The following is a 72089-nucleotide window of genomic DNA, read 5'->3' as shown; positions in this document are numbered from 1 at the left end:
TTGTCAAGAAAGAAAAAGAAAACAGCAAATCTTTAAGCCAATTGAACCTTATGCTGAAGCATACACTAACTCATAGGTTTTTAGTGAACATCTGATACCCTTTTATGACAGTGGGAGAAAGCACATAAACTCTTGCTAGTGATATTAATCAGTTCATAAGTGGCGTAACTTAATGACTCATATATGACTAATGATGCAAATTGTAAGCCTTAGACATGCAAGATTAAGCCATTCAATTACGCAAATATGATCTTTGAAGATGACTTAGGCAGATAGCAGATCATTTTCAGAGGTTAATCTAAGTTCAACTACACACAGAGAAATTAATTCTGTCAGAAAGTTTACCAAATGATATAAGACTAAACATAGATAAGATGAACAGTAAGCAACTAGGATGAACATGCATAGTTTACATCGGGTGTGATTAAGATTGGGCATGTACATAATTAGGCGACCCACAACTAGTTGAGCTTATCCAGTAAACTACAGATTCAATGTTAAAACAAACATAGTTAAATGAGCCTGATCAGGTACAAATTTAAATAGAGATGATCATATAGTACACAACTAATAGTTTTGTCCACAAAGAGCTTTAAACAGTATTACAGGACTTAATAAGGCATTGGTACAAGTTTGCAGACTATGAAGCAACACACCACGAAAGAACATTCGGTATATCAAACACAGAGGTCACAAATGATCTGGAACTTAACTTAATAGATATGGACACATCTCGGACATTCAAAATCAGCTGTACATTAATCAAAAGAAAACAGACAAAGGGTTGAGTGTGCTAATCATGATGCCAAGCAGGGAAGCTTATGTATTATCTCACAGGTATTCAAATAAACTGATCAAATCCATCACCCGATAATCCAGGTCTGATATAATCAATCGACAGGCTTAGCAAAATTAAAACCATATTAGCAGGATGGGTAGGCCTCTAGATCATAAATGAACACAGAACTCATTAGATGTCATAATAGTGAAACGACAACCCCAGATTTTAGAGGACATGCAAGGATTATCACTACTCTTCTGAACAGTATGTGAGACCAAACATAATAGGCATTTATTAGATCTTAACTGGATGAGATAGAGTCTAACTAATCATAAAAAAAACTATTGCACATAACCACGATTAACAGATCTCCTAATCTGAACCTACACATAATTAATCTAATGACATACTAACCAACAAATATAAGCATCAGGTGAATCTAGACTTGCATATAAGGCTAATATACTTCCAGAATTAAACTAAGCAGGACCGAACATGTTTAATTCGACCAGAATAAACTACAAACGCAATTAAAATACGACTACGCAAACAAGTCGACGGAATAGTTCAAAACACACAAACGATTATTAAAGAAACTTGCAGAAAGGGGATTCACCTTCTTCGGGTGCAGCGAAGTGGAGCGAATCTTCGATCTACACTCGAACACTTTGAAATTTGAACTTGCGTATGCTCGGATTTGCAACAACACAAAGCAAATAAAAGCATAAAACAAAACAAATGTTCTAGAATTTTGACTAGATAGTTGAGACTATGATTTACTAAAGAAACTGGTTTTTTACGGAGATTTTGAGGCGGCTAATGAACTAGTATTACTGGTGATTTTACCACTGAAAAAATAAACTTGTTTCTTGCTTTAGGGGGTTTTGTGGGTTCAAGGAAATGTCCTCTGTAAAGGGATTCTCGCCCCCCTATTTATAGGGTTTGGTGTTGAATAAAAGAAAGAGGGCAGGAGCGGAAGAGAGAGAGAGGAGCAGGGGACAGGGTGAAATGGGGCGGCAGAAGCGTGGGGGGACAGGGGTAAGTGGAGAGGAGCGGGGTGCGAGAGAGAGGAGAAGTGGAGAGGGGAGCGGAAAAGGGAGAAGCGGCGGAGATGGGGAAGGAAAAAAAGAGATTAGGGTTAAGGAAAGAAAACATAAGGAATGGGGTTGGACCGGGTCGGGTAACGTGGGTAATGGGCTGGATCAATTTTTGGGCTGGGTATTAAATGAATGGGCTGGTCCGAAGTGTTGGTTAATTATTTGGGCTAGGATGAATTAAATTGGGCTGGTAAATTAAAATGTGGACTGATTTATGAATTGGTCCGAAAATAGTATGGGTTGACTGGGCTACTGCGTTTAAATAAAGACCTACTTAAATAACTTGCGTTAAAATATTACGTAACATAAAATATGCAATTATTAGTGCTCAGATAAAAAATGGCGTTGTAATAGCCGTGCAATAATATTTCGAAAATCCACAATAAATAAACACTATTATTTAATTATGCAAAGATAAATGTGATGCGTATGCGTAAGCTGGTAAAATGCCGAAAATGATAATAATAATAATAATAATAATAATAATAATAATAATAATAATAATAATAATAATAATAAGTATTGTAATAGGATAGTGAAACGCTGGCATTGATAAAAGGCTAATAATTATAGTAAAATATAATATATATTTTTTTATTTTTCAAAAATATTAGAAGCGTAAATAGGTATTTCGGAGGAGAGGCGGGACAAAATTGGGTGTCAACAATAGGCAAGTAGCAAAACGACTTTTTTTTTTGTCCATTAGCTTTAGATATCTCTTTTTGGGCCAATGACATTGAGCAATTATGGACGTAACCTTTTCCGAAGCTTTTTTTTTAAAAAAAAATTACGTGATAAGTCACGATACAAGAATTAAGAACATAAATAGCAGAACTTTTCATATTCTCCAAAAACAACACTATTTATTACATATATAACACATTAAAAGAAGTATGTGACGAATGGGAATATCCCCAAAATTAGGGATTCAGTCATATCTTTTAGTCTTTATTTTCATGTATCCCTCATTTAAGAGATAAACACCATATATCTCTCTGATTTAAGATAAACATCTACTAACATATCAATCATCTTCAACCAATAGATCCTCCATCTGCTATTACTCATCCCATTTATTCTTTCATTTTCCCTTCTTGGTTGATAGAGTTATAGAGGATTTATGCAAGGCTCAGGTTAGAAAAAAAGAAAAAAAAGAGTCTCTCACACTGTGTGTCGTCTAATTAGTAATGGGTCTCTGATTTTATTACCCCTATATCCATTTTTCCATTTTGGTTGACGAGTTCTTGAGGATTTGCACAAGGTCAATACGAAGTATAAAATATTATTACACGAACGAGTCATTAAAATATTTAAAAAATACAACCATTGTTAAAATATCTACCAAATAAATTTCAAAAAACACATCTGAAAGACAATTTTATATAAGGTATAATTGCATATGCAAATATTATTAGTTCACACACAAAATTATACGAGGTATACAGTTTATTATACAAGATATAATAAAATTATACTAGGTATATAAAATGTATTATTCGATGTATACTTTCTATATAACAATTTTATTCACTTATGAATGAACAATGAAACCATAGTAGACTAGAGAGGAAGTGGGGGAAAAAAAGAAGGAAAAACGACATTGTCAATATATTTAATCAACTAGGAGGGGAAGTAGAATGGGGAAAAACCGTCCAAGAAGATAATCTTATGAGCAAAAATATAGGGGAAGATCCCATTTATTATTAAAATATTATTGTGGCAAAAGCATTCTTTTGGAAGAGAGAGAAAAGATGAGGAAAGCTCAATTGTGAGTTTAGCGTGAAATTAGCACAACACTCACTAAAATTATGGAACAGGAAGAATTCTCTTATTGAATCCAACTGTTACGAAATGTTAATCAAATAATATTGCTACAATTTTGTAAATATTTTTAACATATTGCCCATTTATGTTTTTTCCTCAAATTGGTGGTCTTTAATTTTTGTCTTTCGTCTAATAATTCGAGGTTCTGGGTTCGAACCCCAGCTTAGTAAAAAAAAAAGGAATTTTGCAAGACAGAGGTTTGGATTCGCAAGCCAAAATTTTGACAAGCTAGAGTTTTGCAGGCAAACTATGCCCGATGGGGCAGAGTTTGTAGGCAACCTCTGCCTAGCGAATTTTTATTTAATTTTCGCCTGAGCAGGAATTCGAACCCGAAATCCTGAGATTTTAGGCGAAGAACAAAAGTTAAATACTTTCATTTTGATGGCTAAAAATTAAAGATCACCCCAAAATAAGGATATTACAGCGAATTGCCCTCGCCGAAGTTGGAATGAGCCCAGCACTGTGAGTTCAAGGAGGCCCTCGTAAGTTGGAGTAAGCCCAGCACGGTTGTGTACGAGTACTGACCCTGCCGGATCTCATGAGACATCCAACGTCAACAAGACTCCATTAAGATATAATATTTTCAAAAGTGTTTACAAAAATTGAACTATTATTGTTCAATCAACTTGAAGATTAATCAATATTGATATCATATTAACATGATTGAGGGCCAATATATAGCGGCATCCCTCGTGTCCAAATTAGATCGAGGGGAATTAGTCATAATTTATACTATTGTGATAGACATCATTTTAAGCTGTTGTGTAACAGACCCATATCTACTTTTCACAGAGCATGTAGAATGTTGACAGTCAACAATTGACGTTGTGAGTAAATAATTAGGAATTGTCATCTATCCCAGTGAGCATATACATTTCAAGAATTAACTTAGACACATGCACATTACCAACAATATATAACAACCAAAAATAGTTTCAAGTCTGATGCAAAAAGAAAAATAGTTTCAAGTCCTCCTCTCATGAAAGGGAAAAGATCCCGTCCAGTAATGATTCGTCCAGTAATTCTCAATGGGGTCTTGTGATATTGCCACGTATTTAGGAATTGTTTAAAGGTCAAGATTAATTTGTTGTGGATACCATCTTCATTTCAAAATATTACTCCAGCAAAGTCCACAACTTCAATGGAAAAATAAACTTCAAGTCAATTTTCACCTCCTTATTTCACTTTAGGGCTTTGTTTTCTATTAAAATTTTCTCTAATAGATCTCAGATAATCACTCATATATATTTAGGAGATTGTTGGTGCAAATTTGAAGAAAGTGGGTCAACAAAACAGTTGATTACCGACAAGAAGTCAACAACATAGAGAATAATCGGAGTAAGTTCAGATACAATAATGTCGTTTGAGCCATTACTCATTGAGTCCGGAGCCAAAATAACTTATTTTTGCAGCCATTAGCCCAAAGTAGTATGTTTTTTTTAGACCAAAATGGGTATTTCGTTGGACACTCACACTGTTCCGGTGCCGAATGAATTCTTGCATTTCGCTACACATATAGCGAAATGCAACAATTTTTTTTTTTTTTTTTGCAATTCGTGAAAGAAACTGTTTTTTTTTTTTTTGCATTTCGTTGTGCAATTCACGAAATGCAACAATTTTTTTTTTTTTTTTGCAATTCGTGAAACTAATGAATTTTTTTTTTTTTTTTTTTTTTTGCATTTCGTTGTGAAATTCACGAAATATGTTTTTTTTTTTTTTTTTTGCAATTCGTGAAACTAATAAAAAAAATTGTTTTTTTTTTGCATTTCGTGAATTGATCAACGAAATGGGTTTTTTTTTTTTTTTTTTTTGCATTTCATGAAATTAATGAAAGAAACAGTTTTTTTTTTTTTTTTTTTGCATTTCGTGAATCAATGAACGAAATAGTTTTTTCAAAATAGTTTTTTTATTTTATTTCGTTCATCTAAAAACGAAATTGAAATATATATATATTGCATTTCGTTGGTAGATCAACGAAATAGGATAATATATATATATATATATATATATTTGTATTTCGTTGATATACCAACGAAATAGGAAATTAAAATTATTATTTTTTTGCATTTCGTGTATTAAAAAACGAAATAGGATAAAAAAAAAATAGTTTTATCCTATATGTTGAGAAAATTAGTCAGATTTATTTTCAAAAATTGAAACCACATAAGTGAAATTGACATTCACAACTACATTACTCCGAAATTTTTATGTTGAAGTCTATTGCGCATCATCATATTATAAGTAAAGAAAACTAAAAATTTCTCGCCAATTTGGGGGAAAATTAAAATTAAAAGGGAAAAAACCTCCTTACGGCAGTTTGCGCTGCTAGATCTCGGAAAAATATACAAAATCAATTTTTTTTTTGCATAAATCGGATATCCGAGCGCAAAGTTATGACTGTTTAAAGTTTCACCAATTTACAACTACTCTTTCTCCTATATTTTTTAACTATGTTTTTATCTAATTGAATTAGATTTATATTCAAAATAAAGTTATGTTTTGATTAAAAAATAAAACACTTAAACCTAAAGTTTCCAAACAAAACAAGTGTGTTACTTTTTAATCAAAACATAATTTTATTTTAGAAAAAAAAAATTAAACACGCTTGTTTTAAAAAAATCCACTTATAAATTATCATAACTTTTTATAAAGTTAAAAAATTTATATTTTCATAATTTTATTTTAGGAAACTTAAAAAAAAAACACACGAAAAAGTGGATTTAAAAAAAAAAGGAAAAAAATAAATTACATTTCGCTAGTAACCTAGCGAAATACAAAAAAAAAAAAAAAAATTGTATTTCGCCAGGTATGTTATTTATATAAATGAAAGAAACTGTTTTTTTTTAGAAAACCTCTTTTTTCGGCCAAACTGTTTTTTTGGAAGGCAACAAATTATTTTTTTGTTGATCAATTCACGAAATGCAAAAAAAAAAAAAACAATTTTTTTCATTAGTTTCACGAATTGCAAAAAAAAATAAAAATGGTTGCATTTCGTGAATTGCACAACGAAATGCAAAAAAAAAAAAAACAGTTTCTTTCACGAATTGCAAAAAAAAAAAAAAAAAAATTGCATTTCGCTACATGTGTAGCGAAATGCAAGAATTCATTCGGCACCAGAACAGTGTAAGTGTGGGTATTTCGTTGGTTATCCAACGAAATATCCATTTTGGTCTAAAAAAAAACATACTATTTTGGGCCAATGACTGCAAAAATAAGCCATTTTGGCTCCGGACTCATTACTCATTAGTATTGTTGGCAGCAACATCATTCTATTAAATTGGAGTATGCATCATTCACAGAAGCTTAGCTAAAGGAAGAAGTTGAAAATTATTGTATCTTGAAACATAAATGTGACATAATATCTACGAAAAAATCTTAAACTTTTAAAAGGTTCTTGAACACCTGGCAACATCTCAAGACCCCATTGAGAATGACCGGACGAATCATTAATCACTACAAGAAAAATTATATTTGGCAACAAATTTTTTTTTGTTGCCATAGATTGATTATTGTTGTAAAAAGTACATTTGACAACGAAAAAAAAATATTTTGTTGCATGAACTTTTCCCTACGGCTGTTATTGCAATAACGTGCAACAATTTTTATTTTTTTTTGTCAAAAGTACTTTTTGCAACAATAATCAATACTATGACAACAAAATTAAATTCTTTGGCAACAAAAAAATTATTTGTCAACAATAAAACTAATTTGTTACCAAATATAAATTTTTTTGTTGCGATTTCAATACTTTCTTGCGGTGAATACTAGAGGGGATCCTCTCCATGTTAGGTGTGGAATTGGCCAAACAAGTCAATTCTTTTGTTCACATAGTCGTGATGTAAGCGCTTACCTCATGATAGTCGTGATGTAAGCGCTTACCTCATCATAGGAAATTCATTCCTATAAATAGGTAGCTTATGGTTCATTTGTAAACACACCAAATTGAAGAAGACAACACATCCCAAAGAGAGAGAAAAATCTAAGAGAAATACTCCTAGTGAAAGGCCTAAGTAAGAGAAGGTCTTTGAGAGAATTTTCTGTGGTAAAATTCTTGAGTGTAATTGGGATTGGGGTTGTGAGGTTGAGTGTTGTAAACACTTGTAATATTTCTTCTTTAATAAGATCTGCAGCAGCAACGTGGACGTAGCTCTCACATTGAGGGTGAACCACTATAAATCTGTGTGTGCTATTTATTCTTCGCTTACATCACGGCGTAAGTAGGTTCTGTCTAAGGAGGTTGGTATTTAAGTGGTCCAGCTGTGACCCTCCAATCTTTCCTGCGAACCTGCTTACAAAGGTCGGATTTGGGATTCAAATCCTAACAACTGGTATCAGAGCAACAGGTTGTGTTGTGATTTAGAAACGATGGGAGGCGAAGATGGTACGACGCACGGCATCGGTAAATTCGATGGTACAGACTTTGCGTTCTGGAGAATGCAAATTGAAGATTATTTATATGGCAGAAAGCTTCATGAACCTCTGAGTCCGAAACCAGAGGAGATGAAGCAAGCAGATTGGAATCTCCTCGACAGACAAGTTCTGGGAGTCATTCGGCTGACGCTGTCGAAGAACGTTGCTCACAACGTGGCAAAAGAGAAGACCACCGCAGATATGATGAAGGTATTGTCTGACATGTATGAGAAACCTTCGGCAAATAATAAGGTATTTCTCATGAAGAAACTATTTCATCTAACGATGATGGAAAATGCTCATGTTGCTGCACACGTAAATGAATTCAATACCATTGTAAATCAATTGTCATCGGTAAAAATTGACTTCGATGATGAAGTACAAGCTCTAATTTTGTTGGCATCCCTACCAAATAGTTGGGAGCCAATGAGAGCAGCGGTTAGTAATTCTGTCGGCAGTGACAAACTAAAGTTCAACGATGTTAGGGATCGTATCCTTGCTGAGGAGGTGCGCAGGACAGATTCGGGAGAGGCATCGACGAGTTCTGCTTTTAATGTTGAAAACAGAAGCAGAAATTATGACAGAAACTACAACCGAAATAGGGGCAGATCGAAGTCAAGGAATGGCAGGGGTCAATCCAGACCAGGACGAACACATGAGTGTTGGAACTGTGGAAAACCAGGTCACTTCAAGAAGAACTGCAGGGCGCCAAAGAAGGAGGACAACAAGGGGGCTGGAATCAACGCTGCTACGGAAGACATTGGCGATGCGTTGTTGCTATCGGTTGACAGCCCGATAGACTCTTGGGTGCTTGACTCAGGAGCGTCCTTTCATACCACCCCACATCATGATATAATGACAAACTACGTGGCTGGGAATCTCGGCAAAGTTTATTTAGCCGATGGAGAGCCGCTAGATGTTGTTGGCACGGGAGACATTAATTTGAAGATGTCAAATGGATCCTCGTGGAAGATTACAAAAGTTAGACATGTTCCAAAGCTGATGCGAAACCTGATCTCAGTAGGTCAGCTTGATGATGAGGGATATGATCTCAATTTTGGTAATGGGTCTTGGAAGGTGGCGAAAGGTGCTATGGTAGTTGGCCGAGGAAAGAAGATTGGCACTCTCTACATGACGACTAGCTGTCGTGATACTGTTGTTGTGGTTGACAACACAAAGAAGACAGATTTGTGGCATTGTCGGCTTGGGCATATCAGCCAGAAGGGGATGAAGCTGTTGGTGACAAATGGCTTAATTCCGGAGCTGAAGACGGTGGACCTTCATACGTGTGAGAGCTGCATTCTCGGAAAACAAAAGCGAGTAAGCTTCTCAAGTGCAGGCAGAGAGTTGAAGGTCGAAAAGCTGGAATTGGTGCACACAGACGTGTGGGGACCTACCACTGTACCCTCCCTTGGAGGATCACACTACTACATGACCTTCATTGATGATTCAACCAGGAAGGTATGGGTTTATTTTATGAAAAATAAATCCGATGTGTTTAGTGTATTCAAAAGATGGAAAGCCATGGTCGAGAATGAAACAAACCTCAAGTTGAAGTGTTTGAGGTCCGACAACGGCGGAGAATACACTGATGGTGATTTCAAACGGTACTGTGCCGATAATGGGATCAAGATGATGAAGACTATTCCTGGAACGCCGCAACAGAATGGAGTAGCCGAAAGAATGAACCGAACGTTGAACGAGCGTGCTCGGAGTATGAGAATACACTCTGGACTGCCCAAGACATTCTGGGCAGATGCAGGCAATACCGCAGCCTTCTTAATTAACCGAGGACCGTCAGTTCCCTTGGATTTCAGAATTCCAGAAGAAGTCTGGAGTGGCAAGAAGGTAAATCTTTCATTTTTGAAAGTGTTCGGCTGCTTATCATATGTTCATAATGATGATACAGCTAGAAGCAAGCTTGATCCAAAATCAAAGAAGTGTTACTTTATTGGCTATGGTGACACCGAGCTTGGTTACCGATTTTGGGATGAACAAAATCGGAAGATCATCCGAAGCAGGAATGTTGTCTTCAACGAAGAGGTACTGTACAAAGACAAGCTGCAAAAGAATTCAGAATGTCAGGACAAGGAATCGGAAATAGTCGATTTGAGGGACTTTCCGACACCTGAGCCGCAGCCAGGTACAACCGAGGCAGAGGAACAAACAATCCGAGAAGGTGCTGATGAAAGTGCTGATTCTGAAACAAATCAACAGACGCCAATCACCGAACTGCGTAGATCATCCAGAATCAGGAAGTCGATTCACAGGTACTCTCCATCCCTCAACTACATTCTACTCACTGATAGAGGGGAGCCAGAATGTTATGAAGAAGCAATGCAAGTCGATGAATCGACTAAGTGGGAGCTGGCAATGAAAGATGAGATGGATTCACTATCGGCAAATCATACAAGGGAGTTAGCCGAGTTGCCAAAGGATAAGGGGGCATTGCAAAACAAATGGGTTTATCGGATAAAGGAAGAACCCAATGGAACCAAGCCAATCAGCACTCCCTTGGCTGGACACTTTCGGTTGTCAAAGGATCAGTCGCCGACAACCGAAGATGAGAAGAAGCAGATGGACAAGATACCTTATGCATCTGCAATCGGTAGTCTTATGTATGCAATGATATGTACAAGGCCAGACATTGCACATGCAGTGGGAGTTGATAGCCGATTTATGAGAAATCCGGGAAAGCAACACTGGGAGGCTGTGAAGTGGATATTCAGATATCTGAAAGGCAGCTCGAGTTCAGCTCTGTATTTCCGAAAATCAAAAACAGGATTGCAAGGGTATGTTGATGCTGACAACGGTGGTGATATTGATAGCAGAAAGAGCACATCCGGGTATGTTTACACCTTCGGAGGTACTGCAATCTCTTGGGTTTCCAAGTTGCAAAAGATAGTAGCTCTCTCTAGTTGTGAGGCTGAGTACGTTGCTGTGACGGAGGCCACAAAGGAAATGATGTGGCTACAATCTTTTCTGCGGGAATTGGATCAGGACCACGAGGGAAGTGTGCTATATTGTGATAGCCAAAGTGCCATTCATTTGGCAAAGAACCCGGTCTACCATGCTCGAACGAAGCACATACAACTCCGGTACCATTTCATTAGATCAGCTTTGGAAGATGGAGCGCTAGTGCTTGAGAAGATCGCAGGGAGTCAGAATCCAGCAGACATGTTGATAAAGGCAGTGACGATAGACAAACTGAAGCTATGCTCAACTTCAGTTGGCCTGCACGAAGTATGAAAGTAGGAAAGAGCTGCTGCATCGATCAAAGTGTGAAGAAAAATTAAAATTAGTCTTCAAGTGGGAGATTTGTTAGGTGTGGAATTGGCCAAACAAGTCAATTCTTTTGTTCACATAGTCGTGATGTAAGCGCTTACCTCATGATAGTCGTGATGTAAGCGCTTACCTCATCATAGGAAATTCATTCCTATAAATAGGTAGCTTATGGTTCATTTGTAAACACACCAAATTGAAGAAGACAACACATCCCAAAGAGAGAGAAAAATCTAAGAGAAATACTCTTAGTGAAAGGCCTAAGTAAGAGAAGGTCTTTGAGAGAATTTTCTGTGGTAAAATTCTTGAGTGTAATTGGGATTGGGGTTGTGAGGTTGAGTGTTGTAAACACTTGTAATATTTCTTCTTTAATAAGATCTGCAGCAGCAACGTGGACGTAGCTCTCACATTGAGGGTGAACCACTATAAATCTGTGTGTGCTATTTATTCTTCGCTTACATCACGGCGTAAGTAGGTTCTGTCTAAGGAGGTTGGTATTTAAGTGGTCCAGCTGTGACCCTCCAATCTTTCCTGAGAACCTGCTTACAAAGGTCGGATTTGGGATTCAAATCCTAACACTCCACTCATGAAAGGAGAATGGATTCCAGCATCATCCTTCATTTTATAAGTTTGCCCATTGTTACGTACTAGAGCTAGTTTTCTTTTTCTTTTTTTGGAAGGCTTGGATGAATATATGGTCAATTAGAGTTCATTAATTTTGGAATAAAGTTCACTCACGTTTTCAACATTCTATTTTGTTACTCCCTCTGTCCCAATTTTCGCTTTTCGAGAGTTAATTTGATTAAATTTTGAAGTTAAATTGGATTAGATTCTCAATATTTTAACATTGAAATTTATATATTTAAAAACTACATGAAAAGTACTATAAATTACAATTTTTCTCATATCAATTTGGTGAAAAATTACATTTTAAAATATTTATCAAAATTCATATAGTTTAAATATGGGAAAGTGAAAATTATCACAGGGAAAAAGAGAGTACATACCGAAGGATGCAGACGTGGTGATTTTGGGATTTGAGACTTGACGTCATATGACGAGAAAATTTGCAAGTCAGAGTCATACTTGGAGAGCAAGCATACGTACTTTCCTATGGATTGGTCAAAGGATGCTAGTTGTTGAATTGTAGTCTTGATGAACACAAACATTATTTAGAGCCCGTTTGGATTGGCTTATAAGCTGTTTTCAGTTTTTTTGAGTGTTTGGCTGGCCAGCTTAAAGTCATTTTGTGTTTAAAATAAGCTCAAAAAATAATTGTGCCCATTTGACTTAACTTATCTAAAGCAGCTTATAAGCTGAAAACAGCTTATAAGCCAAAAAAAATAAGTTAGAACCCCAACTTATTTTTTTTAGCTTATAAGTTGTTTGCAGCTTATAGGCATAAGCTCATCCAAACAGGCTCTTAATCTAAAAATATGGTAACGAAATTAAATTATATCGATAGCGAACGCAAATATTTAATGTCATCTATAAATTAATCCTTCAAAGCAAGTCCAATAGTACAAAATAATTATTCTGTTGCTTATATCATGTTTGACCAAACTTCTAAAAATAGTTTATTTTGAAAAATATTTTTTAAAAAGTACTTCTGGGAAGAATATTTAATGTCATATATAGATTAATCCTTCAAAGCGAGTCCAATAGTACAAATAATTATTCAAAGTCGCTTATAGCATATGTTTGACCAAGCTTCTAAATACATTTATTTTGAAAAGTATTTTTCAAAAAAATACTTCTGAAAAGTGGTAGTTTGTGTTTGGCGCCTAATCAATTTAAAAATTCATTTTCGAGCAGCAACTAATACTTGACCAAGCTTATCAAAAGTGATTATAAGTGTATTTTTTCAAAAGTGCTTATTGGAGAAATATTTTTTTGACCTCTGAAAAATAGCTTCTACTGCTCCCTCAAAATAATTTGTTTTCGCCTAAAAGATTGATCAAATACCACGCTTTTTAAAATTAAATGGCCGTTTGGCCTCCCAAAAGCTTGGCCAAACAGGTGGTGAAACCTAAAATTGACGAACAAAAATGAAACAGAGACACAGAGATTAACAAAAACCTCTTTCATTTTACGTGCAAACAAAATAGTGCATGCATTTTTCAGCGTTCACACGTGATGTTGAACGCATGCGACGAAAGGTCGTCCTTGTATTCCATTACGTGAAAAGGAGATGTCTCTGTCTGCACTAGTAGCCTGCCATTCCTCAAACGAAATTATGAAAACCTTATAAGTAGAGATCCTAGAGAGAGATTAACAAGGAAACACTAAGTATATTTTTGTTAAACTAATTAATCATTGAAGAGAAACTAAATTTGAAAATCTTCGACTTATAACTCATTAATAATACCAAACTTCTTTTAACTATATACGCGGGGTGATATAATAAGAGGCGTGTTCTTTTTGCTTTACCATGCATAATACTTCCAGTACTTAGGATAGTATCCGTGAAGAAGTTATGAGTGCAGTTTAATGATCAATGAAATTGAAAAATCTTGAAAGGCCAAGTTTGAAAACTCAATAGAAATAAAATAAAAAAAATGTTAGGCGATCTTTTCCAATTGGAATAATTAATTTTTGTAAGTTTCAGATGACAAAGTTATCTAACTATTTTTACTCGCCGAAAATAACAGGTACACAATGAGTTAATTGAAGTGCATATAAATTAAATTGGTCTAAACACCGCCATTATCAACATATGTGTACACACAAACGTACACAAGATGAATCATGAGGACAATTGGTTGATATTCTGGAACTAAAATTGGATAGATGGCCATAGTTATCACTGACCATAGGGAGGTCAGGTCGGATGCCATACTTCATGATCTTTATTTCTCAAAAATTTATTTAACAAACTTTTATTATTAAAAAAGAAGTCATTCTCGAAGAGTTAGAAACTCAGGCCGGGCGAGTTTTTTATAGGAATATAGCAAGATTCAATTGAACAATAGTCATTGGAATTAATTAAATTAATAAGATATAGAATTATGATGAGCTGTAGTAACATATATTAACCATTAGACTGTCCGACAAAAGGGAGCTAGTAAGAAGAGAGTTGAAATTGAGGAGAAACGATTGGTATTGAGTTCTAGAACTAGTAAATAAAAGCTAACAATAACAGACTAGAAACGCCAAAGAAAACACCATTTTTGACCACCAGCCACTGTAAATTATGGTCAAGTTGGGCGGCTTTATTTACCAATTGCCCCACACACTTGACACTACCAAACTTCTCTTTCCGCCAAAGGTTCTAGCTCCTCTCCCCATCAAAGAACATTATTCCAATTACTACACGACATTATATTCGAACTAAACAAACAACCTTGATTTTTAAATAACACACAAGAGTCAATTTAGTCAAAATAAGAGACCATAACTAATTATTAAAATACTAGATTATACTGTATTCATGCATGTGTTCCAATTTGTTTTGGTCCACCTACATGTTCTCTGAAACTCATCAACCACATCTTCCTAGGTTTATTCCTCACATGAATTTGATATTGTTCCTAAATAAAGGAACCAAGCATTCTTCTTTTTGCATTAATATTATCACCAGGACAGAACAAGAACCCATTTGACCCTTCAGTAATTAAATACAAAGAATAAATAAAGACCTAGAGGAGAAGTGGAGGAAAACAAGATTCCGGGACACTTATCATGTCAGAAGTGGAATCTCACATTCTTCTTCCCATTGCATTACTCAATTTCTTCATTTTCATATCAGGTTTGTATACTTCACCACTTTTATATTTTTTCTTGTTCCAATACTAGCTACAACAAAATTAAACTATTGAAGCAAATATATCCTCATGTCATATGTTTGAAAGCTTTATTTGATCAATCTTAGTATTAGAGGCTGATTTAGTTACATAATCAACTTTAATCTTGATCTATATATGTAAAAAGAGTCAACTTCTTAAACAACTTTCAAATGGTTTTTGGAGAGCAGACTTGCATTTATTGCATCAAGACTGATGTTTTTACATGTAAAAATTAGGTAAAGTTTTTATGTGTTTTTTGAGTTTTTGAGATCAGGCTTGCATTTATTGCAGCAAGACTGATGTTTTCTCACTTAGCAAAATAGTAGGACCTGGCTTATTTGTGCTACTCCCAACACCAAGCATTTCTTTAAAGAATGTTCCCTGTTTTAAAAATAAAAAAAAAGTTGTTCAACAACATTAAATGTCTTTTTATTTTTTGTGATTTGCAAGACTTTACTTGTATTTATTGCATCATGACTTAATTTTTTTTAGGTCGGCTTGTTTGTGGAGACTCACTGGAGACTGACAAGCAATTACTGCTGAACTTGAAGTCATTTTTTGAGGATCAAAATCCTGTCGAGAGAGGATTTAAATATACTCAATGGAATCCTACAGATTTTTCACCCTGCAAATGGCCTGGAATTTCATGCAATACTTCCATCAATCGTGTTACTGGAATCGACCTCTCGGACAACAACCTGGCTGGGAAATTGTTCGATAATTTCTCAGCCATAACGGAATTGACCTATCTTGACCTGTCCAAGAACACATTTTCAGAGTCCATTCCATCAGACTTAAGCCGGTGTCAAAACTTGAAATTCTTGAACTTGTCACACAATATCATTGTTGGTGAGCTCAACTTGACTGGTCTGAACAAGCTGGAAGTTCTTGATTTAACGATGAACCGGATTTATTGGCTAACAATCCCTGAGATTTGTGACAACTTAGTTGTTGCAAATATTTCTAACAACAATTTCACTGGTGGGATTGGAAGAGTATTTGAATGTTGCATGAATCTGAAGTATCTTGATCTGAGCTACAATTATTTGACAGGGAATCTGTCGTTCGGGCTTGATATGCTTAACGTGTTTTCAGCGTCTCACAATTTCTTCAGTGGTCCTCTACCTTCCTGGATTTTCACCCAAAACTGTTCCTTGCAAGTTTTGGACTTATCAGAAAATCTGTTCTTTGGAGAATTGCCTACATCCATCTCGAACTGTAAAGGATTAGTAGAGTTGAATTTGTGGGGTAACTACTTTTCAGGGTCAATCCCTAGAGAGATTGGAACTGTACTGAGTCTTAAAGAACTTTGCTTGGGAAGTAATAACTTTTCAAGTGATATTCCAGACACTCTCTCAGGCCTAAGCAAATTGATATTTCTGGACCTAAGTGGAAACAACTTTGGAGGAGAAATACAAGAAATTTTCGGGCAAATGACACAGGTAAGATTTCTCATGCTGCATGGGAACTCTTATATTGGAGGCATAGTGTCATCAGGAATTCCGAACTTGGTAAACCTTTCTCGGTTGGACTTGAGCAATAACCACTTCTCCGGTCCATTACCAGTTGAAATTTCTCATATGAAAGGTATGGAGTTTTTGATTCTTGCCAACAACCAGTTTGGTGACAATATACCTTCAGAATATGGAGAACTTCTTGCACTTCAGGCTCTTGATCTTTCCTCTAATAAGTTAACCGGTTCAATACCACCAAGTATGGGGAAGCTAAAGTCACTACTGTGGTTGATGTTTGCAAACAATTCATTGAGCGGTGAAATTCCACCGGAGTTAGGGAACTGCAGCAGCTTGTTATGGTTGAATGTCGCGAATAATCAACTTACCGGTCCAATTCCTCCTCAATTAGCGAGTATTGGTTCAGATCCAATGCCAACTTTTTTATTGAATAGGGAAAAGGAAAAGATCGCTGCTGGCTCAGGGGATTGTTTTGCCATGAAGAGGTGGATACCAGCTGATTACCCTCCCTTTAGCTTTATATATCCTCTATTAATAGGGAAGAATTGTAGAATCCTGGGGGATAGGTTGTTTACAGGAGATCGTTTAATGCCAGTCTGTGAACCTGGTAGTAATGTTCGAACGAATCAGGTACCCGGCTATATTCAACTTAGTGACAACAAATTGTCTGGTGATATCCCTCCTGAGATTGGCTTAATGCAGAACATGAGTATGCTGCATTTGGGTGCAAATGAATTTTCTGGCAGGCTTCCTTCAGAGATTGGACAACTGCACCTAGTAGTCCTTAATATTTCACAGAATAAATTTTCTGGTGAAATCCCAAAGCAGATTGGCCATATTAAGTGCTTACAAAACCTTGACCTATCATTTAATAACTTTTCTGGTCCATTCCCAACTAGCCTTAGTAACTTGCATGATTTGAGCAAGTTCAACATCTCTTACAACACATATTTATATGGAGTCGTACCAGAAATCGGGCAACTGGTTACATTTGAGAAGTCATCATTTCTTGGTGATCCATTGTTGCGTCTTCCATCCTTCATGCACAACTCTACGAACAACACAGAACGAAACACGAATGAAAATCACAAAAAGCACACAAAGGTGGGTGCGCTTTTGGTAATTGTGGCTCTAGTACTAGCTTTCCTAGTCTTTGGAGTCATGTCACTCCTTGTTTGCCTCCTTATAAAAGCCCCAATGGGTTCTTCAGTAAACTTACTGGAGGATACAGAGGGAAGACATGATTCGCCATCAAGTACTGGTGCATCCTCATCACGGCCGTGTGCAACCTCATCACGGGGTTCTGATGATGTTAAGGTTATCCGTTTGGACAGAACAAGCTTCACACATTCCGACATACTAAAGGCCACGTGGAACTTCTCGAATGATAGAATTATCGGGAGGGGAGGATTCGGGATAGTTTATCGTGGAGATTTGCCTGATGGAAGGGAAGTAGCAGTGAAGAAGCTACAGAGGGAGGGAATTGAGGGCGAAAGAGAGTTCAGAGCTGAAATGGAGGCGCTCAGTGGGAATGGATCCGGTTGGCCTCATCCAAACCTTGTAACTCTTTATGGGTGGTGCCTTGATGGATCAGAGAAACTTCTAGTCTATGAATACATGGAAGGTGGCACCTTAGACGACGTCATTACAGATAGAACAAGGTTTACATGGAAGAGGAGAATTCAAGCGGCAGTTGACGTGGCACGCGCTTTAGTCTACTTGCACCATGATTGCTACCCTTGCATTGTCCACAGAGATGTCAAGGGTAGCAACGTGCTTCTTGACAGGGATGGGAGGGCAAAAGTCACAGATTTTGGCCTTGCTAGGGTCATGATTTCTGAACATACTCATGTTAGCACAATGGTGGCAGGGACTATTGGTTATGTTGCACCAGAATACGGGCAGACAATGAAGGCCACTACAAAAGGAGATGTGTACAGCTACGGGGTGCTAGCCATGGAGCTAGCAACGGGAAGGCATGCTATAGACGGGGGCGAAGAATGTCTAGTTGAATGGGCGACAAGGGTAATGGGAGATGGAAGGAAAGGGTTCACTAGAGCCATCATACCAGTTGCTCTATTGGTATCTGGCCTGGCTGAGGGAGCAGAAGAAATGTGTGAGTTGCTTAGAATTGGAATAAGGTGCGCGGCTGAGACCCCGAATGACCGGCCTAACATGAAGCAGGTACTAGATATGTTGATTAGTATTCCTACCAGCCAAAGGGGATCCAGCCGATCCAACCATAGCTTTGGATCAAGTTGTAGCTCTTCTCCATTACTATGATGGAATCTTTTTTGAACTCAAGAGCAAGGTGTCAAATAGTTTTTCACAGATGTGTAACATTCCTAGCTTATTCTTCCTGTAAAACAGTTTTTATTCTAGGAAAATGTAGACAATTTTGTTTTTTTGGATAACAAAATAACTTTTAAGATTCTTGGTATGAAATTGAAGCAGACAAGCATTGACCCACCTACAGAGTTACACTACAGTAGGTGGCAATATTGTTCCCTCTATCAGGTACAGAAGTTCCCCGGAGCAATTCAAAGTCCAATTTCCAGCAAGAGTAGTCTGCCAGGGACTGTGCAAATTGCAACTGCAAACAGAAGTGGTCTCCAAAGTCAACTTCTGGACCACGTCCGATGGAAAATCTTAGTAGGCGTTTGGCCATGAAAACCAAATATTTTTCACTTTATTTGGTATTTTGGAATTGGAGTTGAAAATGAAATTGTGTTTGGTTATAGTTTTTGCAAAGAATATTTGGTTGTTTAAATGTATTGAAATTGAAAACAAGTTTTTTGGTGTATTTCAAATTATATTTGGAATTTTCATGGTCAAACGTTAATTTCCAAATAAAGTAAAAACGTTTTCTGGAAAAAAGTGAAAAATTTTCATGGGCAAACGGGCCCTAATCAAGACACAGGCACCAATTGTGAACGCCACATTATTCATTGCTGCAGCGAAGTCATGAAGCCTGTTAATGTAATTCAGATTTTCATATCAGGCTGGCTTCATCATCCATGAGAATAATGTGGATAAGGGCTTAAGCATCATACTGATATACATCAAACTTTAAGATTGCCTTTTAAGATGTAACCAAATTTCGGAACATGCATTCTGCTGACTTCATACTTGTGCGATTTCACTAAGGTTGAAATTTCTGAGTCACTTTCTAATATATAAGCACTGCTAATAGAAGAGTTCTAGTTCTTTTCCGTATGCGTAAGAAAAAGAAAGTACATATAATTAGGTGTAATGACACTCTTAATGGTGTAAAGTCTTTTAGGGAAAATTGGGTGGGCTTCATTCAAAGGGACAATAGCACACCGTGTTTTCTGGCCGACTTAACCATGTGCGTCATTCTAGGGGTCACCTTCACTAGGCAATTTCTACACTTTCTAGTATGTTTTAGGCGTTTATTTAACAAGACTATCTTTTCTAGGGGTCACCTTCACTAGGCAATTTCTACACTTTCTAGTATGTTTTAGGCATTTATTTAACAAGACTATCTTAAAGCTGTTCCATATTCTTTCAAAGTATAATGGCTCTGATGAAAAGTAGTAACCTCATGACATATGTGTGCAGTAGGAAAAACAAAATACAATTAGCCTCCTACAGGCTTTTTGTGCCATATTTGAGATCTTATCTCATCCTATAAAGATACTCTGCCCCACAGATAGAGGCAAAATGTTATTGCAGAAAGATAAACATTGCTTGCACAACATAAGCGAGCATTCCGCAAAATAATTCTCAATCTAGTTTTAACTCTCAATACGGTGGCTATCAAATCAGATGTAACCTGTTGCGACAAGTAAATATAGAGATAGAATAAAAATTACTATTAGGTAACCTGCTATAACCTGTAACTTAATTTGTGCAATTAGCTTGTAAAATAAGAAAAGTAACCTGCTACAATAGATAAACGTACTTATAGAGTAATAAAATTTATACACCATGTATGCAAGTCAAATAAAGGTCAGCCCTCACCTCAAATTTGAAGGGGGTGTAATATAAACAGCCTACCTGCAAATATATTCGACAGCTCGCCCGTAATTTATAGGTCACACGGAGACAACTTTTTTGTTGCTTCAAAATTACCCTCCATGTATATAAGTTAAATCCTATCAAAATTGGACACGAAGTCCAAACGGGGAAAGTCCATGTGGATTTTATTAAGTTAAAAGCTTATATGATCACTCAACTTTGGGTAATTGGCCACGATAGTCACTCAACTTTATTTTGTCTTTCAAAAGTCACTCAATTTTGGGTACGTGGCCTCTATATTCACCCAACTTTGTTTTGTCTTCCAAAAATCACTCAACTTTGTTTTGTCTTCCAAAAATCACTCAACTTTGGTTAATTAACCTCTATAATCATTTTAGCCAGAAATATAATTTCTGGTATATTTAATGATGTGGCAGTTCTATTTTCTTAAAAAAAAATATCTTAAAAATTAAAATTAATAATTAAATTTATTTATTTAGGATCCAACTCATCATAATTAGTACATATAATACAAAAGTTTAAGATATTATTCATCATTAATACATAAAAATAATTAGACAATATATCTCAAGTAATATTACAAGGCATAAATAATAAAAAAATTATTCTAAGAATATAAAATTCTATCAAATTAAACAAATGAGCCAATAAACACAAACTAAATCAAAACCTCTTAAATATTCAAAGTAAAGGTTCTTAATAAGCACTTGAGCGGGAGTTTTATAACCCTTATCAAATCAAAAATAAAAATAAAAAAATTGAGCGGGAGTGGCCCCCAACAAAAAGATAAGTATCTATTGCTAACTTTCACAAAAGTCATTCAAGGGCATGTCACATTTGCTATGTGTCTCGAGTCTCGACAGTCGACAATGCTCTAGTCCCACGTGGGAGCCACTTGCGCTCAAGTTCATTTTTACGATAAGGTTATAAAGTCCTCGTTCAAGTTCTTATTGAGAACCTTAGAGGTTATGATTTATTTTATATTTATTGGCTCACTTGTTTAATTTGGTAGATTTTTTTTTTTTTACTATTTATACCTTGCAATATTACTTGAGATATATTATCTATGTATATTATTTTTATGTATTAATGATGACTAATATTCTAAACTTTAGTAGTATATGCACTAATTATGATGAATTGGACCCTAAATAAATAAATTTGTTTATTGATTTTAATTTTTTAGATACTTAAAAAAAAATTATAACTGCCACGTTAGTAAATATGTACCGAAAATTAAATTTCCGGCTATAATGACTATGGAGACCAATTATCCCAAGTTGAGTGACTATGAAAGTCACTTAGGCCTCATTTGTTTGCACTTAATGGATGTCTGAATATGAATGGTTCAGACCTTAAGTCATTAAGTGCATTTATTTTACATTAAGATCTAAGTACTTATTTGCTCTGAATAGGTCTTATTCATTAAGATCTTGGACCAAGTCTTAATATCATTAAGATGCACTTTGTATGGATAATTTTTAACACCAGCTCCACCCCACCCCTCACTCCCATTACCCACCTCAAACCTCCCCTACCCTTTCACCACCCACCCCAACCCTCTACTACACCCACCCCTTCACTACCCACCCCAACCCTACACTACCCCAACCCTATGCCCCACTCACCACCAACACCAACACCACCCCACTACCCACCCCCATCCCCACAACCCTATCACCTTCACCCAAGCCCCACCCCCATCTATTTTACCCCAACCACTCCCACTCCCACTCCCACCACCCACCCCAACCTTCTACTACCCCACCCCCTATACCACCCCCAACCCTACCCCCTACCCCACTCACTACCAACACCACCCTAACCCTCCACCTACCCACCACCACTACCCTCCCACCCCACCACCACCACCTACCTACCTTACCCCCAACCACCCCCTCACCACCACCCACCCCCCACGCTACCCAGAACCACGGCACCACCACCACTCACCTACCTCACCCACCATCACTACAAAGCATCTCCCTTATTACTAGCGAACATAAATGTTTTAGTTTTTATCAAATAATATTTTTATTTTATTAAATTTGTATTTATTTTCTAATATTTAGTTACTTTTTATTTGAAGTTTATATTTATAATATTTAAATAAATATATTATGGACATTCAGATGTTGAAAAAAAAACAGTCTCAATCATTCGGTGTTCAGATCTAGAGACAACATCTTAATTATTCAGATGTGCATTCAGATTCAGACGTCTTAATCTTAATGAAAATAAATGAGACATTACCCAAAGTTGAGTGACTTTTGAAAAACAAAATAAATTAAATTGAATGACTATGATAGCCAATTACTCAAAGTTGAGTGATCATATAAGCTTTTAACTCGGATTTTATCGGCATAAAAACACCGAGCATATTGTCCGGACAAGAGCCGCATAATCCGAAATTTACGATTCAAGTCCCGCAGATGGGGTTCTTGCTATGAGTATGTCATGTGTTAGTCGACTAGACTCCACGATCAAAAGTAAAAAAGGGACAAATAAGTTTGATGATAATGATAATCATGTAACATCAAAACAAAGGAAAAAAAGAAGAAAGTAAACAAATTAAATTCACCACCTTCCAACAAGTTGAAGGAGATAAATCCAAATTGGCTAATGGGAAGAGAAAACAAGTGTAGGTGAGATTTGATAGAGATTTAACGTCGGAAAAGAAATTGTCCCTTAATAGACCAATAGGAAAGCTATATTCCTAGCAAAAATTGAGGCTGGGGCAGGGCGGAGCTAGGTTTTGACTCATGGTTTCGGTATAACTCATTAATTTTTGTTTAAATTTTGTATTCCCTCCATTTATGGATTTCGAGAGTCAAAATTTTCAATTTTGACTGTGAATACGGACGTGGAATTCTAAAAAGTTTTGAAATAAAATTTATATATTTGAAAAACTATGTAAAAAGTATTATAAATCACTATAATTGATAATTCAAATTATTTATAAGGCATATGAAAAAGTTGTGACCAAAGAAAAACATTTTTGACTCTCATAATCCGAAACATGTCACATAAATCGAAATGGAGGAAGCATATGTAATTAAAAATCTACTAAATATGCATACAAATTAAATTTAGGATTCCGTTACTAATACTTGAGATCATTATTCTAAGATTTAGGACCCATAAAATCTAAATTATGGACTGTCTCTTCAGGGAGAAAGAGAGTGAGTGATATCAAGTCATAGAAAGAAACACAGAAACATCTTTGCCATGCCTCACGTGATTACTGTATTGAAAGAAGCTAAGGTCCCTCCACTAACTAACAGCAGTTTTAACATAAGTTGATGGCAACAAACTCAGCTTCCCATCTCCTAAAACCCCACCACCAATTTGAAGATAGAAATAAAAAGCTATATGCACCAATATATGGTTGTCTATAAATAGTGAGGTAAGGAGACAGAGTGAAACATGAACTACTGCCGCTTATAACTAATTAAGCAAAGAGAAGATGGAGAATAATAATTCCCATGAGTATGCTAGAAAAGTCATGAAGGATGTCTCTCTTCAGGAGCTCAGAGATAAGCTTGCAGAATTTTCTAGAGTTAGAGGTTGGGATCAGTATCACAGTCCTAGGAACCTTCTCCTAGCATTGGTAAGCCTCTAACATGTCTAAAAATTCCAATCCATCATTTACCGTCAAGAAGGAGCGTGATCTTCTTATAAATACATGTTTAAATTTCGCTTTGCTTATGTAAATGTGTATAGAGACGGATTTAGGATTTACACTTAGCAGGTTGAGTAGAATCTAATGTTTATTTAGTGACTTTTCACCTATATATCTATGTTTCATGTCAAAAATATTGTATTCAATTGAACCCTGTAAATATAATATGGTTGCATATGGTATTGTGTACGTACGTACATAGTTCGAGCAAAAAGCAATAAATATAATATGGCTGCATCAGCTTCTATGTACGTACATAGTTACGTTCGAGCAGAAAGCATCATTTGAACCCACAAAATTCACCCTAGATCAAAAATAGAGTACATATATATGTACTTGTTGGGCTAAAACATCCCAAACGTACTCTTAACATGTTGACTGATATTATCCATTTGGGCCAACTCCATATAATTCTTCCCAAAAGGCCTCACGCATTATCTATAACTTCCTTTTGTTTTCAGCTAACAATGTGGAACTTTAATTTATTCGTACTACTAACAATACTTTGTATTATAAGAACCTTAGCCTTCTTCTTTTTTGATTGTTGAACAGGTTGGAGAAGTGGGAGAATTATCAGAGATATTCCAGTGGAAAGGGGAAGTTGCAAGAGGGCTACCTAACTGGACATCAGATGATAAGGAACATTTGGAGGAGGAACTTTCTGATGTTTTGCTCTATCTTGTTCAGCTAGCTGATGTTTGTGGACTTGATTTAGGTCAAGCAGCTCTTACTAAGATTGTCAAGAATGCTAAAAAATACCCTGTTACTAAACCTACTTAATTCTCACAAATAGAAGGGTTTTTGCCTATTAATTGTAGTAGGAAAGCTAGTGTTATCTTCTTGTGGGGTATGTACTTTTGTTGAGATTAAGTTATATAAATCGTTGTTGTAAGAAATATTTTACATCATCAGGTCACCTAAAATATATTTACAGGTAAGTCTTTTTAAAATGCGGAATTTATAATCTTGAAATTAAATTAAGACAAGTTACATGTTATAATAGGTAAAGATAATTTGATGGTGTAAAATATTTCTTATATTAACGTTGTATATATAACTTAAACTTTTTGTTTTTTGAGTACTACTAGGATGATTCAGGCATTATCCTGATTTCTCAAGGTTGTCCTCAAGAAAGACAATAATTCCATTCCTGTTAATGGCTGAACTGAGTGTAGTGTTGCAGGGTGACACGATACAAAAGAGAAGTTGTATTTTCTTCTCTGTAAGGAGATGAGGTTGGTGTCCAGCTGGAGACAAGGTGACAAAGGGTGGAGAAAAGTATCGAGTAATTATAGTAATTTGACAAGTTTGAGGATTAAAGCAAATGGTAATCTGAAAATAAAAACTGGTATGATATTCAGTAAAATGATATATACCCAGGAATGATACCACTATTGTTAAAGCTTGGGTAGATCTGTCAATGACCAGTAAATATTTTTAACATTATCAATTTGAACACATACTAGAGTATATAGTCCAGAAATTTGCATGTTACAGAAGGATGATTTAAAAAACCCTATCTAGTCGTGAAGCTGTATTACTGATCAAACACATGTATATGTGTTATGCTAGGAAACTTGAAGCGCGATTATGGAAAGAGTCTATTAAATTTAGGAAGTGATCTTTACTAATACCTACATATAAAATAACAAAGTATTTTTTTATTTTTATTTTGTAAAAACCAAAAGAGATTAAAAATATTTCTAACCTTAATTAAGTAAAGGATCATATTAACACCTTATTAATGACATCAAAATTAGGGTTGACGGGAAAACATTAGCTTATTAAAACATTTACATCTAAAAGTGAACTTCATTACTTATTGCTAAATTTTCATTTGAGATTTACCACAAATTTCAACTGAAGAAATCATCCCTTGCACTTTTTAAGCATTAAAAGATAATAATGACAACACAAGTATTGAGAGAAGACTTTTTTTTTTTTTTTGAGAAAATGACCAAAATGGTCCTTAATATATGGGTTTTGGACTATTTTAGTCTGTCACATATACCACCTAATCAAAATAGTCCCTATTGTATAAAAACACTGATCATTTTAGTATAATCAAAATAGTCCTTAACGTATGAAAACATGTTCATTTTAGTGTTTCATATATAACACATAGTATTTAATGTATGAAAAATTGATCATTTAGTCCTAAATCTTAAAAATAACGACGCAAGTAAGAAAATCTTTTAAAAACATAAAAATGGGACTGAAACCTTTTGGCCATAACCAAATCTTATATGATGAGAAGAAAAGTCAACTTTTGCTACCTCTAATGGAAACTCTTCTACCAATATTAACGTATGTTCTTGCCTTTGAATTCATAATCCAACTGTGTCTGCTGATACAATAACGAAAACTAAGTTATAAGGAAAGCAAGAAAAATGTATACCCCATTGTTGTGGGCATGTGCACACGTGGTTTTTGCTTCCCTCACGTGAGTGTTGGTTAAACTTAGATTTTTGACTTGCACCGTTACGTTTAAGGTGACTAAAATGATCACATTTTTCATACATTAAGAACTATTTCGATTACGATTACCTATTATATTAGAAGGACTAAAATGAACATTTTTCATACATTAAGGACTATTGCGATTATGTGGTATATATGAAAGACTAAAATAGTCCAACCCCCATATATTGAGGAGCATTTTGGTCGTTTTCTCGCGTAATATTTATATCTTTTTCTCCTTAATGAACCAATCACACATAAAAAATAAGTTGTGACTTCTAAATTGGAGAAATTATTTATTCTTATGAGTAGAAGCATTCTTCTCTGCCAATAATCCACCAACGTACACGAATAAATTCTTGCATCTTTGTTACACAAATGAATTTAATAATATATGTACTATAATGAGCTCTTCAATTTTGTATGTTCTTTTTTAATAGTTTCAAAACAGTCAAACGCAAGGCATATGCATATCAAAAAATCATTTTGCAAGTTGGAAGAGTAAATTTTATTATGTGGAACGTCAAAAAGGAAAAAAAAGGAAAGAAGAATAAAGCAAATTCCAAAAGCATATATATATATCGCAATGAAAGAGAATATAAATAAATATATTGAAGAGCAAGTGATGAATTCCTTGACTATCTTTTTCAAAATCTTACCACTCTAAAAGGCTTAAAGCCAAAATGAATATTCATTAGTTAGTTATCATTTTACAAGAGGAACTGCTAAGGCACTAATAATTCAGTTATTATCATGTTCAAAAAAATAATCAATGTTGAACAATTAATAAAATACAAAAATATGTAAAAGTATAGAATAAATAATGAAGATAAAGAGACCGAGGAAAGCTTGTAGAGAAAGGCTCAATAAGTCAAGCTCGAGGAACATCAATTGTTATTTTTGATCATTCATGTTGGGGTTTTCACGAACGATTGTGCATCATTCTCATTTGCTTGTCTTAAAATTACGTTTGACCAGGTAATCTAAATGTTGCATCTCTTCTATCTTGTTATACTGTGAGAAATATAATTTCTCTCTTCCATAGCCCTTTTTATGACTCTAAACTATTCCATACAATTCCATCTCTTAGACACCTCAAATGTCATACATGGCCCTTGAAAAAAAAAAAACAAGTTAACAACTTTAGAGTATTTAAGCACCCGCAATACAATGTTACTTGTCAAACTAAATAAGAAAAGCTAGATTACCTTTGAGGAATGAGATGTCTGAAAAGCCAACCTAGAAAGAAAGAGAATTCATGAGAAGGAAAGAAAAATTATGAATTTACTTGTGCACAACCTGCATATAAATACTATTAGAACTTGGAAAAGTTTGAATCTCTTTGAAGAATGGACGTAGAAATAAATAATAGTAATAATGAGCAAAAATCGTGGGAGTTACAAAGGAGAAGAAACGGAAGAAATGAAGGCAATAGGAGGCTTATGGAGTTGGCTCCCCTCCGGTTGCTCCAGTACAGCTTTGGATAGCTTACACGTGTCCCATTAATTATTCAACGGACCAGATTTAAATTATTAACCTAATAACATTAACTATGGTTACCAGCATTAACTATGCCCATCTTTATCTTCTCTCCAAAAGCTATACACATAGATGCACATACTAACAACAAAATCATTCCCTCTTTTTGCCACAATTAACTATGGGTCTTTTGCTGGCACCGAAAGGAAAGAGAGAGAGAGAGGAGAGATAATTGTTGGTAACCATAGTTAATGTTATTAGGTTAATAAATTAAATCTAATAATTAATGGGACACGTGTAAGCTATACTGGAGGAACTGGAAGGATTCTCCACTGCAGGGGAGCTAAGTCTGACGCTTACCATTCTTTGTCGTTCCCGTGCTGTTAGCTGTTTTGGAATTCTTGACTATCCAAATTCTTTGTAAATAGTATATCTTGGTGTACTAAAGATGCAATTATTAAATTAAAGTAAAAATAAACCAGCAATAAATTTCTTTGTCTGCAAGTATTTATTAAGGAATATGAAGAGTTGAAGTAGCAACAATTGAAGCTTTTATTTTTTCTTATAATAAGAGGTAAAAAATAGGGAGAAAGAGGAAACGAATAAGAAAAAAGAGAAATAGGCTTATCATGTAGCAGAATTGATAATCGTTTCTCTTACATGTGTTGCAGGCAGAGTCAAAGATAGCACATTTAATATAATTAAGAGTTTTAATGAGTGTTTTTTTTTTTTTGATTTTTTTTTAACATAGCATATAATGGGGAAACTAAAAAAATAGTTAAAAAAGAATGAATAGCAATGGAGATCACAGAGAGATGTTATATCACTCTATTTATGAATAGTTTTATATTATATATAAGTTATGCATTGTATATCATTTTTAATTCACTGATCCAAACAAAACATAGATAATCTTAAATATTTTAAAGATTATTAATTCAGTATTATAATAGGATTAAGTCAGCTAACATGTTACCCTCCTAAAGTTATTCTTTTAACAATGTGATTGAAAAGGTTTGGGAAAAAGAGTTAAAAGTCGAAATTTACTAGGAGCCCGTTTGGATTGGTTTATAAGTTGGTCAAACCAGCTTATAAACTATTTTTAATTTATTGAGGTGTTTGGTAAAATAAAAAATAGTTTAAATTAAGTTAAAAAGTGCTTAAATAAGTCAAAACCAAGAATTTACTGAACCCTGGTTTGACCAACAACTTTACCTTTTTATTTCTTATATTTTTTGTTAATTTTAATAGTACCCTTACTTCTAAAAACTCTTTAAACACTTTTATCCAAACACGTAACTTTATAAAATAATTTTTAATAGTTAAAAAATATTTTAAGCATTTATATTTAAAAGCCACTTTCTTTCGGCTAATTCAAACGGGTTCTAGGCTTCTTTTTTTTTTTTAGTCCTAGATGTCAATATACTGAAAAGGTGCATGACAACTTCTGATGTACTGAAACCTGAATAATTGGGTCCACCTCTTTTGCTTTACCAAGAGAGAAGAAAAAGAAAGAGGCGTTCACTTTACCGACCACCCAAAAGATAAGGAAAAGAAATTGGTTATCCTATCAAAGCTTTAACTTAAGCCCGTCAACCGGTCCGATCTAAACCGGATCGGATTGATGACCGGTTAATAAATTAGTCGGTTTTCTATTTAAAAATTGGAACCGGTTAATAAATCGGTCGGTTTCCTGTTTAAAAATTGGAACCGGCCATCAATTTCGATTTACCGGTTTTAAAATGGAAATCGGATTGATCCGGTTTGAAACTGTCCAAAACCTCTTCTTCTTTTTTTATAGTATATATATATATATATATATATATATATATATATATGTTTAAGTTATATGTATACTATATATAGTTATAACTTATATATATATGTTTAAGTTATATGTATACTTATAAGTTATAACTTAAGTTATTTATAGCTTACGTTTTTTCTAAGTTTATAAATTCGTATTTTATAAATTAAGTATATTTATATTATAAGTATATTCTTAGTATATTTTAATTATTTTTTAAGTATATAACTTTATAATTTTTAATTTAAGTATTTGTATATTATAAGTATATTTTAGGTATATTCCTAACTTAATATAAGTAAAAATATGAACACAAGTAAATAGAAAAAAAACTGAATGAACCATATATTTTATTCATTCATGGATAACATTTATTTGCAAGTTGTAGTTTTTTTAACTTGCAAATAATACATGAGTTGCAAAGAAATAATAGAATAATAAAATTACCAATTGTCAATCATTTGGTTAATTTCCCCCATATCATATTCGGTCCTGGAGATATCTTCAAAGTCTTCCATTTGGTCCGCTCCACTTGCTATCAAATCTTCAATCTCTTCCTCTTCGCCTTCCACCGCTTCTAAGTTTTGGTTGCGTCACTCCGATCTAATCAAATCGCGAATGCACACTAGTATTTGCAAGCTAAAACCGGATAATGAGTGTCTATGGTCTCCAGTTTGTTGTTTTCCTTGGCTAAATGCACTCTCCGAAGCCACGGTTGATATTTGAACCGTAAGGATATCTCGAGCCATTCTTGAAATTATCGAATGACTCGCCTTGTATTTCTTCCACCATGCTAAGACGTCCAAATCATCTAGTTGGTTGATATCCACATTTGACTGCATCAAATAAAAGTGATATTCATCAAAGTTTGCATTATGAGAAGGAGTTGGATGTGAATGTACAACTTTTAAATGCGACAAACCCGAAAAGCCCTTTTTGCTACTTTGAGAAGTAGTAGGGCGTAAAGCAATGGGTGTAACATTTTCTTCCAAATTAGAATAATGACTAAAAACTTTTCTAAACTCAGCATCAATAGCGAGCTCGGCTTCAGCTAGAGATGGTTCAACTCTCTCTTCAATTTCTAAAAATGTATAAATTTGATTAACCAATGCCCTAGTATAAGACATTTTTAAACAAAAATTTAAAAGAGAACCCAATATAAATAAAGTTGGGATGAGAAAAAAATACTTCTTAAATTTTGCTGTCATATTAAAAATAGCTGCTTGGTAACCAGATTTATTTTTATACTCTTGTAAAACTCTAGCTATTTCCGCTAAATAGGCTAAAATTTCGATTACCGTGGGATAGAATTGTCTAGAAAAAGCAAGAGTTACATTATAAAAAATTTGTAAGAGTTCAACACATTCCTTAATATCTTCCCAATCCGTAATATTTAACCAATCATCATTATTAATATTATATTTGTTGTGAACTTGTTGTATGGGAATCCTATACTCATATGCTTGTTGTAGTATAATGTAAGAGTAGTTTCACCTAGTCTCAATTTCTACTTGAATTTTCCTAGGTCTAAGGCTATTTTCCACACAAGAATTCTTAAAATTTCTCGGTCTTCCCCTATTAGCATTACAAAAAAGAAACGCAACCGCATTTCTAACTTTTTGAATAGAATCTTCAAAACACTCAAGACCATCTTTAACAATTAAGTTTAAAATGTGACAACTACATCTCACATGAAAAATATTTTTTAGCAGAGGGTTTAATTTCCTTTTTAAAAGGTCAATCGCCTTTGTATTATTAGAAGCATTATCTAAAGCAATACAAAGTGTTTTTCTATAAATGTTAAAAAATCTCATAGTAGTAGACATTGAATCCGCTAAAAAATTTCCATCGTGACGACCTTTCCCTTCATCATATAAAAAAGCTATAATTCTTTTTTGCATAACCCAATTATCATCAACCCAATGGCATGTAATAGCAAAAAAATCTAACTTGTTAATACTAAGACCCAAATCGGCGGTAAGAGAAACATTACAATTTAAAGAATTAAATAAATGGCGCAAATAAAATCTATATTTTTTTATACAAATCTATAACATCCGCTCTACAAGTACTTCTAGGAATACCCTCAAATAACGGATTATAACAACGTTGAATGTAAGTAACAAACCTCAAACCCGAAGGAAAGGAAAATGGAACAATCATAAGCTATCATTTTAGCTATTTCTACATGCTATTTTTTTTTTGTCATACTTAAAAATTTTACCGGTTCGTGGGTCTATCGCCATTTGAATACTCCCCACATTTGAACCCGTTTGCTCTCCCCAAACATCCATATGTTTCTTTCTCATATGACTATTTAGTGTACCCGTTTCACCATCCTTACTAGGTCCTTGCCTAAAAGCAAATACTTGTCTACATATGTTATATTTAACTGTTTGGCTTTCCTTATCCTTGATCATAAAATTCCAAATTTTAGCGGTTGACTTACGAGTTCTAAGCGGTTTGTCTTGTGTATGTGATTGTGCAGGACCTGTATCTCCTATGGGATTTTCGGGGGCTTGTGTTTCATCATCATCATCATCAATTTCATTAAAAGTGTCGGTATAATAATGTTGCATTGCCTCATGATCTAAAAGTGAATTATTTCCACCAACATCAATACCTAAATTAAGTGTTTCTTCCACAAATGTTTCCTCATTAAACCCACCCCTAACAATACCACTAGTATCGGCACCACGTCTAAATATCTTCGCCATTATTAAATAGAATTAATTTAAATCACACTCAAATAAATCACAAGAAAATAAATTGCAACAAATTAAATTGCGTAAATTAAATTGCGAAAAATAAAAATAGAGTTGGAACGAAGGTACCAAATTGCCGGACTAATTTCCAACAAAGTGAAGGCGGCAAGAATTGCAAATCCACCAAAGCTACTTCGGATTGTTGTAAAATCAGCAACTCCACCAACAATATTACAATTGCAAAATTAATAATTGAAACTATAATAAGACTTTATAATATTTAATTGAGAGAAATTTAAAGTGGTTAATTGTTGCAAAGTAACTATAATTGAGAGATTGAGAGAAAGAGAAGAGTGAATTGGTGTGGATTAAAATGAAAATAGAGAGGGGTTTATATAGGGGTGGGGGATGGGTTAAAGTATTAAAAAAAAGTTTGGGGGGTTGGGGGGGGGGGGGGGGGGGGGGGGAAAATAGGGGTTTGGAACCGTTTGGCAACAGCCATTTTTGCAAATGGACCGTTGGCGAACGGTCCAGCCCACAGTCCAACGGCTACATTTAAAAAAAAAAAAAAATCTGACCGGTTTAACCGGTTCAGTTCTGGTTTAATCGGTTTCGGTTCGAAAAAAATCAAAACCGGACCAGTATATATTAAACGGTTGACCGAAATTGGTAAACCGGTTCCTCCGGTTCCGATTTTACCGATCCGGTTACTGATTTGAACCGGTTGACGGGCTTACTTTAACCTATTCAATTGCTAATTGTCCCAAGTTAATTCATGATGATCATTTAATTATTACTAAAAACTAAAGTTAATAAATTTATTTTATACTAAAAAAGTCTCTTGACTTTATCTTAGTATAAAGAATATCACTAAATTATTTTTTATAACTAAAAAGTTAGTCAATTTTGCTTAATTTTTCTATTATACATAAATGTGAAAGAGGTACGAACACGGCTATTAAATATTGTACTAGGAGCAATGTCAATTGTACTATAAACTTGGACCAATCTCAGTGGTCATTGAATTTATCATGCCACTTTTTACACACATGTATTGTATTTCTGTTTCAGCACAGCACGTGTACACACTCACAAATCATGTTTCCTTCAATTTGCCACCTAAGACCTCTTCCCTTGATTTCTAGGGGTTTTCTTCAGCAAATACTTGCTTCCTTCTTATTTATCTCGACTCTCAAGAATATGTATTTATTGACACTTTTACTTGTTCATTTTTTACTTTTCATGGTCTTTAAGAATTAATAAATGATTTCCTATTAGATGTAAGTGTCCAAGAGAAACTAACACAACAATGAATGCTTGTACCAAAAGCTATATAAATTGTACACTTTAACCAACTACTTTTTTATCTCACGTGGACATATATCATAGTACTGAATATTTATTCTCTTGTCATGTATACACGTATGCACTTCAATTTTAATTCTCCAATACATTTATTTCCTCCGTACACTTTTATTTGTTCACTTTTGACTTTTCGTGTTCGTTAAGAATTAATAAATGAAGTACTCCCTCCGTCCCATATTTCTTGGTCACATTACTAAAAATGTATGTCCAAATTACTTGTTCATTTACAAAATCAAGATAAAATTAATTAAATCTTTCTCATCTTATCCTCTTCGTCTCACATTACTAAAAATATATGTCCAACTTATTTATTCATTTACAAAATCAAGATAAAATTAATTAAATCTTTCCCATCTTACCCTTAATAATAAATGTTCTTGAAAATAGTCAATTTTGATTAGAATGTATTTATCGGAGAGAGATAAGGGTAAAATAGTAAAATACATTTTTTATTTATGATTTCTCAAGGGGCGTGCAAAAGGGAAAGTGGCAAGTAATATGGAACTGAGGGAGTATATATTTTACTATAATATTCATATGTATTGGTGTAAGTCTCAATAGCCTTGGAAAATGATTTGAAAATAAGTAATTAATGTGAAGGATAAAATTAATAATAAGAACTGAAATTTCTTTCTCTCGATATGTTAATATGGACAAGTAAAAGTGAACGGAGGGAGTGACTTTTATCCCCGTTTTCCTTGTTTGTCAATACTTTAAACGGGAAGAGAGGACGAACAATAGTAATGCAAATTTGTACCAAAAATTATATACATTGTGCACCTTAACCAACTACTTTTTTATCCCACTTGGACATATGTCATAGTACTGAGTATTTATTCTCTTTTCGTGTATACACATATCCACTTCTCCTATACATTTATTCCCTCCGTGCACTTTTACTTGTCCACTTTTGACTTTTCATGTTCTTTAAGAATTAATAATTGAAGTATATATTTTATCATAATATCCATATTTATTGGTGTATAGTCTCAATAATCTTAGAAAATGATTTGAAAATGAGTAATTAATGTGAAGGGTAAAATAAGAAAAAGATTTTTTTTTCTCCTGATATGTCAACGTGGACAAATAAAAGTTAAGGGAGGAAGTGATTTTTATCCTCGTTTTCCTTCTTTGTCAATACTTTACTTATTTTACTCTCCTTTGCATTCTCTGATTGTTTTTTCTTTACATTTATAAAATGTATTACTTTATATTTTCATTTCGGAATTAAAATTTGATGATGTACGATATAACATATATCTTTCTAATTTTGATTTCTTTGTAACAATTCTTTTTATCTATAATTCTTAATATACAAAATTATAATATATTTTTTAATTAATTTAATAAAAATATTTTATTAGTTTTACTTTTATAAAATCCAATATATTCAACAATGGTTCTTATATTTATTGACATATCTCCCTTGTAGAGTTTCTCTCACCTCGGATCTTGGTCGTGCTGTTAATAGAAATGATTATTTAACAGTTACTTGTCATTGGATAGATGATAAATTTAATATGCAAAAACGTATTTTAGCTTTTCAATATGACGAAGACCGTAGACATACTGCACAATTCATATCTGATACTGTCACTGTCATTGCAAAATATTATGGTCTTACAATCAAAGTTTTATGTATGGCCTTTGATAATGCTTCTAACAACACATCTGCTTTCGACAGTTTAAAATCTGAGTTGTCTCCACCTTTACCTGAAATATTTCATTTCCGGTGTGCTTGTCATATTTACAATTTAATTGTTCAAGATGGTCTTTCTTTCTTTGAGCCTGTGATTGAGAAAATTAGACACGCAGTTGGTTTTATTCAAGGAAATAATAATAGGAAGCGACTTGTTGAATTTAAAAATAAATGCAGGCAAAATAATCTTAGACCAAGATTTATGCTTGAAGAAATAGATACTAGGTGTAATTCTACTTATGATTTCTTAAAAACTTGTGTTGAATATAAAGTTCCTATAACTGCAACTTTTAATCAAGTTGCTACTGGATATCCCGAGTTAATGTTAAGTGATTTTGATTGGATCAAAATAAAGGATGTTGTAGATTTTTTAGAAAATTTTTATTTCGCTACTCTGGAATTTTCCGGTGCTTATTATCCTACTGTTTGTAACATTTTAGCTTATCTAGCTGATATCTCTTATTTGCTTAAAGAATATAAGTTTAAAGAAGGTTACACAGATGCTGTTACTACAATGATAATTAAATTCAAAAAGTATTTCTTTCCTATTCCTCCTATTTACTTAGTTGGTGCTATATTAAATCCGTGTATTAAATATATTAATATGTCAGAATTGACCCGTATTATATATACTTCTTTAGATATTAAAACTACTGAGGAACCATCCCTTCTTAAGGTTATGTGTGATGCAAATGTTTACGCACAATAATTATATAACCATTATTCTACATTACTTGATAATGCTACACCGACTTCTATCTCATGTGGTCCTTCTAACGAAACTTCATCTTTTAAAAGACAGGTACAAAGTGTGCCTATCATGGGTGTTCCTAGATTATCTATTTGGTCTCAAATAGCACCTCAACAAAGTAATACAAACTTTGATGAGCTTCAAATTTTTTTGAGACGGCCATTGGAGTCTTTCGAAGATGGAGTTAATGCACTAGATTGGTGGAGGAACAATAGAAGACAATTTCCCGTTCTTTCAACAATGGCTAGAGATGTGCTAAATGTTCCAATGTCAACTGTTGCATCAGAAAGTGCATTTAGCCAAGGAAGGCAGCAGCTCAGAGACAGCCGACACTCATTGGGCAGCAACGCAATGAATGTTCTAGTATGCTTCAGAGATTGGATTAGATCAGAGCGAAGAAATCAAGGAAGAGAACAAGATCCAAGAGAAGACCAGCAACTTGAAGATATAATGTCACTTGGAGATCCATCGGTACAAACATCTCCAATGTATGGAGATGGCGATTATGAAAATTTTGAGCCAATTCCTCCTAATGTTAATATGGAAGAATTGAATAAAATGGTGAAAAATATGTAGATTTAAATTTGAAGAGTTGTCAAATTGAATTTTCTTTTTCTAGTTTAAGTTTACGAAATCAAAGAAAAGTAAATGTAAGTTTGTAAGCTTTAAAGTTTAAATTCGACTTTGCAATTATCGATTAATAAAACTAAAGGCTCACTGAGCCTTTGAATTTATTTTCAAATTTGTGTTATAATTTTATTTACAAGAATAATAATCTGTACGCAGTCAAAATAGAACTATAAATGTAATTATGTAAAACTAATCCTACACAAGCACCAACTCCAAGATAAATTTCTGCAAGGAGGGACAAACATTGATCAGTGCCTAAAAGCAACAAGACATTATAACTTTATAAGAAGCTGGCAAAATCAGTGAAATGACAAGCCTCTAAAATTGCTGATGCGTGAAATAAATCAAATACACCTTTTAAGTTACTATCTTGCTGTTGGCTTACACAAGTTCAAAAATATTTCAATAGGTTATACAATATATAATAATATAAACTATTAGTTATATATATATATATATATATATATATATATATATATATATATAATATTAATAAAATCTTATTAGTTTCAAATATTTGATATATAATAATTAAATATTTTTTAGCGTATTGAAATGTCTCCGCCGATGATGGAGGTGTGACAATCTGCACATGACATTAGGACTTAGGATCAGATGAGATAATTAAATTAAAAACTTTGGTTTAGTATCAAAACTCATGTGCATTGTTCCCATTTAGATGAGTAGGAAATTTAGAGAAAGAGGAAAGTAGGGAATTGTGAGATAATATGGAGAGGAATGAATGGTATTTATAGATTGAAAATACGGCAAAGTATAATTTAACGAACTTGATGGTTAAAATAAAGTTGACAACAACTAGATTTTAAAGTATCAAACTTAATAAATTTTAGTATTAGAATTTTTTTTAAAACTAATTAAAACCCGGCCCGGCCCACTAACTAAAACCCGGCCCGGTCCACTAACGGGCCCGGTTAGCCCGAGGTGTAGACCCTATCTGAGGTGAGCTGGGTCGGACACCCTTTCCCTCTCCAAGCCCGGCCCCTTAACTTACGGCCCAGCCCGACCCCTTGTGGCCTACGTTAAAATGGCCCGGCCCACTTGACACCCATATTTCAAACTCCATTTTCTAATTATAACTAAAGTGATGGTACATAAAATACATTTTGTATACGTTGCTATATATAATAACAATTAGAATATTTTTAAAAGTTATTTTCAAAATACAAACCTTAAAGACTGGTTAATTAAAGTGAATAAATATGATGCACGGGCATATATTGCTAGTATTTTTTTAAGCAAAGTCCACTAGGCATTTTTGGTGCCTAGGGCTAATTTTATTAATTTTCTAGAAGCAAAACCACAATGGAAAAAGTACAAGTAAGGAGGGCTAGGCCTTACCTTACTAATCCTATTGAGGCAAAGAAAAAGGAAAAAACCTCTACTACTAGCAAGCATGTAAAAAATAAGAATTAGAAATGACCAAATAAGCTATGATCATCATAGAGTTTATAACACAGTCTATACTCTATGATGATATTACAAATGATAATACTAAGATAATGACAAAATAATACAAGAAACAATATAGAGTCAAGGCCCTTGTTCTTTGAACTTGTAAAATCTTCTAACTTCTGTAATTCTATCATCTTGTCTTGATCTTCTAGCCTTTCCAAAAAATCTTGGAACTTCATTAATTTTTCTTGGATCTTATGGACCTATTTGAAGTGGTAGGAGCTGCCACTTTTTATTTTGCTTGCCTCATTGGAATATGCCTTGTATGACTTTTATTTCTGAATTTTCTATTTTGCATCTGTCTAGGCGATATATCACCCTCCCTAGCAGCATTAAAAAAATTCTGTGCAGTAGACTCCTCATCCATATCAATTCTCCTTTCATCACCTGCAACTGCTACTTGTAAATTTACAATGTTATTTTGCACATTGTCAACTTGAGATTGTTTTTTATCCTTTGCAGTGGCTTCATGTTGCCCCACCTGCTTCTGAGTGTTTACAGAAGTAGCATGTGAGACCTGAATCTGCTTTTTTCCAGCACTGTGCACAACCTGGCTATGCTTTCCTCCTGAAGTAATCTGTTGCTGCTGAGTTTCCTGCACAAAACTAACAGGCTTCTTAGCACCAATCTTCTGTTTCTGTTGTGCACCAGATAAGCCTAGTTCAGAATTGATAACTGTATACTGCTGCTGCTTATGATTATTAGCCCTTGGAGTCACATTAGTTTCAAGTTCCTTGTCTGCTTCTTGCCTTGTTTGTACCTCAACACCCCTCACATGAGATAAATTAACTGAGGCATTCATAGTAGCCTGAACTTGCTACTGTTTGTGAAATATTTCCTCGGCCAACTTCTCAGTACTCATATCTACCTCTTGACTCTGCATGTTGCCGCTTGAGACTTGTACATTGGTACCTAAGGCCTGTACTTTAGTGCCAGTTTCACCAGCAATATGCACCTGTTTTCCTGTACTGCTTTTGGTTTGATGCAATTCCACTGGGAAACCTGCATTTGTTTAAGAGGTTTTTGGCTGCTGCAGTTTATGAATGCTCTTTCTTGGAGTCACAACTTGACTTTCTTGGTTTTTGATTACCACTTGGCTAACTGCACTTGCAGCTGCTCCATTTTCTTTATGCTAAGCCAAATTTGTAGCTGCACCAATTGCTTGTGCATTTCCACCTCTACATCAGCTGCAATATTATCAAACATGGCACGTATTTCTTGAGATGACCCTACTGAATCAAAGGACTGCTCCTGATCAACTTTCTTATCACCAGGAATTTCCCCTTCTTCAATATCCTCCTCCTAATCCCTCCAAAGCTTCCTATCACCACCATTAACACCAGAACCAGTAGCATAAGTGGTTGAACGCACGTCAACACATGCTTAATTAGTATTAACCAAATTTTCAATTGGTTTAGGGATAGAGGCTTCCACCCACTGGCCACTGCTTTGTTTTGTTTGGTGACTGCTTATTCTTCCCATGTGTGAATACTGCAGCATTTACATTCAGGGGTTTCACCACACCTTTAACCATATCAGTAATTGAACCACCTGGTTCCACCACCTCTGCAACTTTACCTGAAGCAGTTGTTGCTGTAATCAACTCTTTCTGTAGCAAATGATCACCATCTTGTGTTCCATTCTTTTTACTAGGAGAAGACACACCTGCATAATTCATAGGGCTTTTCTCCCCAGCCAGAAGAATTGGTATAGCTGCAACATCAACAGTTGAAGTAGCTGCATTAATATTCAAGGTGCAACAATATTATCCACCATTGACTCTGCTGCAATCAACTGCTTATTGGCATCAACCTCCTCTTGCTCCTCATCATTCACACCTAAAGCATCAAACTTGTTAGCAACTTGCACAGCATTAGAATTTACCGTAGCAAGTTGCTTTTCCTCATTATTTCCACCAGCCTCATTCTCCCTTAATACACCGAACTTGTTAAAATTTTGAGAGTTACCAACAGTTTGAATATTCATAATAGCAGTAGAAGCAAATTCTTGTCGAGCAGTACCCTCAACCAATTGTTTACTACTATCAGCCTTATCACCATCAACATTAATAACCTCTTTGGCAGTTGTAAGGGCTAATTGATTTTGCCTATCACCAACTTTTTTATTCTTGTTTTTTCCTTTATAATTTTGCCACTTATAAAGGTCTTTAACATCACCTACAACTTCCCCACTTTGTAATACCTTAATGACATCTCTGTTAGCATTATTTAAATTTTGACCTTTGTTATTTTCCTGTACCTTGTCATTTGGTGTGCCACCTTCCTTTTTTTCATCATTTGCAATTTCCTTTTCAGGTAACAGTTCAGGATGAAGGTTCCAACATCCTGCCTCATCATGTCCTTGCAAACAACACTCTTTGCAATATTTGGGCATGTAATCGTATTGAATTGGGATCCATTTAGACTTGACAACACCAGATTTTCTATCCACTGCGAAAATTTGCACTCGTTTAGGATGTTCCACTAATAAATCCACCTCCACCTTCACACGAGCACAACTAGGTTTTGTCTTATTTTTGGTAGCCATGTCCACAGTTAATGGTTTTCCCACTGCACTAGCCATGGAAAACAGTGATTCCTTCACAAAATAATTTGGTGCAAGCGTTGGAAAGGATATCCACGCAATAGCGATTGATGTTTCTTCATGAGGGACAAACCACGGATCCCATTTGAGTGTTCTCATATGAAAATGCCCTTGCTTATCCTTTATGTAATGAATTTGCTTTGACAAAAGCTTCACGTAATCCTCCAGTAGGCTACATCTGATTAGAACATGACGATTACATAAGAATCCAATAGGGCATTCATCTTTTAGTTCACATTGAAGTGGAATTAACTTGAGCAGATCATTCAATTCTGGCCCTCCATGCGAAAACTTTCCTACCACTGCAAATTGCAATTTCTCTTGTATTATCATGCGTTTGATCTCTTCAATATCCCATTCTACTGTAGGTTCACCATGAACATAAACAACAGGCTTGATAGGGATAGGAAGTAGAGTAGTTAGCTGCATGCTTGATTGTTTTGTGTTGATGGTTGTAAGATTTTTGAGAAGTCTAGAAGTGGAGGGACCTGGACAACCTCGTAAGGAGGCTGTCCAGTGGTGGCAGCCGCCGTGGCTGGCCGAAAAAGCTAGGTTTAGGCGTTGAGGAGCATGAGAGAGAAGAGAGCGTCATATTGCTAGTATTAAAAGGAGTCACCAAAAGAAAATAAATAATCATTTTCATGTTACTTAAACAAAGTTTTATTTTCACATTGAAAACGACGAAAAATTTAAATACTTTTGAAAATGTGGCTAATTGTTGATTAGTGATCTGAAAAGTGACATTTTGCCTATTTTTTCGGAACAAAAAGTTTGCGCAGCTTGTCCTTCATAATTCATATTGACTGGTCGTTAATTTTTGCCCCTCAAATCGGTGGTTTTTAATTTTTGTACATACTTCTCATTTAACGAAAATTTGTGAGCCAAAGTACTATTGTTCGCTGGTCTATGAAATCAGAAATTCGGGTTCTAACCCCAGTAGAGGCCAAAAAAAAAAAAAAATCATAAGACAAGATTTCATAACAAACTGCACTATAAGAAACTATGCCTTAATGCATAACTTTTGCTCAAATAGGCATAATTTACTATGAAATCTTGCCTTGCGATTATTCTTTTTATACTCTGCTGGGATTCGAACCCAGAATCAGAGGGGTATTTTCAGCCACTTAAAGTACCGAAGGGAAAAATTAAAGACCAACAATTTGAGGGACAAAAATTAAAAACCACTCCGAAACAGGGCATTTGTGCGAATGACTCTGCAAAGCATCCAACCCAACACATTTCTCTTGTTTTTGGACCACAAGCCCACAGAAAATATCTAGCCCAGCCCAGCCAAAACAATTTCTCTCCAGTGGTGGGTCTTCAAATGGGTCATTTGCACTTCTATCTCTATTTTGTGCTGGTGTTTAAATTTTGTCCCTTGATATTTTCGCATCATAATATCACATAAGTTATGTCCCACACCCTTAAATAGTTTATGTTCCGCTAGACATGAGTTCGATTTTTAAGAGCAAAAATTAAAGATCTGTCTATTTGAAGGACAAAAATTAAAGACCAGCTCATCTGAAGGGAAACCGCGCAATTTCTTCTCTTGAAATATCACTAGATGCTCTTTTAAATGAAGTCATGGCTTTATGAGGGAGAATAGAGGAGTTGCTTACTGGAAGTTTATGTTATGGGAAAATTTCATAAATGACTACATTTTAAGGGTTAAAAATCTGGCATAGCAACATTTTGCTTATTTACAGCTCGTAGCTACTTTTTTGTTTGTTGTATTCATTTTTTTCGTCTGTATTCAATTTTTGTTTTCGCTGTATTCATGACTAAAATATTTTTTTTCCCACTGTATTCATGAAATAATTATCTGTATTCATAAATTGGCTTATTTTATTCATGAATACAAGAAGTAAAAACTGAATGCATATACACCAATAATTACACAAATGCATCATATTTTCCGATATGTATACAACAGATACAGGCGAAAAATACTGTACACAACATAGATACACCAAAAAATTAACAAAAATAAGCGAAAAACATTGTATACACGGTAAATATACAACAAATACAACGAAAAAAATTAATGAATACAATGAATTGTATGCTAAAAAATTAATGAATACAATGAAAAAGAAATGTGATTTTTCAGATCTGGTACTGGAATTTGACCGGAAAAGTCACCGTCGGACTAGATCTGACCGTCAAAATTCGCCGGAGAAGGATGGAAGGCCAATCGGATCAGATCTGATTTATATCCGGTCAGATCTGGCCAAGATCTGCCCGTAAAAGTTCGTCGGAGAAGGACGAGAGGCCAATCGGATCAGATCTGATTTATATCCGGTCAGATCCGGCCAAGATCTGACCGGATCTGATCGTAAAAGCTCGCTGTATTCATGACTGTATTCATGTATATCCGGTCAGATCCGGCCAAGATCTGACCGGATTTGATCGTAAAAGTTTGCCGGAGAAAGTCGTGGTGGTCGGCGACAGAGCAGGGGTGGGGGAGAGGGGAGAGAGAGAGATGGGAGGATTGGGTTGGAAGTGAATAATGTGATGATAGGGTATTTTACTTTGTATATATATATAGCTATAAGATGTATTTAACATATAATTATTAGTTATGAAATGTAATTATTTTAAACTATAGCTACTAAATATAAATATATAGTAATGTTAGTTATGTTACGTAGTAATCCCTTATGTTAAAGGAGAGGAGTATTTCTATTGATTTGTTTGTCTCATTACTTGTTTATGTGAAATAAAAACATACTGCTAGAAGTGTGGAAAAAAATATGAACTCACTCTTTAATTTGCTAGCGATTCCTCTTGAATCTTGGGAAATTTCTTGTTTAAATATATAGAGCCTTAAAGTAGCAGTGTTATGTCATTTTCCCCATATAAATCTAACGTAGTAGCACGCATTGTTACACTCGACTTAACTTTATTATCTTAAGACACGAAAAATTAAGAAAAAGGGTAATTTGATTTGTCACAATAATTATATCTATGTCGAATCAAATTAGATTGCATGCTGATCATTAACCTAAACTTAGTTGATGCTGACTAGCTGGAGTATACACTCCCTGTTATATATATTGTTCTTTGCTGAAAACTACTAATTATACCATATCATATAAATCTAACGCATCATCTCTTGTACTTTATAGTAAACACCCGAGTCCGCGACTTTTGTAGCACAAAAAAAAAAAAGTTGAACCAAACTAGCACAAAAAAAAAAAAACATTAGTAGGTTTCACGCACTAAATTAGTGTGTGAAAGGACCAAACTGCAAAAATACAACTTGGGCCTTTCACGCACGAATTTCGTGCGTGAAGGAGGCAAACAAAAGTCGCTCCCTCCTTCCCCACCACAGACCCGACCATTTTAATGCGCAATGTAAGTGTTGATTTGACAACACATCACGCATAACAATTTCAGGAATCTATGACACATAAAGGCTTGATTTGACAATACATTGCTGCATTATTTGACCGTTTTAATACGACTTGTATTGCGCACCATTTTAATGCGCAATGTAAGTGTTGATTTGACAACACACCACGCATGACAATTTCAGGAATCTATGAAGGCTTGATTTGATAATACATTGCTGCATTATTTGACCGTTTTAATACGACTTGTATTGCGCACCATTTTAATGCGCAATGTAAGTGTTGATTTGACAACACACCACGCATGACAATTTCAGGAATCTACGACACATAAAGGCTTGATTTGATAATACATTGCTGCATTATTTGACCGTTTTAATATGACTTGTATTGCGCAATGTAAATGTTGATTTGACAACACACCACGCATGACAATTTCAGGAATCTATTTAACTTGAAGGCTTGACGAGTGAAAAACTCATCAACTTCATAGGTCTAAGTCTTACAAGTCATTAAAAAAAAACTTCATAGAAAAAATGTCTCAAAATGCTTCAACTGTTAAGGTTTCACTATTTTGGGATGGAGATATCGTCGAGGACAATTACTCCATTCGTTATAGTATCAAACCAAAAGCCCATGTTAAATTTCCAACAACTTTAAGTTATGAAACACTAGTCAGTTACATGCACAAAAGAATGAAAACTACACCCACTGAGCTTGGAATCTCACTAACTTGCAGATATCCACAAACAATATCAAACGGTGTAGTGCGTTATGCCATGCACAATATCAACGATGATGAATCTTTGAGTGATTATTTGGGATTGCCGGAAGAATATCGTGATTTAGTATTCATTAATGTTCTTGAGATGTATGTTGAAAAGATACCTCGAGAAGAAGTCCCTCAAGTCCAGCCTATTCATGGTAACACTTATGGGGACTTTAGTTCTTACAGAGACATTTTGAGTGGTCAAGTGCCGCTGGAAAATCTAAGCCAGCTATTTAATCAAGCTTACAATGAAAATTGGTAAATATGAATTTTTCATATTATTATTATGTGTAATAGCACGTGTTTGTTGTATGAATTGGTAAATAACCAGTTTTCAAATCTTTATAGGAACTATTCTCAAAACTCGCCAGTGGTACCAAATATGAATGTTGGTCAATCCTCTCAGTTCGGTGGAGTTGATCGTTCTCCATACCATGACAGTGCTTATGAACAACAGTAAGTTCATCACCTTGATATTAATTATATATATATATGATGTTGGTATTTAAAATATGTTACTTTTCGTGTAGGAGGATGAATGCACTTGATAATGAAGATTTTCCTAATTATTATGAGTCATCATCAAGTGATGACGATGAAATAGATAATAATGCAGAGGTAACCGATGATGAAGATGATGTTCAAGTTGGTATGACCAACAATATTCCTCAAAGCCAAAACCAACAAGAACCAATGCACCACCACGTATCACCACCGATGGCTGAAAACCCAACTTCTGAAAGCCCAATTCAGTGGCATTCTAACAATATCCCTTATCTTGACAGCCTGCAGGGTCGTGATGATGCATTTGTCTTCACAAGAGAAGATGATGATAGTCGCCTAAAAACCTGGATTGAACCAAAGGATCTCAACAAAAATCGATGCTACCTTGCAAAAGGAATGTTGTTCGCATCCAAAAAGGCGTTGCAACGGGCTGTCAAAATTTATTGTTTTAAGGACATGAGAGAGTTTAAGGTTGATCAGTCAAACACAAAGATATGGAGGCTAGTTTGTAGACGGCGGTATCAAGGCTGTGAGTGGTTGCTTGGGGGAATTGTTAAGCCTGATGGTATGTGGGCTATCACAAAATTCCGCGAAAGACACCCTTGTGATATGGAAGAAAATCGAGCAGATCATTATAATTTATATACAAACATGATTGCTCAAGTGTTACTTAAAGACATTGTCGAAACGCCAAGGTAACTTATCCTACCTAGTACATTATATGTCTTATATCAATTGAAAGATCATTACTAAATGTTGTTTGTTTAAAATTGTGCAGGTTCCACATCAAAGATTGTATTCGAAACGTTCAAACCGTATATAGTAAAACTATAAGCAACAGAAAGGGATTTCTCGGGCGTAGACGCGCTTTTGAGATGGTCTTTGGAAATTGGCATACTTCTTTTCAATCGCTGCCAAGGTATATGGCAGCTCTACAACATTTTAATTATGGTACCGTTGTAGAGTGGCGGCTTATAGAGGGTAAAATCTTCAACTTCGTATTTTGGACATTCAAACCATGCATTGATGGTTTTGCTCACTGCCGACCAGTGATATCCATAGATGGTACGCATGTATATGGTGCCTACGACATCAAGCTCCTAATTGCAATAGGAATGGATGCCAATAGGTCAATATTTCCTCGTGCTTTCTCAATTGCCGCTAACGAGAGCAACGACACATGGGGGATCTTTTTGACCCATTTGAAAACTCATGTTATTAAGGATCGTACCGGCATATGCGTGTTGTCTGATCGTCATAAAGGCATATTGCACAATATGGATAATTTACCGGGGTGGCAGCCTCCCTTTTTTTACCATCGCTATTGTTTAAGGCACTTGAAGGCAAATTTGGAATCAAAGTTTCACAATGGCACTCTAAGCAAATTGATGTGGGGGGCTGCGATGGAGCATCAACAACGAAAATGGGCTGCAAAAATGGATCTGATCAGGGCAGTGAGTGAACCCGCATACGTTTGGTTGATGAAGCTCGAAGTTGAAAAATGGACGCTTCATGCTGATGGAGGCAAAAGATGGGGCATGCTCACAACAAACAGCTCAGAGTCTTTCAATGGCTTGCTGAAATCTGCTCAAGGACTACCTGTTACCGCAATGGTGAGAATGACTTCCAAGCAGGTTGTGGAGCGATTTGTTGTTAGGACAAGGCAGGCCAGAGCGATATTAGCCGACAGCGGGACATGGATGCCAAAACCCTTCAAAAATATGGAGCATTATAGAAAAAAATGTGAGCATCACCAAATGACCGAGTATGACCCAATTCAACATGTGTATGAAGTTAGGACGGGCTATTACAACGGTAAGGGTGGAAACGTGCATACCGTTTATGAGGCAACAAGAACATGCACTTGTGGTAAGTGGCAAACGTACCACATGCCGTGTTCTCATGCTGTCAAGTGCTTCGAGAGAATGAGAAAAACGGTAATAAGTTATGTGGCGGGGGAATACAAGGTCCACAGTTAACTTAGAGCATATTCCGGCCAATTCCACCCACTTGGTAATAAAGCTTATTGGCCAAACGAGCCGTTTTCGATGGTTGCTAACAAGGATTACATCAGGAAATTGGGCATTAACTCACGGAGTCGTAAACCCAATCAAATGGATGCGAGAGTCGTAGACTCTCGCAAGTGCTCTACATGTAAGCAATATGGCCATGACAAGCGTTCGTGTGGGCAACAAGGCCGTGGTAGTACAAGCACATCTCGAAGTAATAGAGCCTCTAGAACTTGAAGATTGTATCGTTATTGTAATTTATTATTGTATTGCTTTGAATTAGTATTGTAATTAAATGGAATGAATTATTTTTTAATTATATAAACCTCTCGTATTGGATGAATTATTATTAAATCAAATATTATATTTGTACATTCAAATATAATAAAACACTTAAATCAAAACCCTATAAATATGACAAGTTTCAAAACTTACTTCGGGGCACTTTAGAACCCCTAAAACGATGATCCAAACGTTTAGGTGGACTTGATGTAATGAGCCGACATTATTATACGCAAAAAAAAGATATTAAGTTTTATATAAAATTTTGATATTTTGGGATTTTGAAACATGACTAATTTTTGCCCAAAGTATGGAAAAAAACGTGATTTGAAAGGTAACACCAAAAAAAAAAAAAGACCTACTTCACGCACGAAATTCGTGCGTGAAAGGCCCAAGTTGTATTTTTGCAGTTTGGTCCTTTCACGCACTAATTTAGGGCGTGAAACCTACTAATATTTTTTTTTTTGTGCTAGTTTGGTTCAACTTTTTTTTTTGTGCTACAAAAGTCGCGGACTCTAAACACCCCCACCAACATTCCCTTAATTAATTTCTCTTTCCTTTTTTCTTATGATAATTTTCAATAAATTATCATTACGTAATTAACCCAATTTGTCTGCCCATTTAGGGAATTTATAAGTTCACTTATATGGTTGCTTACAATTAAACGTGCAAAGCTTTCTCTCTCTTCTTTTTTTCTTGAACATGTAAATGTAATAGTGCAAGAGTACTACGCCAATCATTTAAAGTTTTTAGATAAACTAACTAAGAGCCCGTTTGGATTGGCTTATAAGTTGGCTTATAAGCTGTTTTCAGCTTTTTTGAGTGTTTGGCTGGCCAGCTTAAAGTCATTTTATGCTTAAAATAAGCTCAAAAAAATAATTAGACCCATTTGACTTAGTTTATCTAAAGCAGCTTATAAGCTGAAAACAGCTTATAAGCCAAAAAAAATAAGTTGGACTACCCCAACTTATTTTTTTCAGCTTATAAGCTGCAAACAGCTTTAAGCTGTAAGCCAATCCAAACGGGCTCTAAAATTCTTCCACTCACAACCACTTTCTTGTCGATGATTCAAATTCGAATATTGAATAAGAAATGATGTTTAAGGGGAAGCTGATTTAACAAGAAAATCAAGCAATCATTATGACAACTCAGATAGTAACACAATAATTATCATCTACTTTTTATTTAAAAAATGACCTTTTTTTCAAAAAAAAAAAAAAAAAGAAGAAGACCTTTTGTACAATCAACATAAATGAAAATAAAATAAAAAATCTATCAGTTGCACATTCGGCTCTATAGAAATTCATATATTTATTACTATCTATAAAACAAAGTAGAAATCTATAGAATATATTATTTTATTATACATATTTTTGGTTTTGATATACCTATTTGGTATTCGAAATTCAGTGATCTAATTAGTCTAAATTCACACCGTATAAGGCCTATAGAGAGGAAATGCAGTAGCGATTTCAGAGTATAACCTACGAGTTTATGGAAATTTAGTAACTTTTACCCAAGTTTTGTATATGTATTAGAAAATCTACATTAATATTTATAAATATTTTATTGTGAGCTCAATTATTATTATATACATTAACTCGAGGTCATTGTGAAAATTCTGTTTCCAAGATTCAGACTTGTGATCTTTCTTTAAAGTTAAAAAGATCTTATTCATTTCACCACACATCTGAATGGTAATACATTACAAAAGACATACTTAAGTATCAGGACTTTCCCTAAAGACTCAAAGTCATCACTACGCATTAGCAAAAGTGCCAAAAAAACAGTTCACCATCTATACTATTCATGTTGTTAAAAAAAAAAAAAAAAAAGGAGTTATATACATTTCACAGTTATTACTTCTTCTGTCCCAATTTATGTGATACACTTTTCTCTTTAGTATGTCTCAAAAAGAAATAATACATTTCCTTATTCGGCAGCAATTTAACTTTAAACTTTACCTTTTATGCTTAACGAGATGATCTATAACTACACAAATATCTTTGGCTTATTTTAGACCACAAGATTCAATTTTTTTTTTTTAAATTTCGTGCTCAGTCAAACTATATCATATAAATTGAGACGGAGGGAGTAAGTAATAAAATATGCATTTAAGTGCCAAAAGGAGAAAAAGAAGAAAAGAGAAAAAGAAGAAAAGAAAATTATCTTTTAATTGTAAGTCCGAAAAGTTGGAAGTCAACAAATGAAAGGAATAAGATTTAATTCTTGATGAAATATTAAACTGGAAAAGAATTTAAAGAAGTCAAGATTTAACTAAAGGTGACCTTTTAGTTGTGAAATTAGTATAGGTGACTTGTGGGGATCACATCAAATCAAAACCCAATTAAATTTGAGATTAAGAAGATTAGATCCAAAATGTATTTTTTCAAACTTTTTAATCTTTTATAAAATACAAAAAGATCCTAAATTAATCCAAAAAAAACCTACCAGCCCCCTTCTCCTCCTCCCACCCCTCCGCAGCCCCACCCTTGCCGCCTCCCCCTCCCCCCACCAAAAAATATATTTTTTTTAAAGAAAAGTTTTGATATTTTTTATTTGCTTTTTCACCAGTACCCCCTCCTCCTCCTCCACCCCACACCCCCCCAACCACCCCGGCCCAATTTTTTTTTTTTAAATTTGTTCTAAATTTTTTTTAATTTCTTTATTTGTTTTTTCACCCCCCCCCCTCCTCCTCCCAACCCTCGCCCCGCGCAATCACCCCGTCCCCACCCCCAATTTATTTTTAAAAAAAAGTTTTGATTTTTTTTTTTACCAATCCCCACTCTTCTTCCTTCCACCCCTGACCCACCCCACCCCTCGCCCCCCCCCCCGACCCAAATTTTTTTTAAAAAAAGTTTTGTTATTTTATTTGCTTTTTCACCAGCAACCCCCCCCCCCCCCCCCCCACACACCCAAAAAAAATTGATTTTTTTTACCGGTCCACACTCCACCTCCTCCCACCCCTCCCCCCACAAAAAAAAATTTGATAAGTTTTTCTTTTTGTTTTTTTGCACCCCTCACCCTTCTAAAAAAAAAAAAATTAACCGCCCCCCCCCCCCCCCCCCCAAAAAAAATGTTTTTTCTTGAAAAGAAGTTTTGAATTTTTTTTTTTTTTTGGTTTCTTGCTTCCCCCACCCACAACAAAATGAAGTTTTGATTTTTTTTGGGTTTCTTACTTCCCTCACCCACCCAAAAAAAAATTAATTTTGTTTTAAAGAAAAGTATTGGAAAGTTTTTATTTTTGGTTTTTTGCCCCATCCCCCTCCAAAAAAAATTTTGAAAGGAAGTTTTGATTTTTTTTGGGTTTAGGAAAAGTTTGTAGTGAATAGATGGTTTTTCTGTTGTTGTCTAGTATGGTTCAGGATTTAGGAAAATATATCTAACAGATAGTTTTTTTGTTCTTGTCCTGGTATTTATCTGATTCTATTTGTAGAAGATAACCTACAGATTTGTAGTTATTGCAACAAGTTCTACACTTTTTGCAACAAGTAGACAATCTATTGCAACGACTCACTAATCTGTTGGACATAGCTTCAGTTATTTGCTTCTGTTTGTAAAAGATATCTAACAGATTTGTAGTTGTTGCAACAAGTTCTATACTTGTTGTAACAAGTAGACAATCTGTTGCAACAACTACAAATCTGTTGGACATAGCTTCAGTCATTTAGTTTTTTTTTTTTTTTTTTGTAGAAGATATCGTATAGATTTGTAGTTGTTGCAACAAGTTCTACACTTGTTGCAACAAGTAGACAATCTGTTGCAACAATTACAAATCTGTTGGACATAGCTTCAATTATTTAGTTTTTTGTAGAAGATATCCTACAGATTTGTAGTTGTTGCAACAAGTTCTACACTTGTTGCAACAAGTAGATAATCTGTTGCAACAACTACAAATCTGTTGGACATAACTTCAGTTATTTGGTTCTGTTGGTAGAAGATATCCAACAGATTTGTAGTTATTGCAACAAGTTCTACACTTGTTACAACAAGTAGACAATCTGTTGCAACAACTACAAATTTGTTGGACATAACTTCAGTTATTTGGTTCTGTTTGTAGAAGATATCCAACAGATTTGTAGTTGTTGCAACAATTTCTACACGTGTTGCAACAAGTAGACAATTTATATATGAATCAGCACATGTTGAGGAAAGATATAGTCAAATTGAACAGCCAAACTGACAATCAATCCTTAGAAAGAGATGAAGAACAGAGCAAAGAAGCAGTAGATACAAATGAAGAAAGTGAAGAAGAACTAGAAGATGAAGAAACCGATGATGGAAATAAAGGAGATGAAGTAGATCAAGGAAATCTGGTACACCTTAGAAGGCAGTTGCTGAACAAATTATTACTTAAGTTGTGGTATTTGGAGTCAAGGTTGTTGTTGAACAATTTCTGTGTTTTTTTTTTTTTTGTCCTTTATGTTATTTGTGAATGATGTTTATGAAATTATTTATTTTGATTAGTTGTGGTATTTGCAACCAAGGTGGCTGTTGAACAATTTCTGTTTATGAACTTATTTATTTTGCTTACTAATTATTGCAACATATGCATGCAGTTGTTGAAGAAGTTGCAATAAGTTACTAATTTGTTTCAACAAGTTACTAATCTGTTTTAACAAGTTACTAATCTTTTTAAACAAGTTGCTTAGTTGTTGCAACAAATTATTCACCTTGTTGGAAAAAATAAAACAATGTCTTAAATTATTGCAAAAACTAAAAAATTTGTCACAACATATGAGTTAATTGTTGCAACAGATCATACACTTGTTGAAGAAGTTACAACAAGTTATTAATCTGTTTCAACAGATGGATCAGATGTTTAAGCAAGTTGCTTAGTTGTTGCAACAGATTTGAATTGTTGCAACAACTTACTTATATGTTGCATCAGATATCTCATATGTTGCAACAACTTACTCATATGTTGCAGCAGGTATCTCATATGTTGCAGCAACTTACTTATATGTTGCAGCAAATATCTCATATGTTGCAACAACTTACTCATATGTTGCAGCAGGTATCTCATATGTTGCAACAACTACTCTATTGTTGCAACATATTCACGATATTGATCACATTGAACTCCTTTGTTTATACTGAATAACATTGAATTCATTTGTTTATCACTAAATATGGTTGAATTAAGTACTTCACATCAAAACACTCTAATGATCACTCAATTTAGGAAGAATACACTTAGAATTGCCCATCTAATCCATGAAATTACATGAAATTACTATCTAATCCATTAAGGATATTAGTAGATATATATATTCATCACTAAATACCATTTATTTCCTTTGTTTAACACTAAATATGGGTGAATCAAGTAGTGCGCATCAAATTACTCTAATGATCACTCGATTTAGTGCATACTGACTTAGTAGATCATCTTTCCTGACTCAAAATACATCAAATTGATTAAGTATTATACATTGATCACTAGATATCGTTGATTTCCTTTGTTTATCACTAAATATGTGTGAATTAAGTAGTTCACATCAATTCACTCTAATGATAACTCGATTTAGTGCATACTGACTTAGTATATCATATTTCCTGACTCAAAATACATCAATTTGATTAAGTATATACATTGATCACTAAATATCGTTGATTTCCTTTATTTATCATTAACTATGGGTGAATCAAGTAGTTCACAGTGCATACTGACTTAGTAAATCATCTTTCCTGACACAAAATACCATCAAATTGATTAAGTATTATATATTAATCACTAAATATCATTGATTTCATTTGTTTATCACTAAATATGGGTGAATCAAGTAGTTGATATCAATTCACTTTAATGATCATTGGATTTAGTGCATACTGACTTAGTAGATCATCTTTCCTGACTCAAAATACCATCAAATTGATTAAGTATTATAAATTGATCACTACATATCGTTGATTTCCTTTGTTTATCACTAAATATCATTGATTTCCCTTTGTTGATCACTAAATATGGGTGAATCAAGTAGTAGTTGTTGCAACTACTGTAATATCTGTTGCAGCAAGTGTAGTATCTGTTGCAGCAAGTGACATAGTTGTTGAACAAGTCCTTACTCTTGTTGGATAAACACAACAAGTTACCCAGTTTCTGCAATAAGTCACTCCACTTGTTGGAAAAACCCCAAAAAGCAACTTAGTTGCTGCAACAAGGCCTGTCAGTTATTGCACCAGATTGCTTACTTGTTGAAAATCTTTTAGCAGTTGGATAAAACCCAACAAAATACTAGTTGCTGCAATAAGTCCTATTACTTGTTGGATAAAACACAACAAGTTACAGATCTGTTGTAACAAATTCATTAGTTGTTGGAAATTGTTCAGCAATTTATTAACAAGAATACACACATTTGTGATTGAACACGATCAACATATCATATAAACCAAGTTCACAAACACCAAGAACGGAAATTATCATTCTAAAAAAGAACAAAATTAAAATGTCATAAAGTTCCAACAAATAACTATTATTACAACACAGTGCAATTAACAACTATGGAGCATTTCGGTTTGGACATGTTGTTTTTTGTGCCAACTGTTTTGTATAAGGAGCATTTGTTTTTTCTCGTTCTCAATGATTCCCCGATTCCACGCCTCATCTTTATCCACCTTTTTCCGGGTTTGCTAGGATCAACATATGGAAGAGGTATCTCTCTCTTTAATTCAAAACTTTTTTTCAAGATTTTTTTTTTGGTGGGGTGGTGCAAAAAACAAAAACTTTTCAAAACTTTTTTTAAAAAATAAAATTAATTTTTTTGGGAGGTAGGGGGTGGGGGCGATGGGGAGGGGGATGGTTCCAAAAACCCAAAACAAAAACTTTTCAAATTTGTTTTTTTTAAAATAAAATTAATTTTTTTCGGGAGGGTGGGTGGTGCAAAAAAACAAAAAAAAACTTTTAACAATATTTTTTTAAAAAATATTTTTTTTGGTGGGGGCTAGGGATGGGGGTGTGGTGGGGGCTGGGGGTAGGGGTGGGGGTGGTGCAAAAAAAAAATACTTTTAAAAATATTTTTTTTTAAAAATATTTTTTTTGGTGGGGTAGGGGTGGGGGCCATAAGGGGGCGTGGTGGGGGCTGGGGGTAGGGGGCGGGGGTGGGGATTGTGAAAAAAAAAAAATTTAAAAATCTTTTTTAATTTTTTTTTTTTTTGGTGGGGTGTGGGGGCAGGGGTGGAGGGCAAGGGAGGGGGCGTGGTCGGGGGCTCGGGGCAGGGGGGGTGGTGCAAAAAAACAAAAAAAAACTTTTAAAAATCTTTTTTAAAAAAACATTTTTTTGGTGGGGGGCAAGGGAGGGGGGCATGGTCGGGGGCTGGGGCAGGGCTGGGGTTGGTGCAAAAAAATAAAAAAAAACTTTTCAAAATCTTTTTCGAAAAAACATTTTTTTTGGTGGGGGTGGGGGGCAAGGGCAGAGGGTGGGGGGATGGGGGCAGGAAGGGGGTGGGGGCGAGGGATAAAGTGTTATAAATAAAACTTAAGGGCAAAGTGTTAAAAATAAAGTTGAAAGTCAAAATGTTAAAAACAAAACTGTTGAGTAAGCTCAAAATCCCTTAATCACTAATCAAAAATCATCACTTCTAGTCAATGATTAAAATTTGAATCACTTCCCCTCAATTTTAATTTTAAAACTTAAAGGTCACTTATATTTAAATGCCCCAAGTTGATCCGTGGCAAAAGGACAGGGATGGGAAAGAGAATCTACAAAAGATGATCTGTTGTGAACTTGAAGTTCCCACATCGCTCGCACACGAGATTGTGTGCGTGCTTATAAGCAGGGCCTGAAGCCTTTACTTGTATACGCGTTTTAAAGCCGTGAGGTGCGCCAAAGCAGACAATATGTACAAGCAGTTTATAACACGTTATCAGCACGATGCTCGCGATGAGGGGGTGTGTTGTGAACTTGAAGTTCCCACATCGCTCGCACACGAGATTGTGTGCGTGCTTATAAGCAGGGCCTGAAGCCTTTACTTATATACGCGTTTGAAAACCGTGAGGGGCCAGAAGTTCCCAAAGCGGACAGTTTATACAAGTGAGTTATGGTGCCTGGTGGCCCTCCTCCTTCGAATACGCGTTTTAAAGCCGTGAGGTGCGCCAAAGCGGACAATATGTATAAGCTGTTTATAACACGTTATCAGCACGATGCTCGCGATGAGGGGGTGTGTTGTGAACTTGAAGTTCCCACATCGCTCGCACACGAGATTGTGTGCGTGCTTATAAGCAGGGCCTGAAGCCTTTACTTGTATACGCGTTTTAAAGCCGTGAGGTGCGCCAAAGCGGACAATATGTACAAGCAGTTTATAACATGATCCAATTTTTCACACACTTCATTACTAAGAAAAATCCAAGAATAGATATAAATGTGGAAGATAGATCCAAATGTGTTTGACAAATTCCGTGTCTCTCTCTTCCCATGTCAGTTACTAGTAGTACTAATTATTCTTCTCTAGTGGCCCCACCAGATCCAAAAAAACTCCATCCTTTCCTTATTTTCCCCTCCCCCCAATGACATTGTACAATCTAACAAGCATCTTATTTTCTTGGCTTTATTTTCAAGACTCTTTTTCTCTAAAGTTTCAGTTTTTCTCTTGAGTTTTTTCTACTCTTTTTAGCTTGATGAGTTTTCTTGGAGCTGGAGCTAGTCTTGAATGAGATATATCTTGCTGGGGTTTTCTTTTCACAAGCTGTCGCATTTAAAAGCCTTGGTCTTTGGTAATTTCTTGAAATTCTGCTCATTGATGATAATCTTGGTTGATTTCTCTTGCAGAAGTCCTTTTTTAAATGTTATTCATCTCAAGGTTGTTTCTTTGCTTGTGTAAGTTTTGGTGTGTTGGTATGTTTGTGTTGTTTCATCTCTCTTCTCTTTCTATTTTTGGGTGTTTTTATCACACCCTTTGTGTGTGACTGTTGATTCTTTCTGCTGGATCTGTGCATTGTGATCTTTTACCTGGTTTTTATGATTTTTTCAATTTTTTTTTGTTTTTGTTTTAAGTGTTTGCTTTTTCCATTTCTATATCTGTATAACTGGTGATGTATGTTAGTTTCTGAGTTTTGGAAAACTCAAAAGTCAAAAGTCAGATGGGTTCTTTTTATGTTGCCCACCCAACAAGTTTTTCCGCTCTAATTGGTTGTTGGATTAGTGGATGCGTGACTTTGCATTTTCAAAATTTTGTTCAATTCATAAAACTATCTTATTAGCACCTATGATCTGATGCAAATGACTGTGAACAGGTAAAATAATCTTCCTGTTCTCGTGTGAAACCTTTTAGGGAAAACCGAGGTTTGCCCAAAGCGGACAATATCACACCATGTTAATGAGTATCTTCTTTTAGTCTTCCTGGTCCTCATTTCCTTGAAGAAGTAAGGTCATTGCCTGGTGGAAATTCACCGTAATATATTAGTGTTGAGGAATAATGTGCGCCATCCAGTTTAATATGCATGTTTACATTCTAAGTTTTATGTTGTGTTGAGTCACAGGCAGGGGAAAAAACAGCACATTCTAACTCTTGGTTGTGTTCTGTTCCAGGGAGGAGGGAAAAATGCAGTGCACTAACTATCTTCCAGGATATTACTACCCAAGAGATCATGTTTTCAGTCTTACGGGTAGTAATTCACGGTCAATACCCCACAGTGGTATCGCCTGGAACAGTAGTAGAGGATTCAATCTTGCGTTTCCTCCATTTATGGTAGACCAGAGCCAGGATTTAGTTTATCAGAAGGATATATTGAGACAGACAATACTTAAACATGAAGCAACATTTAGATATCAGGTATATACATGAGCATTTCCTTTGGTTAGCCTTTGAACAGATTATTGTCATCTTGGGTTATATTCAACAGAATTTTCAATTTATTCTGCATCTAAATGAATTGCTCTTATATATCCTTTCATGTTTCTGGAATTAACTGTCCTGATTTATTTACTCATAACTTGCTCTTTCTTGTGGATTACAATAAACCTTTCATAAACATTCTTATTCTCTCTTGTGGATTACAATAAACCTTTTGTAAATGTTACTAGATTTCCCTTAAAATTTGTTACTAGAGTTGGCGCTTCTTCTACCTAAATGTTGCAGTTCTAGTATTTGATCAATTTTTGTCTTGAGTAATGGTGACCTTGGGAGTCCTTCATCACTTGGTGATTCACTTAAATGCATCATAATCAACCAGAAGTTTAAATGGTATTCTCTTTCAGGTCAATGAACTTCATCGTTTATATGGAAGACAAAGGGAATTAATGGATGAGATTAAAAGGAGAAAACAAGTGGATGATCATGTACACTTGCAAGAATTAGAGCCAAATACTTTTGTGTCTCTGTTAAGGTCTGAAATTTCTGAGAAGACCTTTAGGCACTCAGTAAATCTCACAATCATTGAGCCATATGCACCAAGTAAAGAAATGTTTCAAGAGTCTTTCAGTTTTGGTGCCGACAAGACTGTGCAACCAGGTGTTGACTGTTTATCAGGTAAAAACATTTTAAATGAATGCACAGCATCATTATTGAAGAACGACACATCAAGGAAGAGAATGTTGGATCTTGAACTTCCAGCAGAAAAAGCCATTGATAATGAAGAGGAAAATCCTGTTAAAAGGATAAATGTTCTGATTTCAGAATTTCAACCTCAACGTTCTTCGAAAGTCAAATTTGTTGCCTCTGGAGACTCTTCCAGTTCTCCCGCAAGTTATAGGGGTACCTTTCTTTTGTTTGACCTGAATGAACCAGCACAGCCTTTTGAGTCAGAGTGTCCGAATTCTGCATTTGGATCGAATAACATTCACGAGGAAATCCAGGACAGGGATCTGGATTTATCCGGTATTGGACGTGCAGAATGCTCAACTCTGAATAAAGAAGGTATCCTGAATTTCTCTTGAGAAAAGATTCTGATCGTAATTCTTAAGCTGTCATCATGCTCTTTTCCTGTTATTGTCTTGCACAATACCTGCTTTTATTTCTATGTTGCATCAGTTATCTGTTTTTCCTAATGCTGGCTTCTCTAAAGGAATACATACAGCCTTTCTATCCTAAAAGATGTTTATAGCATGAAGTTTTACCCCTCATCACAATATTTGTTATCTGCACTTACAGGGAGAGATGGAAGCAACTTTAAGTCATTTGATGAAGACAATAAGTTTTCAGATTACACAAATTGTAGGAAAGGCATGGACTTGAATTTGACACCTCCTACCTATTTGTCTGACTACCGGTCTGCACCCTCCTCCGACATTTCCCATCTTAATTTTCCTGAAGGCGGAAATGTAGAGATTCATAAAAATTATGAGGTTCTTGACAGTAAGATGGTTCCTGATTCTTCACCTGAATATAGAAAATGTACCAGGGATAATCACCTTGTAGGGACTAGCATTGATAGCAAGCTTTCGACAACTAATATTTGCATCGACTTGAACTCCTGCATCAAAGAAGACCTTTTATCATCTAGTCCAAGTGAAGCAACAAAGTCTACTGGGGAAAGAGATCTGGAAGGTCCTGTTAGCCCAGAAAATAAGGAGTGTTCTCCACCAAGAGGAGATTCTCAGGACAGTAAAGTCAGTACATCAATCTATTTACCAGGAAGAGGCCATAATGATCCAATCGAGGAATTTGACAAGGTTGCAGCTGATATACTTATTTTTATTTCATCATCTGCAAAGTCTGCCATTGGTGAACCATCTGAAGCTTCTAGACACTTTCTAGGCCAGCTTGCTGAAGTTGCTAGTTCTCTGTCTAGTTGTCCAGAGAATGAAGTTGAACAACCCATGGAGAAGGAAAAAGGTATTGCATTCTGTAATCAGCCAAGGAGGGGTCAAGCAAGGAGGAGGAAAAAGGATCAGAAGGACCTTCAAACAGATGTAGTACCTGCAGTGGGATCTCTTTTGCATCAGATGATTGCTCCAAAATCCGGTCCATGGAAGAAAACTCCGAGTGGGGCTAGTTCCAGAGGCGGGAGATGGTCCAATGATGGAGAGAGAACAACATTTGCTCTCCTACTGCAGCATACTTTGGATAACAAACATGGAATCACAGGCCGATTTTTGAAAGGCTGGGGGGTGACAAAAAGGCGGCAAAGGGCTCGGAGAGCTCAGTCTTATGTGTCTCCTCTTTTTTTTAGCTGATGAGTAGTTGAACGGAGAGTATATTCCTGGACTCAATACTTATTATAGATTTATAGTACAGGAAGTTGATTGCTAGGATTATCTTCATCCCTTCCTCTTTTTTTTTTTTTTTGGCTCTAGGAGATGTTATGTACAGATATTTAGCCAAGGATTCATACAGAATACTTCAATTTAGTCCTATAGAAGTGTTCATATTCAAGTTACAAATGATGGAAGCAAACACACTTTTATTCATGGTTGGTAACTTATCTATACTTCATGAATTACTTTACATTAGTTTGGAATGAACAGCTTATTCTCTGTGTGTATATATATATATTTTTTTTCTATGCATCTTTTTGTTCCTTGCTTGTTAGGTAATGTAAATGAGTATGCATTTAGTTGTTGGATTCAATATTTTTTTCAATTAAACACATGAGTTTCACAATAAACTACTAATTCAAAATTTATGAACTTGAACAAACTCTCTTCCTGAAACTGTATTTATAATCACCTCTTAAGTATGCATGAGAAAATAATATTTACTTAAATGGATAGAATTTTAAAACACTGAGTTCAGATAATATAGACAAACTAAAGAGATTATGGTCGATTTTGTGGGGATAAAGAATAATTTATGACGTTATGGTTAAGGTATTCTAGTCTTTTAAGTGAATCCAAAGATTTTTACTCATTTTATCATGTCAAATAATATGTATTCTCGTTTTAATTGGTGACTCTTTAGGTTAAATTTGTTTCCATTTAGTAGAAACATCAAATACCAAGTAAGTATTTTTCCATACCTATATATACACACACACACAAAAAGATTTAAATACTTTGGTTCTGTTTCAAGTGTTTTCAATGAAACCTAATATTGAATGATCTGCAAAACTCAAACGTTTCGATATGTACAATTACTATAATTACCTTGCACACGAATCAGGACTTTTTCTATTTTCACTCTCTATGCTATTCTAATTTATATTTGTGAAGATTTCACCTTTCTATAAAAATATTCACCTTTGCTAAAATAACGCTTGTTCTCACATAAATTTATCAATTCTAACAATAAGATCAAGCTTCTTACTTGTTCCCTTTTTTCACAAAACAAATTTCAACCAATTGTTTGGGGTCCCTCTTCCTTACATGTAAGGAAAAGGTATAATTTCAATCCTTCTTTCAGAAAAACTATTTTTTTTTCTTTTTTTCCTAACATTTTTTCTTTATTCGGTAGTTAAAAGCTTCTTGATTCTTGTTTTTAGAATTGAGATTTCTTCTTGATGATCAGAGCTTCTTGTTTCTATTATTGATAGTACATTTGTTACTTTTCTGAGAGCTTCAATGGTATGATTTGTTTATAGCCTTCTCCCAGCCAAATTCATCCTTTCAAAATTTATAAAAATTTGATCTTTTAACAAAGATTTAATTTGAAGGGTCTGCTGAAGAAGGGGACAACAATTAGGAGATATAAATTCTTGGAATATAATCTTTTTATCATTTAGATGAAGGGAATGATATGGAACATCTTGTTTTATCCTTATAATATGATGATTTTCCCCCCTCATTGATTCTTGTAGATTCCTTATTGGAAGCTTGTTGGCATTATTTTTTCTCCAATAAGATTCTCAAATAGGCCAAGGGTATCATAATTTCTTACTTTTCTTACAAGGGGTAGAACTTATGGACATGTTTTGTCTTTAAGTAGCCTTATTTACAATTAACTTTCATTGTCAACTATTTTGAAGTTTACACACAAGAAAAGCTACTCAATAGTTTATTTGAAACTCACCAAAGCAAACTAATGCAGTTTAGTCGTAATAACTTAATGCTGCTGATAATAGGGAATATAAGAATATGTGGAACTCTCACCTGAACAAGCAAGATTATATATTTGATGTCAAGAAATGGACATGTTGATTAAATTCTATGACCAAAACATCTGTGCTAGATTTATATTCTCAGCCTCTATGATGTTAGTGATATAGCCAAATTTCAGCATTAGGATTTTCAGTTAATTATTGATAGCACAATAAGAATTGTCTATTGGGATTAGTAGATGATAAGAGTTCCAGTTCAATTTGATGGAGTGATCAGATGGACACAGAACTGAAAGCTGCTGAAAAGAACATTTTCTTGTTGTCCTTCTATCCCTTTTTTCCCCTCAAATTGTTATTAAATAAGTGATCCATAGCATCTCTTTTTTAGGTTTTTATATGTTGTGTATCTCCTCCAGTTCATATTGGCAACTGTGGGCTATGAATATATAGGGAACTAAGTGTACATAATTTTCCCTTCTTTTTTATCTGCATTTTATGACAGAATATATAAGTTTAGTCACACAAGCCATGGATGAGAAAACATCCAAACCTAATCTTCACCAGTTAACATGTCCTTCTTTCTATCTATTTAGGACGCCAAACGTGTGAAGTTGACAATTGAAAAAGCACTCTGGTACTTCTTGCTTTCAGGTCCTGGTGAGTACTCTTTGTTTGGAGCTTGGGAAGTAAAACAAAATTTATGTTGCTTACTCTAAACCCCTCTATATCATATCTGCAGGGGTGTCGGTTTGTTATTTCATTTCCTTCTCTTACAATGGCTGATATGGCTGGTGGCATACCTGAAAGCCTGGAAAAAACCGAGCCTGTAGTCAGTCGTGTGAGAAGGAACTCAACTGGTAGCCTAGGTTTTGAAATGGGCGAATCCAAGGTCTTGTCACGTTATCTTGGCGTTCCAACACGTTCGTGTCATGATATGTGCAAATTTGGTTTTGAACATGATTCTCCAACAAAGGCAAAGATTCCCCGGCCCACGAGATGTGGAGCAACATTAGGGAAAATCCCAGAATGGAAGAGAGTACCAGGCTCAGCTAAACCACCTTCAGAGATCAAGAACCAGACAACTTGCCAAGTCAATGGACAGGAAATCCCAACATCCACCAAAAAAGCAGCAGCTTTTGCAAATCATCAAAGTGATTTTCCTTCAAGAATCCATCAAAGAAGATACAGTGACATCTTTATACCAGGGAGGTCTTCGAAACTTCAAGAGTCTCTATTGGCTGGATCAAGCAGTAGACAAAACCACAGCTGTAAAATGGAGGAGCACGGTGGATCCTCCGAGCTAAGAAAGAAAAAGAATGTTGTTACCTCAACTGTTTCAGTGTCTCCAAAATCTTCTGTGAAGAAGGTATCAAGCACAACATCCAGTAGCAACTCCCCAAGAAAGGCATCTCACGTTAACAGTAGGACTAATTTTACACCAAGCAAGACTGGGAAAATCAGTTATGAAAATGATACAAAGAAGTCGTCGTATCTTAGAGAATCGAAGCCTAAAAGACACACTACAGGGATTTCAGAAAGTAGTAATGCCAAAGAATCCTCTTTGGATAGAGACGTTCCAAGACGAGGGAAGATGGCTTCATTACCCCTTTGTTCCCCATCCTCTCCTGCATCTTCAGGCGGCGATAGCTCAAGAAAAAATGGGCCCACCCAGCCTTCCATTTCCTCATCAACTTCAGCAAATGAGTCTTTTAACAGTGATGGAACATGCTCTAGCACCAAACAAAATGGAACTACAACTCAAAAGCAAGACATAAAACCTCAGAGGGCTGGACAAGTTGGGTTAGAAAATGAAGATTGCAGTCCTAAACTGCTCAAGTTCAAAAAAGGAAAGACAACTGATATCGAGTCTGAGAATTCCAGTCCAAGGAGACAAAAGTTTAGGCAAGTCACCGTACAAGATAAGCGCGAAAATGAAAATGGTAATGGTAATCCTGGAGGAAAAAGCTTGAGCAGATCCACTGCTGATGGCCATTCAGATGCTGCTACTAAAAGCGAAGTTATGACAGTAAATCTTCGATCCCATGCTATAGAAGACACAAAAGCAACTCCCAGTTTATTCAACAACGTACTTGAAGTTACTGCAAGCAAGCTTGCCGAGACCAGGAGAAGCAAGGTCAAGGCATTGGTGGGTGCTTTTGAAACTATAATCTCCCTTCAGGATCCAAAATCCTCTCCACTAATTGGAAGATCATAACGTCCTTTTCTCTTTTATAGAAAGAATCTGCACTGGAGGTGCAAACTCTGTTACTGTCCTTGTGACTATTACATTAGCTAGTTATAGGGATTGATCACTCAAATTTGATTTCGAATCGAGTTAATGAGTGCTTAGAACAGTCTAATTGGACAAATTTGGTTGAGCTTAAGATATTCTTGGATGAACAACTCATCCATGTATGCTTGCAGTAGCTGAGGCACTTGTTAGCATATTAAGTCCTAACATCAAGTACTGGATTTTATGCTGCATAACAGCATAAAGTCCAGACTCTATAAATTTCTCTGTTGAGGATGACACATTGTTATCCTATGTCTGTACATATTTGGTCAATGAATAACAGAAATTTAGAAGGATTACTCTCAAGCTAGTAGAAATCACAAAGTTGAGTGCATATGCCTGTTTACCAAAACATTCTGTAACTTTACAAGACAGGAAAAAGAAAAAGAAATTCCAACCATTAGCAGAACATTGACTGCTGGCAGTAGTAAAATTTTCACTCTATTTTAAAAATTAAGAGTTTTGATTCTTGAAATACATTTCATCTCCCGTTAAAGACTCCACTAAAAACCATGCTATCGCCTCCTAATGATGCCTCCCATTCTGTGGATGAGGTCCTGATTTGAGATAATGCAACAACCACCTCCCGAATTTCTGGTCTGTTAATTGCATTTTCACTTAGGCACCAGTCTGCAATTTCTGCCATCTGCAGAGTAATGAGAAAATGTCAGATCTGTATGTGTAGTTTACTGGCTATCAGAAAAGACGTAGAAGAATAGGAGACTTGAACATGAAGACATATTTAGATTTGCTAACCTTGTATATATCTTCCATGGGATAATATCCACTGAGATTCTCATCTATAAAGGATTCCAATGTTGACTCTGGATCCTCATCTTGGAAAATTTCATGAATCTGATCATTCAATGGACACTCTTTATTCGTTAATGAAAGACTAACTATAATAATATAAACATAGGCCTTTTTAAAAATTTAAGCTGTAACAAGCAAGAAATTGATCTACTGACATCCATGCTCTAATATATGCATACATTTCATTTATTCTTGTTTTAGATTCTTCTTTTCCTTTATGCATTTCCTATTCGATCATGTTCTAAAATAGTGTCAATTTTCTCAGATAATTATTCATGTGGTTGTCTTTCTTTCTTCAAGATATATCTGCTAATTTTTTTACTTACAATTGAGATGAGTGATTTCATCTTGTTTGGATCCCCATTTTCACGAATGAGTGCGCGTTTTCCTGTTATCAGTTCTGCAAGAACTACTCCAAATGCAAAAACATCTGTTTTGGTAGTTATCTGCAGCTCTTTCACAGATCTGTAACATATGAGACAACAGAAGCAAATCTTACAAATTCTTTTAAGGCATATGGATCTGATATTGCTAGAAAATAAGGCTTTAAAAACAACAATAGTGACTAACAAGAATGTGTAAATTAAGATGCTTACTCAGGGGGAAGATATCCTGGTGTTCCAACAAGGCGGGTCGCTAAGAATTCATCTTCGTTGGTTCGACCAACTAGTTTTGCCAGACCAAAATCTGCAACCTATAAGAAAGCACTTTCATGATTTACATCTAATGGAACTATAAATTGTTCATTGAAGTTTTAGTCCGTTTATGATAAAAGAAGACAACTTTTTGACAGAAGTATAAAGGGAGATTCCGCGTTCGTGAAAGTAATGATTAGAGATAATCAAATAATCATTTCTCACAGGAGTCAAGAAGGCACCTTAGCTCTCATGGCTTCATCCAGTAGAATGTTACTCGTTTTTATATCACGGTGAACATACCGAGATTTTGTATGGTCATGTATATACTCAATGCCCCTTGCTGTATCTAAAGCAATCTGTGTTCTTGTAGTCCAACTTAGAGGCTTATGACCTGGTTCAGAACAAGTTGATGTAAGCTAACTAATGATTCTGCATAATTTTTCTTTTTTAACTTTCTAAAATCTTAGTTCTTTTTATCTTTCTCCATATTGGTTTGTGAACTTTGGTTTATACTTCATTACTTGATTTTTAGCTGGGAAACTATCCGATGAACAGAATTTCCGGTGAGGTTAGAAGGATTGGAAACGGAGTGAAAGCCTGGTGACCATATCTTTTACGTTTTAACTAATGGACTGTATTTGGCTTGAATCCCGATATCATGTAACATTAAATTCTGTACCATAATAAGCTCAAATGCTGAATTTACATGTTATTGTGTACCTTTTAGCATTGGTTGATGAAGATGTTCATTGAGAGAGCCATTCGGAACATACTCATAGACCAAGTAGAGGTGATCATCCCCGCTGGCATAACCCAAGAGCTCCACCTACATGATGACCTCTTCATAAATAGTGGAGCATCATCAAAGTAAATAACAGTTTTTAGTGACTAAACTTGATTACTTACCACATTTATGTGATGTATCTTGCATAAAACTTTGAGCTCTGCTATAAACTCCTTGGACTTGTTAGACCTCATCTTTTTTATTGCAACTTCCTATAAATTGCGAGGCACAGAAGAATCTGCGTTGGCTTGAGAAAAAGTGAAGAAATAAAAACAAAAGGAAGTGCTAGATACCTGCTTCTCAATTCTCCCATAATACACACTCCCATATCCACCTTGTCCAATTATGCCGGACTCATCAAAATTGCTTGTAGCTTCTGCAATTTCTTCAAGACTATATATTACTTGCCTTTCTGATTCAAAAACTGGCATGTCTGCAGAGTTGAATCAATTCATTGTGTTAATTCTCTATAATACAATCTTTTCCTGTTGTGCGTAAGCTTATCATAATAAATTGGCATACAGTAAACCTTCAGTATGATCTTTATACATGTACTTCTTCTGCGAAGACATGGTTTTTTTAGTACTAAAGCTTTTGGAAATAGCTGCAGGATCCTTCTTGTCGCGTCTCTGCCATCTCTTTCTCCTGTGAATAAATATCATCACAGTGCAGATTGAAAGTACTGTCACAGCTGATAATATTCCAACTAATACCGTCCATTTGTGTGCTTTGTGCTTCTTTCCTGCATAATGATGGGAAAACGAGGCAACTGAAAGTCAATTTCTAAGCAATAAATTCACAATAATCAACTATCCACTGTTTAATGTATATATTCTCGTAACTTCCTGAATTATTTCCTTTACATTTTACGGAAAGCTTGGCTAACTAAGTTTGAGATACTGGATATTTAAGGCAGAACAAATTGAGACCCTCCTGAAGTTGACGACTTTTATTCACCTGAACTTTATGTTGGCCTAACACCCCCCCGGGTATCTGAAAAGGATTTTCAAGAGAATTTAACATAGGAGCATGAAATGTTTTGCCAATAGGAGAAGAGAAAGAAAACAGTCATGCTCATAACTTCCTAAATATGCATTTGACTGAAATCTGAAGACGCTTATAAGCAATGCTATCTGCTTTCATGGTCTGTAAGATTATCTGATTGCTTAGTCAACATAGTAATACATAGTGATGAGAAGAAAAGAGGAAAATTTCTATGACAGATATAACTAACCAGTACTACTTGGTAGAGCTGGAACACCATTTTTGTACATTGGCACATATATCAACCATCCAACATCTACAAACTGTGGACTTGTCAAGTGAGGGTTCAAGTTCTCTATGTCACTGACTTGAGAAGAAAGTGCATCTCCAATACTTGACAAAGTATCATGCTGCTGAACAGTATATGTCACCACAGTTTTTTCCTCATCATCCGCACATCCACACAAGAGATGCATAGTGACAACATCCCAAGCCTGGTACTTTTCTTCTCCTCCCACTTTCCAAGCCTGTCCACTATAAATATCATTAGAAACATTTGCAAATGTATCGTGTAGCTGCAGCTTGTAACTCGTGTCGTAGAAATATCCAACAGTTCCATCAACATCTTTGCAAGTGCAAGGTACAGTTACTAGGTAGTCTTGTCTGTCATCATGGCTAATCGGCTCGATTGCTGATGCATTGATAGAGTAAAATTTGGTGATACTCAGTTTCGAGAGACTGTTGTGCTGATAGAGGAAAGCGCTGCACGTCTTGATGTGATCGGAGCATGGGAAAGGGTAGATGTTGGTTAATTGAGTTGGTGCACCAGAAGCGAAATTTGTTGTGATGTTAGGAGACAGAGGAAACAGGAAGTAAAGAATAAGGATGCAACACCAAGAAGCCATAAGCCTTGGCAACGAAAAGTACTCTGCCTGGTGAAATAAAAGGAAAGCATATCAGATCATGAATTCATGATATTCTAAGAGAATATTTCATCTTTGTCATATTCTATTTGTTGCTTTGTTTGCTGATGTATACAGTAATATACTACTAAAATATAACATAAAGCTTCTAGTTATATTCTGATTATCTTTTCAAATAGGAAACTACCATACATGAAACATATATAGTATTATATGGTATTGTATTTTACAATGTCTGTCTTATTCAGGACACTGGATCAGTTGGAATTTGTGATTTTTAAATCTTTAACCTTTTACAATGCATACTTGCCGATTTTTACAATGCACTAATGGAGATATATGAGACTCCAGAAATAATGTTAGTACTATTATTACTATTTTTTTAATTTTTTTTGCTCAACAAACATTAGTAAACTGTTTAAAGCAATGCAGTGAAGATGGAGTTTTCGAGTCTGAGGAGACCAATTTTTCAGGTGACCCTTGAAAGTTGTTAATCATTTAGTATTGGATAGAACGTTTAACGGAAATGAAAAATTGCCACGCATCTTAGGATTAGCTGTTATACAGAAGGTTATTTTAAAATGATTTTCTGTCTATAATGCATACATGCATGATGCAACTCTAACCTGGATTCTTTACATCTGACCTTTGCTTGTAGAATAAATAAAAAGTAAACACTTATATTTCGTTTTAATTTGTATGAGTCCAGAGGCGGATTCTGCCTTTAATTTAATCGTGAAGCCGGCCAACTATTTATGATATGTTATTACTACTTTACTATCTATCTATCTTGGAGCCTAGTGCTGAAGAGCACAAAGAGAATTCCCTTTTGGCATCTTTAATTAGGGTGTTTTGCCCAAAAGAAGTGAAATTATACATTTTTTATATTATCAACCTAGTTTAACATGTGATAGTAGGTCAGTTATCATTTTGTTAAATTAGCATTTAAATGCTTATCATAGAGTTTTAATTATAATACCTTGTACGTGATCTGATTGTATAAATAATTTAGTACTATATAGAAGCATGGGTTGGCAGCCATGCTTCGTCGTCTCTTTGTCGTCCATTTTCCACCTTCCACCAAAAAACAAAAAGGTGTGGGCCTCAACTAAACATCAACCAATATTAAAAAAAAGTATGGGCCCCAACTAAACACCAATCAATATTCAAAAAAAAAAAAAAGTGGAACCCACCATCTCCAAACTCACCGAAAAAAAAAAGTGGACTCCATATTAACAAAATCAAGCAATATAGAAAAAAATGCATCCCATATTAAAAAATCAAATAATATTTATGTAATTTCCAAAGTATCTCATTAAATCAATAATGATAGATTCATTGTCACATGCGTATCAATCCATTAGTAGGAGCAAATGAAATTATTGTACAGTAACATACTTAAAATACTTATATATTAAAATAAGATAGAATTTAATTACTTTTTCATTTTTTTCTTACTCTAATAAATGTGAAAATAGATTAATGTCATAAAAGAAAAAATAATATTAAATGAAGATCAAATAATTAATAAGGTAAATTAGTGAATTCTAATTGACGTTTCCTTAAAAAACTGTGCAAAAGAAAACATGACGAGTAAAATGAGTTAAACCAATAAAAAAAAAGTAAAAGAAGTGGAATCCAAAAAAGTGGACCCCATATTAACAAAATCAAACAATATAAAAAAAAAGTGAATTTCATATTAAAAAACGTGTGGGCCCCAACTAAACATCAACATTATTAAAAAAAAGTGTGGACCCCAACTAAACACCGACCAATATTAAAAAAAAAAAGTGAAACCCACCATCTCCAAACTCACGGGAAAAAAAAGTGGACTCCATATTAACAAAATCAAGCAATATAAAAAAAAATGCATCCCGTATTAAAAAATCAAACAATATTTATGTAATTTCCAAAGTATCTCATTAAATCAATAATGATAAATTCATTGTCACATACTAAACAACATCAAACAATATCAAGCAATATAATAAAAAAAAAAAAAAAAAAAGTGGAACCCACCATCTCCAAACTCACGATAGACAAGTGAGGATGGCTCAGTGGTTAAGCACCTCCACCTACGACCGATAGGTCCTGGGTTCGAGTCACACTGGAGGGAAAGTGTGGAAACACTATAAATCCTCCTAAATGGGTGGGGAAAAAAAAACTCACGATAAAAAAAGTGGACCCCATATTAACAAAATCAAGCAATATAAAAAAAAAAAGAGTGAACCCCATATTAAAAAAAAAAAATGTAAAAAAAAAAGTGTAGACTTTGTATTCGTAATAAACACTAATATAATAATGTTTTAGATACGGAGTACAAACTACAATGTTATATTAATCGTGTTTTGAACATAGTATGTATATATATATATATATATATATATATATATATATATATGTGTGTGTGTGTGTGTGTGTGCGTGCGTGTGTGTGCGCGCGCATAAAAATAGTGCAAATTAATAATGTCAAAAAAAAAGTGCACTCCATATTAAAAAATCAAACAATATTCATGTAATTTCTAAAATATCTCATTAAGTTAATAATGATGGATTCATTGACGCGTGCGTATCAATCCGGAGTAAATGAAATTACTTTTCTTCAAAAGGTTAAGTAGTCAAACCATACAGTTTTTTTTTTTTTTTTTTTTTTTTTATATTAGCTTGAGATCTAATGTAGATATTAAACTGTTGTATTTGTTATTCTGCCATGTCATTTATTTGTTATGTTTACTACAATAAATATACTTAAAATATTTATATTTTAAAATAAGATAGAATTTAATTACTTTTTTTTATTTTTTTATTTTTACTCTAATAAATGTGAAAAGAGATTAACGTCGTAAAAAAAATATATCAAATAGAAATCAAATAATGAATAAGGTAAATTAGTCAAATTATAATTCTAATCGACGTTTTCTTAAAAACCCATCCAAAAGACAACATGACAAGTAAAATGAGCTAAACCGAGAATATTTATCAAAAATTAAAAAATAGTATTTCTTCGTTTAAATAGAAAATCAATTTCTACTTTATTTCATTTTAAACATGTAAAATTAATTTAATAATTTGAATTATAATTATCCAAATCAAAATTTGATTAAAAATAATAAGTATTTTACACCTTTAAATTAATCGAATTAAAATTGAAAGTATCAACTGATGCTTAAATATTGCTATTGTTTTATCTCAAAGAGAGGAAAATAGTTTCCTTTTAAACAAGTCTTCTCTTTTAAAAAATATTAATAAATTTGCTGAATTTGTATTCATAGCAAACATTAATATAATAAAGTTTTAGATACGGAGCACAAACTACAATGTTATATTAATCGTGTTTTGAACATAATATATATATAATCACTATTCAAAGACAACTACATACACATAGATGCACTATATTCATAGCAAATATTAATATAATAAAGTTTTAGATACGGAGCACAAACTACAATGTTATATTAATCGTATTTTGAACATAATATATATATATATATATATATATATATATATATATAATC

The 72089-nt window shown here is 34.7% G+C and overlaps 5 protein-coding genes across 5 annotated transcripts; 4 read left to right on the top strand and 1 right to left on the bottom strand.

The window, feature by feature from the left end:
* Nucleotides 1–14827: 14827 nt before the first annotated feature.
* LOC132600496 (probable LRR receptor-like serine/threonine-protein kinase At1g74360) lies at nucleotides 14828–19361 on the top strand. Its single transcript, XM_060313712.1, has 2 exons — nucleotides 14828–15142; nucleotides 15672–19361. The coding sequence occupies exons 1-2, from the start codon at nucleotides 15076–15078 to the stop codon at nucleotides 18932–18934; spliced, it is 3330 nt and encodes a 1109-aa protein (XP_060169695.1). The 5' UTR covers nucleotides 14828–15075; the 3' UTR covers nucleotides 18935–19361.
* A 4492-nt stretch (nucleotides 19362–23853) lies between these two features.
* LOC132624553 (uncharacterized) lies at nucleotides 23854–25285 on the top strand. Its single transcript, XM_060339336.1, has 2 exons — nucleotides 23854–24263; nucleotides 24888–25285. The coding sequence occupies exons 1-2, from the start codon at nucleotides 24120–24122 to the stop codon at nucleotides 25113–25115; spliced, it is 372 nt and encodes a 123-aa protein (XP_060195319.1). The 5' UTR covers nucleotides 23854–24119; the 3' UTR covers nucleotides 25116–25285.
* Nucleotides 25286–56647: 31362 nt separating this feature from the next.
* On the top strand, nucleotides 56648–60671 carry LOC132600488 (uncharacterized). The gene is made up of 4 exons (XM_060313700.1): nucleotides 56648–56938; nucleotides 57753–57996; nucleotides 58422–59079; nucleotides 59314–60671. Exons 2-4 carry the CDS (start codon nucleotides 57766–57768, stop codon nucleotides 60336–60338), a joined length of 1914 nt encoding a protein of 637 aa, XP_060169683.1. The 5' UTR covers nucleotides 56648–56938; nucleotides 57753–57765; the 3' UTR covers nucleotides 60339–60671.
* Nucleotides 60672–61243: 572 nt separating this feature from the next.
* LOC132624476 (uncharacterized) lies at nucleotides 61244–64907 on the top strand. Its single transcript, XM_060339265.1, has 3 exons — nucleotides 61244–61479; nucleotides 62731–62794; nucleotides 62877–64907. Exon 3 carries the CDS (start codon nucleotides 62913–62915, stop codon nucleotides 64350–64352), a length of 1440 nt encoding a protein of 479 aa, XP_060195248.1. The 5' UTR covers nucleotides 61244–61479; nucleotides 62731–62794; nucleotides 62877–62912; the 3' UTR covers nucleotides 64353–64907.
* Nucleotides 64542–68590, bottom strand: LOC132616978 (lysM domain receptor-like kinase 3). The gene is made up of 11 exons (XM_060331806.1): nucleotides 67900–68590; nucleotides 67195–67407; nucleotides 66959–67098; nucleotides 66788–66877; nucleotides 66602–66707; nucleotides 66121–66272; nucleotides 65840–65937; nucleotides 65570–65708; nucleotides 65187–65285; nucleotides 64942–65076; nucleotides 64542–64679 (listed from the first exon to the last, which is right to left on the bottom strand). The coding sequence occupies exons 1-11, from the start codon at nucleotides 68552–68554 to the stop codon at nucleotides 64542–64544; spliced, it is 1965 nt and encodes a 654-aa protein (XP_060187789.1). The 5' UTR covers nucleotides 68555–68590.
* Nucleotides 68591–72089: the final 3499 nt, after the last annotated feature.

The sequence above is a fragment of the Lycium barbarum genome, chromosome 1, assembly GCF_019175385.1.
Source record: "Lycium barbarum isolate Lr01 chromosome 1, ASM1917538v2, whole genome shotgun sequence".
Taxonomy (NCBI): Eukaryota; Viridiplantae; Streptophyta; class Magnoliopsida; order Solanales; family Solanaceae; genus Lycium; species Lycium barbarum.
The sequence above is the reverse complement of the archived record's forward strand: the minus strand, read 5'-3'. Positions and strand labels throughout refer to the sequence as shown.

What these genes read in the sequence shown, in the direction of transcription:
- LOC132600496 (XM_060313712.1), top strand. Translation starts at nt 15,076, where the DNA reads ATGTCAGAAGTGGAATCTCACATTCTTCTTCCCATTGCATTACTCAAT. An exon ending in TTTCTTCATTTTCATATCAG is followed by an intron (nt 15,143 to 15,671) that starts GTTTGTATACTT and finishes AATTTTTTTTAG; the next exon opens with GTCGGCTTGTTTGTGGAGAC.
- LOC132600488 (XM_060313700.1), top strand. Translation starts at nt 57,766, where the DNA reads ATGCAGTGCACTAACTATCTTCCAGGATATTACTACCCAAGAGATCAT. An exon ending in AAGCAACATTTAGATATCAG is followed by an intron (nt 57,997 to 58,421) that starts GTATATACATGA and finishes ATTCTCTTTCAG; the next exon opens with GTCAATGAACTTCATCGTTT. An exon ending in CTCAACTCTGAATAAAGAAG is followed by an intron (nt 59,080 to 59,313) that starts GTATCCTGAATT and finishes CTGCACTTACAG; the next exon opens with GGAGAGATGGAAGCAACTTT.
- LOC132624476 (XM_060339265.1), top strand. Translation starts at nt 62,913, where the DNA reads ATGGCTGATATGGCTGGTGGCATACCTGAAAGCCTGGAAAAAACCGAG.
- LOC132616978 (XM_060331806.1), bottom strand. Translation starts at nt 68,554, where the DNA reads ATGGCTTCTTGGTGTTGCATCCTTATTCTTTACTTCCTGTTTCCTCTG. An exon ending in AGCTCTACCAAGTAGTACTG is followed by an intron (nt 67,408 to 67,899) that starts GTTAGTTATATC and finishes ATCATTATGCAG; the next exon opens with GAAAGAAGCACAAAGCACAC. An exon ending in ATGAAGCCATGAGAGCTAAG is followed by an intron (nt 65,938 to 66,120) that starts GTGCCTTCTTGA and finishes GCTTTCTTATAG; the next exon opens with GTTGCAGATTTTGGTCTGGC.
- LOC132624553 (XM_060339336.1), top strand. Translation starts at nt 24,120, where the DNA reads ATGGAGAATAATAATTCCCATGAGTATGCTAGAAAAGTCATGAAGGAT. An exon ending in GGAACCTTCTCCTAGCATTG is followed by an intron (nt 24,264 to 24,887) that starts GTAAGCCTCTAA and finishes ATTGTTGAACAG; the next exon opens with GTTGGAGAAGTGGGAGAATT.